At 40.8% G+C, this 72,089-nt stretch overlaps 2 protein-coding genes and 1 long non-coding RNA gene across 4 annotated transcripts; 2 read left to right on the top strand and 1 right to left on the bottom strand.

The window, feature by feature from the left end:
• Positions 1-25,970: 25,970 nt before the first annotated feature.
• Positions 25,971-33,941, top strand: LOC143524769 (uncharacterized). The gene is made up of 6 exons (XM_077018288.1): positions 25,971-26,189; positions 30,759-31,278; positions 31,649-31,869; positions 33,445-33,569; positions 33,673-33,779; positions 33,878-33,941. The coding sequence occupies exons 1-6, from the start codon at positions 26,048-26,050 to the stop codon at positions 33,939-33,941; spliced, it is 1,179 nt and encodes a 392-aa protein (XP_076874403.1). The 5' UTR covers positions 25,971-26,047.
• Positions 33,942-37,694: 3,753 nt separating this feature from the next.
• Positions 37,695-70,495, top strand: LOC143524785 (uncharacterized). 2 transcript variants are annotated; one of them, XM_077018289.1, is made up of 6 exons: positions 37,695-37,904; positions 45,006-45,359; positions 67,557-67,736; positions 67,961-68,094; positions 68,172-68,278; positions 68,520-70,495. In XM_077018289.1, the coding sequence occupies exons 1-6, from the start codon at positions 37,718-37,720 to the stop codon at positions 68,650-68,652; spliced, it is 1,095 nt and encodes a 364-aa protein (XP_076874404.1). In that variant the 5' UTR covers positions 37,695-37,717; the 3' UTR covers positions 68,653-70,495. The 2 variants fall into 2 exon arrangements, with proteins under 2 accessions (XP_076874404.1, XP_076874405.1); XM_077018290.1 differs by lacking the exon at positions 67,557-67,736.
• Positions 43,154-44,846, bottom strand: LOC143525004 (uncharacterized). The gene is made up of 4 exons (XR_013133544.1): positions 44,772-44,846; positions 44,551-44,676; positions 43,346-43,439; positions 43,154-43,184 (listed from the first exon to the last, which is right to left on the bottom strand). It is a non-coding gene; the product is annotated as an uncharacterized LOC143525004 (long non-coding RNA).
• Positions 70,496-72,089: the final 1,594 nt, after the last annotated feature.

Below are 72,089 nucleotides of genomic sequence, written 5' to 3'. Positions count from 1 at the left end.
TATATATATATATATATATATATATGTGTGTGTGTGTGTGTGTGTGTGTGTGTGTGTGTGTGTGTGTGGCGAATACACTGGTTATTTATAGATTATGAATGGGGCACCATCCTGATTGCTCAGGAACCAATATTGTAATAACAGAAATAGGTGTAATATGGTTTAATCAGTCTCATTAACAAAGGGTTAAGTTCTGATTCCGTGTAGTGACCTAATACCATCGACCAAAATATGTATTTACCACTGTGACCAGATTAATGAACAAATATAACAATTTATTAAATGGTGAATATGACAATTGATATAAAGGATAGCATATGGAATTATTTGGCTCAAAGTGAAACTAAACCTATACGTGAATCTACTAATCTAACCAGATATATAATAGTAACAACAAAGAATAGAACATTAAACAACAACAGCAAATGATCAGTAATTATTGACGGTCATGGAATTTAAATGGATTATAGATGTTTTAGAAAGAAAGTAGGATAGTATGAAGAGAAGATCCGGGCATAGATTACTAGTAACAGCTATTGCTAAATCGGACTGGCAACCCCAAAACAGCATGTGAACTCTGTGTCTTACTGTGACGTAGCCTGGCACGTCCGTGCAAGAGTCCGGGGGAAGGAAGGCGTGTCGACCGACGCGCGTTCAATGTTCGTTCACTCCTGAGGTGGCTGGGTCAGCGGAGTCTGTCTTTCAAGACGGCTCGAATCGCTAAGACCTAGCGATGACGTCACAGTCGTGGCTGGAGGGTAGCAGTTCACTTTATGAGATGGACTTCGAAGTTAATTTCTATCGGCCAAACAGAAATAACTCGAATTTAACTAAGAAAGGAAGATGAGCTTGACTTTAAAACAATGAAAACAAAAGTAAGTTTGATGACGACACAGACTAAATAAAACACTTTCTTGAGAAATAAATTATAACGAAGATCCTCTAGAGGTAGGATAAAGTTCGAACTTAATTGCGGTCTCTTGGCATCACTCCAACTCTTCATTCACTTCTCGAGGGACACCTTTTAAGCAACATTTAGGGGCGTGACTGTAGTTCCCCATGAGTTGCTATTCTGGTGATCATTGGACTCTGATTCCTGAATATGCATAGTCTCTGCCCGGACAAGAGGTAATCTGAGAAAGAGAGAGAGAGAGGAGAAGGGAAAAGAGGGAGAGAAGGAAGGTTTGTGACCCTGCCTGTCTCTCATAGATTTAGTTAATGGGAGACAAAAGCAGACTATTACAATTTCAAGACAATTAGAATTCTCTTATTCCTAAATAAATTGACTTGTATGCTTTGCCTAAATAAGTATTAACTTGATTCTACCAGCCTATACCTTGAGCCATTCTTAATTTCCACTTCTGGATGCTGAATGACACATAATGCACAGACAGGTATGAATATGAGGTCACAAAAGCACACACAAACATGGTTACATTTTGTAAGTGACACAACTTAATACATGTATATGTATATGCCTACTATAGCACATTACATGTTGATACTCGGATATATACATATAAATCTTAATTAGACATTACACTGGACTACAAGTGTATTGATAGATCTCAAATAATGTAGCACATGGATATGAGAATATGCAGGTCTCTATGACCTTAACACACAGAACTTAACACTAGCTGTCCCAGCATTTTAATTCCCAACTTTTTGTAACTGGCCTCCACCAGGGGGCAGTTCTGGGGACTTTTGCATTCCATTAGGCCACCCTTTGTTATGTACATGCAGCCACTTATAGCTGTGATAGTAAACGAAATAATCACAGATAACAGACTAAATGCACTCTGTTTAACAGAGACATGGGCTAGAGTGGACGAATATGTAAGTTTTAATGAAGCAGCTCCTCCTGGATACAGTTATGTTCATCAGCCCCGTATCACAGGGCGTGGAGGTGGAGTAGCCACAATATATGACATAGATATAGGTTTTACTGTAAAACCAACCACCTCTATTAACTCATTCGAGGCTCTGATAGGTGAAATAGGCAATAATCTTATAGGCAATAAAACAAAGCTTAAACTAGTGACCATCTATCGACCGCCGGGTCCTTACTCAGAATTTCTTAAGGAATTTGCTGAGTTTCTTTCGGAAATAGTCTTAACCATCGAGAGATTTGTAATTGTGGGTGATTTCAACATTCATTATGAAAATGAATCAGACCCACTGAAAATCGCGTTCGACTCCATACTAGATTCAGTAGGTATAGCCCAAAATGTGACAGGGCCTACCCACCGCTGTAAACACACCTTAGACTTAATACTTACTTACGGATTAAACATAGAACATTTGGCAGTCATCCCCCAAAATGACGCCATTTCAGATCATTCCCTACTAATATATGAAATGGCTTTATACGATGTACATCAGATGCGCCATACAAAAACCACGCGCACTATCACATCCGACACTGCAGCAACATTTATAAACTTACTACCAGAGCTACCGAACACTATGCCACTGCAGCCCAATGAATTAGAACAGGCAACACAACAGTTTTATTACACACTCAGCAATACCTTAGACAGTGTAGCTCCAGTTAAAACAAAATTAATTAGGGAGAAAAAGCTTGCACCATGGTATGACGACCACACCCGTCTTCTAAAACAGGCAGCTCGAGCAGCGGAGCGAAAATGGAGATCCACCTCACTAGAAGTGTTTAGAATCACATGGAAAGACGCCATAGTCAAATACAAACATGCCTTAATAAAAGCTAGAGCCGCATACTATTCGACACTAATAGAAAACAACAAAAATAACCCTAGATTTCTCTTCGCGACTGTATCAAAACTAACAAGAAATATCAACGACACTAGTTCTAATACAACACTTACACACACTAGCGATGAATTTTTAAACTTTTTTAATAATAAAATAGATAATATCCGACTACAGAGTCATAATACATTGCAGCCTAACCTCCAATCCAACCCCAGTAGTTTAGTTATTAGTAACTATGCATCCAAAAATATTACCGAGCTAAATGTCTTCGATCCTATATCGCAAAAAGAGCTCACAACACTGATTAATTCATCTAAGCCTACATCATGTATATTCGACCCAGTTCCAACCCGTCTATTTAAAGACCTACTCCCAGCCATTGCAGGGCCCTTACTTAATATGATTAACTGTTCCCTTAACCTAGGGTACGTGCCCAAACAATTAAAATGCGCCGTAATTAGACCCTTGATTAAAAAACAGAATCTAGATCCGCAGATTCTAGCCAACTATAGACCCATTTCTAATCTCCCATTTATCTCTAAAATTTTAGAAAAAGCAGTTTCCAATCAGTTAAACCACCATCTCCAATCAAATAGTATCCATGAAAAGTTCCAATCAGGATTTAGACCAAACCACAGCACTGAAACAGCTTTACTCAGGGTAGTGAATGATTTACTAATATCGGCCGATAATGGGCTAGTCTCGTTCCTTGTACTGTTAAATCTTAGTGCAGCTTTTGATACTGTAGACCACAACATTTTGCTGGATAGACTAGAAAACACGGTAGGTATTAAAGGAGTCGCACTCTCCTGGTTTAGATCATATTTGACTGACCGCTTCCAATGTGTAAGTGTTAATAATAAAACCTCTAAATCTGTGCAGGTTAAATACGGTGTCCCACAAGGGACAGTCCTAGGACCACTTCTATTCACACTGTACATGTTACCCCTAGGCGAGATTATGCATAAGCACGACATCAGTTTCCATTCCTACGCAGACGACACTCAGCTATATTTATCGGCAAAACCCGATGATTTAGGCGCAAACAGTAAAATAGAGAAATGTGTAGAAGAGATTAAACATTGGATGGCGTGTAACTTTCTAGCACTAAATCCCGATAAAACAGAATTAATAATAGTTGGGTCTAGGGCTGCGAGAGACAAGATACATAATGTAGCATTGAATCTACATTCTTTTACTATAACCCCCAGCGCAGAGGTAAAGAACTTGGGCGTCACAATAGACCCAGATCTCTCGTTCGATACACATATTAATAATATAACTAGGGTAGCGTTCTTTCACTTGCGCAACATTGCCAAAATTAGAAACATATTAAATACTAGTGATGCAGAAAAACTAATCCATGCATTCATATCCTCTCGTTTAGACTATTGCAACAGTCTCTTAGCTGGATGTTCTGGTAAATCGATAAACAAACTCCAGCTGGTTCAGAACGCAGCAGCACGAGTTTTAACAAAAACTAAAAAGTTTGATCACATTAGTCCCGTACTATCGTCATTACACTGGCTGCCAATTAGATTCCGTATTGACTATAAAATACTTTTATTAACATATAAAACGCTGCATGGCTTAGCTCCAGACTATCTTAGTGAACTTATTGAACAATATAACCCAGCGCGTTCACTTCGCTCACAGGACGCAGGGTTATTAACTGTTCCTAGGATCAAAAAGATCACAGCAGGTGGAAGAGCCTTTTCTTTTAAAGCTCCACAATTGTGGAATAATCTTCCTGCCTCTATTCGGGACTCAGACACAGTCTCAATGTTTAAAACTCGATTAAAGACTCATCTGTTTAGTTTGGCCTTTGATTAATTTGTTACATATTTACTACATCTCGTATCTTTTCTCCAAGGTTCACCTGGAGAGTAACACTGCAGTCGGAGCCTACAATACCAGCATCGCTGCTCCGACATGGAATGAAAGCCTGGCGTTCATCAACAGACATTTACAGTGACAATATCAAAACCCAGAACTTTCATTTTTACCTTTACTTAGTCTGATTGTGTGATTTGTGTGTGACTTGTGTATTTGTCTGTATTTTGCGTAATTTGTGTGTTAACGGGCCGCCCAATGGAGGATGGGTTCCCTTTTGAGTCTTGGTTCTCCCGAGGTTTCTTCCTATTCCCCACCATCTAGGGAGTTTTTCCTCGCCACTGTCGCCTTGGCTTGCTCATTAGGGATCTGGACCCATAGTATTGTTAAACCTTTTAAATCCTGTAAAGCGCTTTGTGACAACATGTGTTGTGAAAAGCGCGAAAAAAAAAAAAATAAAATAAAATAAATAAAATAAATATAGGTAGACGGGTGGGGGGGTGATGGTGTGAACCATCAGTTCATTGTTCTGCTGGATGTGTTCACTGACTTTGGCATTTGATTAGTCTGTTACATATTTACCACATCACATATCTTTCTTCTCTGAGGTTCAGCTGGGGAGTAATACTGCAGTCAGAGCCTACAATACCAATATTACTGCCCTGACACGGAATGTAAACCTGGTGTTCATCACAAGACACTTACATTGACAATATCAACATCCAGAACTTTCATTCTAGTTACCTTATACTTAGTCTGATTGTGTGATTTGTGTGTGACTTGTGTATTCGTCTGTATAATTTGATTTTGTGTAATTTGTGTGTTTTTGTGTGATTTGTGTACTTAACCAGGCCACCCGAAGGGGATGGGTCCCTGCAGGATACACACTCCTATCAGGATACAAGCACCTGCTGGTGGATGTACTGACGCCAGGGTTGGATGTGCCATTGCCACAAGAGGTCGTGCGGATGCTAGCACCTATCAGAGGCTGACCATCTGCACCGAAGGAATTGTGACTACTTGGACGGGGAACAAGAACTGTGACTACTGCTATAGAACTACCCTGCGCACCACGGACTTGTGCTAACAGGCCGCCCAATGGAGGATGGGTTCCCTTTTGAGTCTTGGTCCTCCTGAGGTTTCTTCCTAATCGATACCATCATAGGGAGTTTTTCCTCGCCACTGTCGCCTTTGGCTTGCTCATTAATAATAATAATAATAATACATTTTATTTGGTATAGCGCTTTTCAGGACACTCAAAGACGCTTTACAGTACAAAATTTCAAGCAGCATAATGACTACAATACAATACAATATAGAACAACATTATAAGAAACAAAGATAATTAGTACTAGATAAAACAAATAAGAAGAAAATAAATGTGTAGCATCATAAATTAAAAGCGGATCTGAAGAGATGAGTTTTTAAAAGAGATTTAAAAGTGGAAAGATCAGAAGAATCACAGACGTGTTTGGGGAGAGAGTTCCATAGAGTGGGTGCAGTCACTGAAAAGGCCCTATCACCCCAGGTACGTTTGGTCCTATAAGGTATGGACAAAAGGTTTGCATCAGAGGAGCGAAGCGACCGAGAGGGAGTATAGTGATGGAGCAGATCAGTGATGTAGGGAGGTGCCTGATTATGGAGAGCTTTATAAGTAAATAAAAGAATTTTATATTGAATACGTTGTGTGACAGGGAGCCAGTGTAGTTGTTGAAGAACAGGTGTGATGTGTTCACGGGAGCGTGACTGGGTGAGAAGACGTGCAGCTGAGTTCTGAATGTACTGAAGTTTATTTAGGATTTTGTTTGGTGTACCATAGAGAATGCTATTACAATAGTCAATTCGTGATGTAATAAAAGCATGGATCAGAGTTTCAGCAGCAGAGAAATTGAGGGATGGACGAAGGCGAGCAATATTTTTTAAATGAAAAAAAGCAGTTTTAGTGACTTGCTTTACATGCTGTTCAAATGATAAATGACTGTCAAAAATAACCCCAAATTACGGATGTGTAAGGAAGGGTACAGTGTAGAGTTGTCTATGGTCAGGCAGATGTCTTGTATGTTTTTTGTGAGGGATTTGGGACCTATTACGACCATGTCAGATTTATCACAGTTTAATTTGAGAAAGTTGGTTAGGGATTTGGACCCATACGATTGTTAATCTGTAAATCTTGTAAAGATTGTAAAGCTGCTTTGTGACAACATGTGTTGTGAAGAGCGATATACAAATAAATTTGATTTGATTTGATTGATTCCTGAGGGCAGGCTGGAGACGGGGTCTGGAGCGAAAGTGAAGGTCAATAGATAGATAGATACTTTATTGATCCCGGGGGAAATTCCACATATCCGGTAGCATATACAGAGTGAAAATATGACAAACTATGAAGAAAAATAAGAGGAAATTTAGACATTTTCCTTTCCCATCCGTTACACGAGCAGTTAATGTGAGGAAACCCACCAACATCCCAGAGCTGAAGCTGTTCTGTATGCTGTTCCACACCGGTGTGCAGGACTGACCAGTTACTAAAAACGTTTAGGTGCGGTTATTACTGCACAGAGGGGTCACACCAGATACTGACAGCAAAGGTTCACAAACTTTTTCCACGCACAAATATATAATATTGCATAATTTTATATTAAGTAAATATTTATTTATTTAATTTAAATATAAATATTTTTTATAATATTTTTGTTTCATTTGTATAACTGGGTTCTCTTTATCTACTTTTAGGATTTGGAGGAAACTCTAATGTTTTATGCAGAAATATAGAAAATTCTAAAAGGGTTCACAAACTTTCAAGTACCACTGTACATTTAGTAACAGATTGGTAACAGAAAAATAAGCAATAAAGAGTTATTGTTGTACTCTACTGCAAGTCAATAAGGTCAAAATTAATGTAAATTGTCATGCCTGGCTGCACTCCTCATGTCACTCAAGTCTATGTTTAGTTTTTGCTTCCAAATTAGCTTGTTCATCCTTTTGATTGTGCTTGTGTTTCACACTGTGTGTTTATCTAGTTTTTGACAACGTTTATTCTGTGGTGTCCTAAGAGCTATTCGTTTGGTATTTCTGGAGTCCTGTATTTCTGAACTTTTAAGCGTGTTCCTTTTAACCCAAGTCATGTCTTATGGTAACTTGGCATTACACTAAGATTACACTATGTCATAGTACATGTCCTTTTGAAAATGATTATATCTTGTTGTGTTACCTCCATATGTTGTTTGTTTGTTGTCACTGTCCCGTGTTCTAGCTCTATACTCCGTAATCCACTTTACTCTCGTGTTTCTCCCGGTGGTGTTTGTATGGTTGTATGCCCTTCGCTGCCTTGGTTTATTAGTGGTGTTCACACAGAATTAGTGTGCCTCTTGTGCATGACCTGTGGTAGAAGTGATGTCTGATATGAACAGAGGTACGGATAGAGAGAAACGCTCATTGAGGTCAAAAAGCCAAGGAACCGGTAAAAAGGAATATGTCGTCTGGAGAAAATAAAGACAATTTTGTTCACTGGGTACATCTAATAAACCATGTTATTTGCTTTAATTTCCATACTGGTCACTCCCCACTCGTTTTATGTTTTGCGTGTTCACATTCTTCATTGTTTGGACCTGTGACTTTGCCTAGTTCCTTAATTAAAACATACATATTATGGCTTATTCAAAAACATTTTTATGACTACTACATTTTGGTAACAACACTATAAAGTGTTTTTCTCACAGATCCACATTATTTCTATATTACATGGTATGTCATTCCATCCCTTCTTGTCTGAAGAGCCTGTCAGAACACAGTTCTCATTATTATGCATGTTGTTTGGTTCATTTTTATTCCAGTATCTGAAAACAAAGAGAATACGAATCAGGCTTAGATCAAATGTTCAGTCTTCATTTTCAGACCATCAATATTGTTATTTAGCCCATGGGCATTTACATTCAAAGACTGTAGACTGCTTGTCCTACAAGCATTATCTTCACAATATAAAGTGATGGTAATATAGAAGTATTTTTCCTCACAGACAACAAATGAGAAGACCAAGTTCTAATGAGCATTCATTTTGCTTAAACATAAAATACAGAATTTCTCTCATTCTCTTACCCAGTGGTCAGTGCTGTGATTCTGCTCTCATTCTCTTACCCAGTGGTCAGTGCTGTGATTTCTGCTCTCATTCTCTTTCCCAGTGGTCAGTGCTGTGATTCTGATCTCATTCTCTTACCCAGTGGTCAGTGATGTGATTCTGCTCTCATTCTCTTACCCAGTGGTCAGTGCTGTGATTCTGCTCTCATTCTCTTACCCAGTGGTCAGTGCTGTGATTCTGCTCTCATTCTCTTACCCAGTGGTCAGTGCTGTGATTCTGCTCTCATTCTCTTACCCAGTGGTCAGTGCTGTGATTCTGATCTCATTCTCTTACCCAGTGGTCAGTGCTGTGATTCTGCTCTCATTCTCTTATCCAGTGGTCAGTGCTGTGATTCTGCTCTCATTCTCTTACCCAGTGGTCAGTGTTGTGATTCTGCTCTCATTCTCTTACCCAGTGGTCAGTGTTGTGATTCTGCTCTCATTCTTTTACCCAGTGATCAGTGCTGTGATTCTGCTCTCATTCTCTTATCCAGTGATCAGTGCTGTGATTCTGCTCTCATTCTCTTACCCAGTGGTCAGTGCTGTGATTCTGCTCTCATTCTCTTACCCAGTGGTCAGTGCTGTGATTCTGCTCTCATTCTCTTACCCAGTAGTCAGTGCTGTGATTCTGCTCTCATTCTCTTACCCAGTGGTCAGTGCTGTGATTCTGCTCTCATTCTCTTACCCAGTGGTCAGTGCTGTGATTCTGCTCTCATTCTCTTACCCAGTGGTCAGTGCTGTGATTCTGCTCTCATTCTCTTACCCAGTGGTCAGTGCTGTGATTCTGATCTCATTCTCTTACCCAGTGATCAGTGCTGTGATTCTGCTCTCATTCTCTTATCCAGTGGTCAGTGCTGTGATTCTGCTCTCATTCTCTTACCCAGTGATCAGTGCTGTGATTCTGCTCTCATTCTCTTACCCAGTGGTCAGTGCTGTGATTCTGCTCTCATTCTCTTACCCAGTAGTCAGTGCTGTGATTCTGCTCTCATTCTCTTACCCAGTGGTCAGTGCTGTGATTCTGATCTCATTCTCTTACCCAGTGGTCAGTGCTGTGATTCTGATCTCATTCTCTTATCCAGTGGTCAGTGTTGTGATTCTGATCTCATTCTCTTACCCAGTGGTCAGTGCTGTGATTCTGCTCTCATTCTCTTACCCAGTGGTCAGTGCTGTGATTCTGCTCTCATTCTCTTACCCAGTGATCAGTGCTGTGATTCTGCTCTCATTCTATTACCCAGTGGTCAGTGCTGTGATTCTGCTCTCATTCTCTTACCCAGTGGTCAGTGCTGTGATTCTGCTCTCATTCTATTACCCAGTGGTCAGTGCTGTGATACTGCTCTCATTCTCTTACCCAGTGGTCAGTGCTGTGATTCTGATTTCATTCTCTTACCCAGTGGTCAGTGCTGTGATTCTGATCTCATTCTCTTACCCAGTGGTCAGTGCTGTGCCATCCACCCATTTCCAGACTCCTTCCTTTTCTGTGTCAGTCAAACCAATCCAAGCTGTATTGCTGCCCAGCATTTTAACTATGAATTCCTGAAAATATGATTGCAAGGAATGAAAAAACAGATGATGAACAGTTTCTCTCTCTCTCTCTCCCTCCCTCCCTCACCTGTTCCTGTCTGCTGTTTATGATCACCAGGTCTGCTCCTCTCTCTCTGCAGTCCTGTCTGCTCTCACTCCAGGACTTTGTTTGAGTAGAGATGTAGTACATACTGCTGAAGTATCTCCAGCCTTGTCTTCTTGCCTCTTCTTTTGATTGTATTTCCAGAAAAAATATAATGAATGAGTTGGTACTCAGGACATTTCTCAGGACATTTCTTCAAGATACACTTTTGTAAACATTTGTAAGCATTGTGGTGTGTTAATGTCTGATATACAGCCATGAAAAAAATCTTAAAATCTTGATTATTATCTTAATTAAAATCATGTTTTTTTTATATAAAACACTACAAATCTCAAGTGAACATTACTATGTGTGATGCTACCAGCTTCTCCCATTATCAACAGTCCACTTCACTACACTTTCCAGAATTTCATTCATAGCTTGGAACACTAAACCAACCATCAATTATTTACTCACTCATCCTCACCAGAATCCTCATTCATTTATGGCTGTATACATCTGTCTTTTAATACTTGTCTATTCATCTTCTGGTGAAGTTCTGTCACTGTTTCTTTTGCTATGTGTGTACTGAGCAATATACTCTGTGTTATTGTTTTGTGACTTTCACGGTGGGTCGGCCGGGAGGCCACCAGAGGGCGCGTGTACCCACTTGCGCATGGACACATCACACACCCCCTAGCACTAGGCCACTACAACGCTCACAATCACCTGATTACTAACACCTGTGCAGGGTTGGTGTGCTCCCTTTATGTTCCCACAGGTCATGCAGTCCAGTGCTGCACATTCCTGAGGACTACGTGCTTCCTTCACGAGTTGCAAGTCGCAGGAGAGGAGTTATTTGTTTACCCTTTTTGTTTTGATAGTTCTCTGCTCTTCGTGAGCTTGGCTTCTGTTTTCTGTTCTCGCCGCATGATTGTCATGGATAATGAAGAGCATGACGTACAGCCATTGCCTCCGGCAGCCTCTGTTACCCCGTCACAGTGACCCTGCTGTGCTTTTGGATTCAGATTTTGCCTAACAATATTGGATTTAGATTTAGATTTGTATTGTATTGTATTTACCGAAATTACCAGCAAGTCTGTATGTCAGAACACTGAACCAAGACACAGCAACGCGAGTCTGATTTCCCAGGCTTTATAAAGCCAGGCCCCCCAAATTATGTCCATGCCACCAGGTGAGTTTATTAGGCTTGATTGCCCCACAATCAATTGCCCCTGGTGGTTGGTAGCGGTAGAGCGCCACAGCTAACCACTACAGTCTATTAATCTTCTGGCCAAGTTGTGTCACTGTTTCTTTTGCTAAGAGTGTACTGAGAAATTTACTCTGTTATTGTGTTGTGACCCTGCTGCACCTTTGGATTCAGACTTTGCCTAGCAATTTTGGAATTTATTTTGGAATTGAATTTATATATTTATTATTATTATTATTATTATTATTATAAATTTAGACTTGCTTGCCTTGTCATTTTTGTCTTTCTATTTTGTTTTTTGTTTGGTGTTTGTTTACTGGCATTACTCTCTGGTTTTTGGATTCTCTATCTGGCTTGGACAAATTATTTTTGCTTTGATAATTGTTTATCCTGTTCTGCCATGTAACGTCATTAATGCAAATAAATACTTTCTACAATACTATGATTATGACAGTGAAATGTAGCAGTAGTGATTTTTCTTGTTTTTAATGGAAAGTTCAGGTAGATCTTCCAGTGTGTTGCACCTCCAGTGGTGCCCAAATGAATAAAAAAAGTCTCATCATGTTGTTGATGACACTCTGATGTCTCTATATGTACATATACAGGAATCATTTCATTGTTGAATTACATGGACAGAAAAGCAAAGGACAAAAGCAAAAGGTACTTGCTAACATTACAAACAGCATAATACAATATTATTTTCACACTACTAGCCTGTTGCACCTCCAGTGGTGACCAAATGATTTAGAAAATGTCTTAGCATGTTGATGATAATCAACTTTGACACACTGATGTCTCTATATGTAAATATACAGGATATAATTTACAATATAATTTTCTTGAGTGCATAAGACTGTAATAGTATGCAAATGATCACTTACCCATTTCAAAAAACTTTTTTTGGAGTTCTTCTCTCTCTTTTAATAATAAAAAAAAAGGTAAGAATTTTATAGGCTATATTATCTTATCGGTACGTGCTTCTAGCATTAATACTGTAGGTAGGTACGATCATTTCATAGGCTATATTAGCTTATCGGTACATGCTTCTAGCACTAATACTGTAGGTACGATCATTTTATAGGCTATGTTACATTATCGGAATGTGCGCGCAGCAATAATACTGTAGGTACAATCATTTTATAGACTATGTTAACTTATCAGAACGTGCGTGCAACATTAGCTCATCAGAACATGCTTTCATCAATAAGAGTTAATTAAGTCATGTACTGATTACTGGAACACTGTGCTTAAGGAATGTCTTAGAAACACACTGTCATGAATGTGACAGTGCAAACGTCATTCATGTTACATGGTTATTTCTATTTAAGAAAGTTACTTTAGACATGTAAAATATCCAAACAGAACAAATGTTAAGAAGTGCTCGTTTCAAGGTCATCAACTAAAAGCAGTTTGTATAGAATGGAATAAACAGATGGATAAAATCGAGAATGATTATTTATCGGCAAAGGTAAAACAAACTGACCAGCAGACATTTAGAACCTCCACGTGTTAGAAACGCATAATAGTAATATTTACGAGGTCTTTCCTAGGATATTTACAAAAATATTTAACAATTGTCAATAAAACATAAAATGCAAAAAGATTTTTTAATGCAATATGATTAAATACGATAAATGGGCAATATTCACCGTTAATCCAAGAGAAAAAACAGCTGGCAGCGCACAATTATGGGCTACTGTAGCGTTCGACTCGGCCCTCCTCCTGGTTTGTGCTGTCATTTACTTTGTTTGTTTTGTTTGATCATTCATTGTCACGCCCTGTTTTGTTTCCCCCACCCAGTATTGGTCTCATCAGCTGTTTTGGGTTTGTTTGTGTAATGAGTTGGGATTTTATTCCCTGTGTTCTCATTCCTTTGTTGGAGGTCGTTGTTTTGTGTAACCGTCAGGCTCCTGTTCCACGCCACGTAACCCTGTTAGGTCGGAGTTCTCTGCTCCTAAATAAGTATCTGTCTTTTCCTAGTTATGTTATCTGAGTATTTACATGGTCAAGGTTTAGTCATTTAAGTATGGATGTCAGCGATATCGTTTGTTTATGTCCCGGTCTCTGACTGATTTAAACCAGACACAGACTCGCAGGCCAATACACTGTTGACATACAACATAAATAAACGTGACTAAACCTAAACTAACCATATACACAACACAAGGCAATATACAACTGAACCACAATGAAGAGAAACGTGACAAAACCGAAACAAACCTCACACACTGAAACTCAAACTAAGCGACACACAGCGAACTAACATAGAAAACAACCGTATTATCACAAAACAAGCAAGACTTAACATTTAACATACAAACTAGAGCAAGACTTAACTTCCAACAATCAAACCGAAGCATAAGCAAGATTTAGAGTGAAACAAACAGAACAGAAGCACACGCAAGATCTAACCTTTAACATAAGAACTGAAACAAGACTTTCAACAATCAAACCGAAGCACAAGCACATACTCATAGAGAAACATTGACCCACACCGAATACCTGAAACACAAGGAATAAATACAAACCCAAACAAAGCCTAAAACAAGTGACAGCTGAAACCAATGAGAGAAAAGAACCGAAACCATGGAAACAAAAACAGAGGCGGAACTAACAGAAGAAGAAAAGACCAGAGGAGGCGGAGCCAGGCTACATAGACAGGGAGGGGGCGGTGCCAGGTGTGACAGCATGCATTTAGATCAGGTTTTAATTCAGGTTCATTTTAAAACTATTGCTATATTTAAATGGAATCTTGTTACTACCTTAAAACCTGAACTTGAAGTCCATTGACAATTGCAGATTTTGAGAATTGCCATCTGTATTTGCTAGTGAAAATTTTTAACCAAACATGCCATTGTTAACTACTCATTTCTATTGTAAAGTCTGTACCTTCCAATTTGCAGTACAAAGGTCAAGCCTATTCCACATGAGTGTTCTTGTAGAAAGAGATCAGTGCCCCATCTTGTTCTGCTGGGGTGCTTCTCATGTCCATGTACAGATTCAAAGGTGCCTGTGCAGCAGTAGCGAACCGTGACCTTTATACCTGGGCCCGCTTCTGATGTAGGGGGCAATGGATTAGTGTCCAGCTGTTTCTGAAGTGGAGCTATATAAACGGGCCCTTTACAAGCTGCTCTCAGAATTTTGCCAGTATATCCACAATCTTCTGGTGGCACAAGAGACAGCTTTCGTCTTTCCCATCCTCCTAAAGTAAAAATACATGTTCATTTTACTTTGCCATTCAAGTCCCCACAGGTGCCCCTCCAATGCTTTGCATTTGAGCCTTATAATAAACTGATAAATCCTGTTACTTTTGTCATTCAATTGTACTTTTACTGCTGGTCCTCAGTATGTGTCCGTTTCTTGTATTTTATTAAAATCCCCTTTTGTGTTTCATGCACTCGTTTCTTGCTCTATGTTAATAACATGTCACAGTTACACTCAAAGATGGTTCATCATTAGTTCGTTAACTAGAACAGCATAATTAGAGGCTTCTTCAGACTGATTGTATTTTCTATGTGGATCAATAGAATGCATTTTTAATAGGTCTCTTTATTGTTACAATGTCAAACTTCAAAAAGATTCAATTTCTCCATAAACATTCTCCATCAATCTTAACAACTTTTTCCATAATAAAAGAATCATCGATTTAATGGTTCTGTTAAGTGTTTGTTAAACCATTAATAAAGAACAGAAATCTTGATCCCACAATTCTCAATAATTATCGACCTATATCTAACCTTTCCTTTCTTAGCAAAATCATTGAAAAAGGTGTGTCAATCCAGTTGAATGATTGTCAAAGTAAATCAAATAAATGACACTTTTCATTCTGGTTTCAGAGCTCTCCACAGCACTGAAACAGCCCTAGTTAAGGTAGTAAATGACTTGAGATTGAATAAGGATGCAGGCAAACTCTTAGTCCTTATTCTGCTAGATTTAAGCGCTGCTTTTGACACCGTTTATCATAAAATACTTCTTGATCGACTACAGAGCTGGGTAGGCCTTAGTGGCTTAGTCTTACACTGGTTTAGATCGTATCTAACTGGGCGTGATTATTATGTAACATTAGGTACCTCTTCCTCCACACGTCAAAAAATAACTTGTGGCGTCCCCCAAGGATCAATTCTTGGGCTGTTACTAATCAACCTATATATGCTTCCAATACCACATATCATTAATAAACATGGTATTAGTTATCATCAATATGCAGATGACACTCAACTTTATATTTTGCTAGAATCTAAAGCCCTAAAATCAATTTGCTCACTGTTTGACTGCATAGATGATATACAGACATGGTCTGACAATTTTCTGCAATTAAATAAAGAGAAGACAGAGGTTCTTGTTCTTGGCAGTGATTCACAAAGGAATGATGTCCAGACTTATTTAAATCAAATGAATCTGAATGCCAGACAATGTGTTAAGAACCTGGGCGTCACCTTTGATAATGAGCTCAGCTTCAAATCACACATCATGACTACATGCAAGACAGGTTATTTTCACCTTCCAAACATCGCTAAGGTCGAGATATGCTCTCTCCTGCTGACAGTGAAAAACTTGTCCATGCATTTATCACATCAAGGCTAGATTATTGTAACGCTGTTCTATCTGCTCTTCCAAAGAGCTCTATTTCGCACCTACAGCGAGTTCAGAACGCGGCTGCAAGGGTTCTGACCTGCAGGAGAAAGAGAGATCATATTACACCTGCACTCCACTCACTACACTGGTTACCTGTCAGCTTTAGAATATATTTTAAGGTTCTAGTCATGGTTTTTAAATGTCTTCATGGTCTTGCCCCTCTTTACCTCAGTGAAATGATGGTTAGATATGTTCCAGTCAGGTCTCTGAGGTCTTCAAACAGTAATCTACTGGTGATTCCTAAAAGCAGATTAAAGATTGGCGAGGGTGCTTTTAGCCACTATGGCCCAAAGCTCTGGAATTCTCTTCCTGAAGATCTCAGAGGCATTTCAGCCCTGCATAGTTTCAAGAACAATCTCAAAACATTCCTGTTTAGATCTGCTTTTAGTTAAGAAACTCTCGATCTTATTTACTTTAATACATTATGTTGTCTATTATTTTATAATTTGTCACTATTTCATTATTTTATTGTTTGTTTCCTTTTTATCTTTAATTTTAATATTTAATTTTTATCTTCTTATATTTACTTCCTCTTTAGATCTGCTTTTAGTTAAACTTTGTCTCTCTCCTCAGCAGAAACTTATTGCAGATGTTGTGACTTCTCTCCTGGTACGTGTATACACAGGCGACGCCAAACGCAGTTCATAGGGAACTGTCAGGATCAGAGGATCTAACTCGACAAGAGTCGAGAGGTTTGGCGGTCAAACTCCACGGGGGGGTATACAGGTGGCACCATTGGTGGTTACCAGGCAGGGTAACTGAGTGATTGGGAGTTTCACCCTCGGCTGAGAGTCGAGTACCAGGTGGCCGCGCATAACTGTGGGCTGACGAGCACACAGCTCGCAGAAAACCAGTGAGAGTGAAGGTCGCACTCTGTGTGATTGTTGTACGAGAGAGCGTGGGTGAGTAGCTAAATCTGTTCTAATTATCTTAATAGTTTTCTTGATTATTATTTCTTATTTATTTACTTTTTTACATTTTATGTTATTTTAATATTTTATCTTTAATTTCTTTTAACATTTTCTTTTTGTCTTATCTCCTTTTAATGTTTCTTTTTATTTATACTGTGAAGCACTTTGAGTTGCATGTATGTATGAAAGGTGCTATACGAATAAAGAGTATTATCATTATTATTATTATAAGAATGCAAAAATGCAACAAAAAAAACTGAATACTGTAACATGTCAGAATTTACGTCAATGTGCTCTCTGCTGTAATGCTGCACATTTCTGAATTACATACATGTTTTCTCTATGAAATGTTTGAACAATTGAAAACACAGTTGTTCTTCCAATATTCAGCTGTACCCAGCGACCAGCTTCAGTCATTGTAAGACCATGACTTACATGTAAAACATGGTCCACAATTGTTGCCCTTATTTCACAGTTTTGTCCCCTCAGGCTTACACCACACAGTCTTACCCCTCTACACCACACAGACTTACTCTTCCTGGCTGTTCACCCTGTACATGGCCTTATCTTTCCATTATGAGACTGTGAGATACTGCAGTGTTTAGCATCTATAAATGTTTGCCAATTAGAGTAAAGATTCATGAGACACACCTCTGACCTATGGTTGAGACCATTGATTGATCTAAGCCTTCACCAATTCCCTCTCTTACTGTAACTGAATGTTCACTTACAAAAAATTTAATCAAATTAGGATAAATTACCAAAATGCAACAAAAAATAAACTAAATAAATAAATGTAAAACGATGCCTTAGAGATTATGACAACATGTTCAGCACTTTTGCATATAATGACCTAGGCAATGACCTAAAGACTAAATGTTTTGGAGGGTAAGACAATTCAACAGACAATCCGTACAACACATTTTGATAAACATGTCGTAAGCAACTGATAATGTAAAAAACAACAGACAACTGTCCATGTCCATTTGCAATATGCACAAAAGCATTTGCAAAATGTTAAACACAATGAGAAACAAGGAGTGACAAGGAGATGTGAAGACTGAATGAACAGTTTTGAGAATTTCAATTCTGATCTGAGAAATGAACCAAATCGACTGAGAAAAACTGTAGTATTAAGTATGTTTTGAAAAGAGAAAGTTATGTACTCTATACTCCTTTGTTATGGTATGACTAACATTGAATATCAAGAAATAAGCATACCTCACCTGTTTCAGCTTCCTTTCTACCTCACCTGTTTCAGCTTCCTTTCTACCTCACCTGTTTCAGCTGCCCTTCTACCTCACCTGTTTCAGCTCCCCTTCTACCTCACCTGTTTCAGCTCCCCTTCTACCTCACCTGTTTCAGCTCCCCTTCTACCTCACCTGTTTCAGCTCCCCTTCTACCTCACCTGTTTCAGCTCCCCTTCTACCTCACCTGTTTCAGCTCCCCTTCTACCTCACCTGTTTCAGCTCCCCTTCTACCTCACCTGTTTCAGCTCCCCTTCTACCTCACCTGTTTCAGCTCCCCTTCTACCACACCTGTTTCAGCTCCCCTTCTACCTCAACTGTTTCAGCTCCCCTTCTACCTCACCTGTTTCAGCTGCCCTTCTACCTCACCTGTTTCAGCTGCCCTTCTACCACACCTGTTTCAGCTGCCCTTCTACCTCACCTGTTTCAGCTCCCCTTCTACCTCACCTGTTTCAGCTGCCCAAGTAAAGAAAATCTCGCCACAGAACGCGTGTTAATGCGGATCCTGCTGCAAGAGCAAATTACCTTGTTAAAATAAAGCAAAGATACACTACATACACCCTCACATACACATGCTAGTGTTTCATGAGATACACTACACACACCCTCACATACACATGCTAGTGTTTCATGAGATACACTACACACACCCACACATACACGTGCTAGTGTTTCATGAGATACACTACATACACCCTCACATACACATGCTAGTGTTTCATGAGATACACTACATACACCCTCACATACACATGCTAGTGTTTCATGAGATAGTAAAGTCAGTGACGTAGGTCTCCTAAAAGGGTAGTTTTATTGAGAGTCTTGAAGTCAAAATGGAAGACAAATTAAGGCCCTGGACATTAGACTAACAGTTTCAGTCATCTTCTGTACTTTAGCTATCAAAGAGAAAGAGACAAGAAAAGATCACGAACATCCAATCACAGATCTGCCCAGGGAAACACAGGTGCAAATGAGGGAAGAGTGGAAGCAGTATCAGACGCAGTACAGAGAGAAGAGAAGAAGAAAAGGGTGCTTGCTGAAGTTTTGAACCTTACTTCTCCATCACTGCATTCAACAGCAGATGAGTAGTTTTTAATGGCCCTCCAGAGCCCATAGTGTATGTTGCTGATCATGACTATGTGCGGCCAAGTTTAAAGAGACCACAGACATCCTCCACTCATGTGAGGGTAGTGCAGAAAAGTACCAGCAAACATAGAGAAATGCTGAAGAAAAAGGAGAAGCTAAGGTTCATAAAAATAAGGAACTTGAGTGAAAGAATGAAGGCAAAAAAGCTGCAATAGAAAGTTGAACTCAAAGCAAAAAAAAGAATGAAAGTGCATGAGAAACAAAAAGACAAAAATAAAATTGCAAAGGAGAAAATGGAGAATGTTGTCACATTTCTCACTGAGATATGGATGTTTGGAATCTTCAAAACATCTCATATGCACAATGTATGTACAATTTGAGTTTTTCTTCTGTCTGCTAGATATCATCTTACATTGGATTGTTTTTAATGTAATATGATTAATAAGGTGTATGAATTGTACTTACTGTATAATCAGAGATCAATCAGTTTCTTCATTGTTAAAAGTATTGTTTTATATAGTATTAAAAAAATCTATTAGATTTTGATCACATTTATTAAAACACCTAATTCACTTTTTATTCAACTTTAATTTGTCACGTTACGGCCCCTGACCCCTCCCTTTTGGGCATGTGTTTACGTTGTCTACGTGTAGTCGTCTGCGTCTGTGGATCTCCCTGGGTGCGGTTACGTCTGAATGTGTTCATTTGTCTCACCTGTGGCTCGCCTCATCATCACTCTGGGCTTATGTGGTTTGTCTATTTAATGTGCGTTCACGCAGTGTCCCATGCTCGTCTTTGTTTGAGTCGAACACGTCTTTATGTGTACGTGTTCTATGTGCGCTGTCTGCGCTATTTTGTGTTTAAATAAAGTAACGTTTGTGAGACCGTGGGAAATTGCTTTTCCTTTGCTTGTCGTCAGTTGCTGTAACTGATAAATGTCAATTGGTGTAACCAATGTTTCTCATAAAAATCTAATATTGCAAAAAAAGTTACTATGCATATTATTTCAGCACTGTACTACACTGTAAAAATGAAATTTAAAATTATTTTAAACCAATAGACCCAAGATTAGAGAGAAAACATTAATGTCTATGGCATATTGACTTGCTCAGTACACCAAATACCCATATTATCTTAGTTTACTAAGGAAATAAAATATTTTAGGAAGTAACTATGCAGGAAAGTATTATCACCAAATAGCAATGTCACGGAAAGCTGGTCCCAGGCCTTGAGGGAGATGCTCACATTCACACACCCCTCCATCCATCACACCCCTTGATTAATCACTCATTGTCCCATTGCTTTCACCTGTTCCATATTCCCTCCCCACACTATTTAAGCCCACAGGGCCATCCTTCCAGTGCTGTGCATTGAGCTCACACCCCTAAGACTGTCAATGATGCTAAACTGCAAGAGCCTCCCTTTAGTAGCCTTCTTCAATGTGCTTAATATCACCATAGGCACTTAACTAACTCGTTGAGTTTGTGTACTGCGCTTTCCTTTCATTTTCTTGTGGTTGTCGCTACGTGGCATTATGGGTAGTAAAGATGTGCCCTTAACCGCCTGCTGCTCCCTCATTCACTCCACGACAAGCAATTAACTATCAAACACCAAAGACTGGGTAAAACATCTCACTTGGCACCAAAAAAAACCTCACCAAAAACAAATAATAAATATTTCAAGGTTCTCAAACTTTGTCAAAAGTAATTCCTATGTAGAACCTTACAATGTAAAATTTGTTCTCTCTGTTTGACAATCTCACATCTATAGCGGGATTGAGTATTTAACACAATCTCTGTAAGTTAGACTGGGCTGTTTGTGATTAGACATGTACACATTTGCATATTGGCTTCAGCACAAGACACTGCTGACCATCTGAACGTGATGGTTCAGACCTGTTCTACACTGCTATTAGTTATTCTTTTCAGTGACTGCATACTTTGTAAAAATGAAAATGTGCTTTCAACATATCTTTAAATATATATCCGTCATTCTCAAAGTAAAAATGAAACTGCATACTTTGTAAAAATGAAACTGTGCTTTCAGCATATCTTTAAATATATATCCATCATTCTCAAAGATGCTGGCCTTCAGATTAATTTTGACAAAAGCTCGTTTAGTCAAACAAGCATTACGTTCCTAGGACACCTCATTTCTAAAGAGGGTTTACGCCAAAGTTCAGATCATCTAACTGCCATTGTTGATGCTCCTGTTCCCAAAGACATGGTAGCACTACGTTCCTTCCGGGGTTTAACATCCTGGTTCAGTAAATTTCTGTCAAATTATGCTAATTTAGTGGAACCACTGCGAGAGCTACTCAGGGCAAACACACAAGCTGAGTTACAGTGGAATGAGGAAGCAGAGGAAAGTTTCAACAATCTGAAATCAATGCTTCTGAAAGTCCTGCACTTTCCATCTACAACCCCAAATTACCAACTTTCGTTACCACAGATGCCTCAGATTATGGCTTAGGAGCTGTGTTAACACAGCTGCATGACGATAGTAGTGAACGCATTGTTGCATTTGCTTCACGCGCATTGTCAGCTGCTGAGAGGAAGTACTCCACCACTGAAAAAGAGGCTCTAGCTTGTGTCTGGGCAGTGGAACGATGGAGAACTTATGTGTGGGGACAGAGGTTCATGCTACGTACTGACCACAATGCTCTTACAACTCTCCTCAATACCAAAGGTATGAATAGGGCTGGTATGAGGATTATGTGCAGTTCCGCCCTGGTAGTCTCAATGTTATGACTGATGGTCTCTCACATGTTCCTCTCAATCACTCCAGCATAGAAGAGGAGTTGGAACATGATTTATTCACAGAGATAGCAGAGATCTCACCACTCCTAGCGGCACTTCCACTGGCTGACTTCAAGGCAGAATGTGAAGATTGTCCTGAATTATCACAAGTACGGAAGGTCATTCACTCAAGATGGCCAAAAGTGAAAAAGTCTCTTTCAAGTCAGCTGCAGCCATACTTCTTGGTGCGACATGAACTGGCTGTGGACACGCTATTGATCTTTCGGGGTAAATGCCTGGTTGTACCTAAAGCCCTCAGAGACAGAATTGTGCACTTGGCGCACGAAGGTCATCAAGGGGTTGTTCGTACAAAGCGACGCCTTAGAGAACTTTACTGGTGGCCGCGCATGGATGGATTAGTTCATGAGGTCCTTTCGTCTTGCACAGTTTGTCAGTCATGTTACAAAACAGCCAATGCTGCTCCTGCACCGATGCAGCCTGTTGAATTTCCAGAAGGCCCGTTCCAGCATGTGGCTGTCGATATAGTGGGTCCATTTGAACGTGGGGCTTATGACTGTAGATTTGCTATCACCCTGGTAGAGTATTTCAGTAAGTGGCCAGAAGTAGGTTTTTCGACAAATGCGACTACCGACACTTTCATTGCATTCCTGACTTATTTTTTTTGCACGTGAAGGAAACCCTTATGTCATTACTACAGACAATGGTTCACAATTCACATCCTCAGGTTTTGCTTCGAGTTTTTGAGAGAACGGAACATTAAACATATTAGAACAAGTGTTTACCATCCGCAGGCTAACGGTTCTGTGGAACACTTTAACAGAGTTCTCAAGGATTGTATTCAAGTGGCGCAGACAACCCAACTACTATGGAAGCCTGCAGTGACTAATATGCTCCACAATTCAGCCACAGCTCATGCAACGACTGGTCAATTTCCTTTTCAACTTCTGAGAGGTAGGCCCATGCGAACAAAATTACACATCCTGCTATGGATGAAGAGAGGTATGCTCGGGTTGCTGCCAGAGTGGCCTTACGACAGTCCAAGAGTAAGCATTACACTGACAGGAGAAGAGGTGCATGACCTCTGAACATCAAAGAGGGCGACATGGTGCGAGTACGAAAACCTATTCATGTGGGAAAGGAGAGACAATACACTGAGCCCTTGTCTGTGCAACAGCAGACTGGTTTAAGCACTTTTATACTGAGTGATGGTAGATGGTGGAATGCTTCATGTCTTTCTCGCTGCCCAGAGAACATGGTGAGGTCATCAGAAGATGGTATAACAGAAGAAACTGTTACAGAGTCTCTGAAAAGAAACAACACTCAGAGTGAGACAACCACCAGCGTGGACTAAAGACTATGTGTTTGGTGTTTGGTAAGGACTGGGATGACGCAAGTGCAGGTAAACAATTTATTTAAATAAGAAAACGAAAATACTGAACACGAGAAGCGAACATAGACAACAAGGAAACACAAGAACACTAGGAAACACACAACCACCAACACAACGATTACCATAACTAAAACTAATAATAAACATAGCAGTCACGAGACATGGGGTTATAAACAAGGTGCAGGTGTATGCTAGAGCATTAAACATAATCAATACTAACGATAGGAACTAATGAGGGAAAACCTAGTCTGACTACATGAAAAACTAAACCAATTGGAAGACATAAGAAACAATAACGTGCATAGCCATAAAACATAAGACTAAAGGCAAGGAAACAAAGGACAAAACCCAAATAACCACTACAGCGAACTAACAGAGACAACCACGATAAACAAGAAGGCAAAACACGAAAGACTTACAACCACCGAGAGACCGAATGTAGAAAGGGGCACAGACACAAGGCAATCACGAAAACGAAACTTAGATAAAGACAGATAACCAAGCAGCATAGAGCGGGGCAGGGCACGAAAAGGGAGAATTCACGAACACAATGACCAACACAGATGGCTGAAACAGAAGGACTAAAATGCACTGGGACAGGGAACTAAACAAGACATAGGTGGGAGCACTGAAGACAGGGGCGTGACAGACAGAAGGGAACTATGGCAACAGGGAAACAAGGCGGGACAAGGGAGGAGGGCGGAGTTGGGCGTGACATATGTAAAGGGTGTAGGCGGATTGCTGCCCTAAAAAAATATTATGGGAAAGAAGTTCATAATGACATAACGGGGGAGATGTTGTGTTTGCATATCTATTTACGATCGTAATGAAGTGTAACGCTATATACTGTCATGTAATACCCCTCCCCTCCTGTAGGGAGGTCAGAGAGAGATAAGGGAGCAGAGAATTAAAGAGAATGAGCGATGGAAGTGGTCCGAATTTATTGACACACCCAAACATAACACGTTGTAAGGAATGCCAACTAATCTGTCCCTACCAGCCTCACCTGTCACTAATCACCACGCCCCTTTTTTGTCATATTATACATCTTCCCACCACTTCCTAGTCATGAAGTAGTGATGTATTGCCGTTCCCATGCAGCATACCGAGCGTTTCCATTGCCTGTTCCATCTCCTGTGTTCTGACGCTTGCTCACTCCCCAGACCTCGTCTCCTGCCTAGCCCTTCTGTACCTCCTGGATTCTGCTCTCCCGTTACGACCCTGGACCGTCCCGACCACCCCAAGAAAACACTATCTCCATTCCTCTTAGTGCTAGTGATTCATATGCCGTTTTCTGTACACGTGATACATTTAAATAAAAGCGCTATACTTCCGCAGTTGGATCCCTCTCTCTCTGGTCGATATGTTACACACGTGTGTCCCTTTGGAAGCGGACTCGAGCCCTGATGTCATCCAGCTTGTTATTCAATGATTGTATATTGGTGAGCAAAATACTGGGCAGAGGAGGACGATGTGCACTCTCTCGTAGTCCGTTTCGAACACCGGCGTGTCGCCAAACAATAGTGGTTTTACATCCATCTGGCAGTTACGCATTTTTGCATGTTGAGGTTTTGAAACATTTTTTTATTTTTCTTTTCTATACATGGAGAAGTTAAATTCAATTTTTGCTCTCTCCAGAACTGTTGATGCATTTGCCATCTTTACATCGCGATCATGTACAGAACCACATGACTTGAGGCATGATACGTCATCGTTTATGCGAAAAACCCTTTTCCATCCAGTTTTTCCGAATTTTGGCGATGCGATAGTCTAACTTTTCCACCTCCTCCTAGCGTAAAAATCTTTTTGCGATATTTGGGGCTTTTTTTGAATTTTGGACTTTTTCCATCCAGCTTTTTTCATGCGCATTTTCAAAATGCGCAAAAACTCGGTGGATGGAAAACCCTCTATAGACAAACCACATAAACCCCACGTGGTGACGAGACAAGCCACAGGTGAGACGGTGAGACAATCACAAGACGTAACCTCACCCACGGAGATCCACAGACGCAGACGTGTAGACGCAGACGACGTAAACACACGCCCAAAGGGAGGGGCCGGGGTCCTCAACGTGACACTGTAGATGATTCTATGTGCCACACTGTTAGTTGCAGTGTGTTAATAATAACTTACAGAGTAAGAAATGTACAGAGACTGTACAATAATTTCTACTCTTCAAGTTCATGAATCAAAATGAAGTTTCAACACCATGCAGCGTCAGGATCCCGTATGCAGTCAAGTTTTCTTGTTTCCTGTTTTTATTTTGGGTCACATGCTCAAAGGGAGACTTCTGCTTGATTTCTCTTTAATAAGTGAGTTTACATCTTAATTTTACATATCGTGTCACATGCAGATGCCCAAGAAGCCACATTGGTGAAGGGGTTAGTGAGACACACATATAGTTTCAGCCAGCAGCCAGTAGGGTGTAGTTTCAGCCAGCAGCTTTTCTCTTAGTTTGATCAAAAATCATTTGAACACAAACTGCTTCATCTGTCTGAACTGATTCATTTTATTTTGCAGAGAGAAAATGGAAATGAATGAGAATATATATGTAAATACAGAAGTTCCTGAAGACAACAGGTCTGATTCAGACAGTGAGGATTCATATGAAAACATGAAGGATGAACTACAGACTCAGAGGACCAGAAACAAGAAAACTGAGATCTCAGGTCAGTACATTCACATGCTCTCTCTCTCTCTCTCTCTCGCTCTGTCTGTCTCTTATTTATGTCTTTGAAACAAAAAAGTAAGATACAGTGAGAAACATTTAGATAATGTGTCCATGATTTACTTCAGTCTTTAATTTCAGTCTTACAGAGTGTAACAATGTAAAAAGAAATATCCACAGCTGACTTTTGTTACGAGAGGACAGAGAGACACAAAGGCCAGGGTGCATAAAGTTGCCATATTGTCAATTTTCACAATATTTCAGGACAGCGAGATGAAGGCCAGGGTGGTAGAGGCACATCCTTAATATCCATCGTGTATGAAGTTATTAAATTGCCCTATTGTTAGTTTTCACCTCAGTCAAAATTAGCCCTCTGAAATGTACCCAACTGTGCAATGAGAACACACACACACACACACACACACACACACACACACACACACACACACACACACACACACACACACACACACACACTAGGGGGTTGTGGTACACACATGCCCAGAGCGGTGCAATGTCCTAGCCCAGTGCCTGGGTAGCAGTTGGGATTAAGTGCCTTGCTCAAGGGCACTTCAGAATTTAACCCATGACCTTCTGGTCACAAGATTGGTTCCTTTAGCACCGTGTCCAAACAGACGGTGATGCTGGCAACACAGGACAGAGTCCAAGGTTCACAATGAACTGAATAATATACTCAAGTCAGTTAAGGAGCAGATCAGAGCTGTAGCAGCAACAGATTTCAGCAGCACATCTGGGTCACAATGCACAGCACTGGAGGCTTGAACCTGGGAGCTTAAATGTGAGTGAGTGACAGGATGTAAATGAGGCACAGGTGAGGACACTGATGATGGCAGGACTAGTGGGTGGGAGATTGAGAACAGGGGAGTGGTGTGATATGTGTGGGTGGGTATGTATATGTCTGAGTGGGCGTCTCTCCTGTGCTTGGGGACCGGCCCTTTTCTGGGACCAGATCCTTTTTAAGGATCATGATTTTAGTGTAGTGCCCCTTTGCCTACATTACATGGCAAGATCTCTAAAACAGGTAACTCAACTAAATAATTATGGGGCACCCTGAGTTCTTATCAGTTGTGGTGATAAAACAGTAGTAGTTTTAATCGGATTGGTTATGAGTGCTATTACCTTGTAAATGTCTTGTAATACTCTCAATCTTTTAAATACGTAATAGGATAACAATGGAATAAGGAGTTGTAAATAAAATGTCTTTACTTTTTATCTAAAAATATATTTCAATGAAATTACAATGGATTTTAAATAAAACAAAATGAAACGTTCAACACTTCAGCTCTATACCAGTAAGCATCCTAACCCTATACTGCATCTATGACCCCCTTTGATGCTTTACAGCCCAATGGCTGCATTTCTGAGCGAATGGTACTAGTACACTTCAACACTAGATATCTCAAGTTGTACATATAGGAAAATGATTCATTCAGGGCTCAAACTGAAGAAGACAGTTAGGCCAACATATTGATTCATCTCTAGGCTTATATTTCCATAATTGTGGTTTTATTTGAGAGCTTATATTACAGAAGAACATGGCCAAAAAAACTTGAACTTGAGCTTGAAATTGACCAGTATATATTCACATAGTTATTCCAATCTGTCTATAAATTTGCAATATAATTCGCTATGGTCTTTTCTAATATCACTAATATCTAAGCATTGCAAAGTTATTCCACTTTGTCCAAGGTATGTCCAGTCCAACATTCCAAAGTCCAAGTATGCTAAGTATGAGACACACCCGGTACACACCCATAGCCAACCAAGCTAACATGCTAACAAATTCCATACATGAAACCGAGGAGCTATTTTAAACAACAACGAAGCACATATTACAGAAAGACCAGAAAATTACAATGAATAAATTTCATGTCTAATTAGGAACGGTACGTTATGCTAAGCTTACGCGGCCAACTCCGGTAGCATCCGACACGATACCGAGTACTCCAGCACTCAAAAGCTCCAATACTGGCGAAAATTCCGAAAATTGCTCATATATTCCATAAAAAGTAATCCTTTTATTTTCTGTGATGTTCAAAAGTATCCACAATCAGAATAAAAACGAACAAAATAATCCACGACTGCTTCAGTTTCGCCGAACAGTGTGTTCTGGGGAGCTTAGCTTAGGTTAGCAAAGGTTAGCTTATGTTGCTATAATGAACCGGGATTTTTCGAAGCGTCGTTTAAAATAAATCATCCACCAATCATGGCAAATGAGGGCTGGTTAGCTTCAGAAGGAAGTAAACTATTGGTTAGAACAGCTTTCAATCACTTCTAAGGCGCCAGATTGTCTCAGTAGGCTGATTGGTGAGCCCACTTCCCCCTCCCCTTCGCACCTTGCCGGTGAGAGGTTGTAGAACCTGTCATTCAAAGTCACTACCCCCCCTTCAGACCAATAAAAACCACTCAAATCAAAGCAGGATCCCTGCAGCTTTATAATAAGAGGTCATCCAGGAAGTGGATTATGCGAAATTTTGCAGTGAGGTGAGCAAGCTTTTTAAGGTATTTAACCACAACGGATCTACGATGTTAAGGTCTTAAATTAAAGCCTTATTAGTAAACGATTTTTAGGTGACAAAACGTTAAGACATCTCACATCATAAATATGTTTTATAAATGGATATGTCGGGAGACCCCCTCGCGGGGTGCACTTTTGTGGTCAACTTCAAAGCCGGATATCTCGCGATCGGCTGCATGTAGACGTCTAAAACTCGGTAGGCATGTAGATGGGATAGGAAATTTTGAATGTATCGCTTTTGTTCGAAGATTCATTAATGTTTAATATGTTTTATATATGTTTAATATGTGCTTCTGCATAATAGGGTCCTTAATGAACTGAAACCATCCCATGTATGGAAATGAACCCAAAATATAGCACAGGGCTACATTAGGATCACTTCCATTTCACTGTTGCATTAATCGTTCACCAAAATATTATTACATATGCATTGTTATTATTATTACTACGCATTAAAGCTATAACTGGTTAATTGTTGGGAAGTTATTAGCTGTACATCTGCAGACTCTGGCTTTATTCATCCTCCAACAAGATCACACAGCAGAGATATTTCAGCTGTAGTATGTCCTGGATCTCTGCTGAAATAAGAGCTGAAATGGAAACATAACTTTTCAAACCATCAGAGAGTAATGAGAGACAGACAGAGAGAGAAAGAGAGAGAGAAAATTGATGGTGTAAGTATAGGTACGGTACCCGCTGTACGCATATCTGTCTATTGTTCTGTGTATAGTTGATATGTTACCATTCCCTCTTGTTAGCTGTCCTGTTTGTCTGCACCTTCTCCTTGTTATGTTAGGATATTTGTGTATGTCATTGTCGTGGTGTATTTGTATTTGCAGCTGTGTTTGTCTCATGTCAGTAAATGTTCATCGTTTGCACCTCTCTCAGCTTCCCCTCCCCTGCTCACCGTGACAGATGGTAATTATTTCAGACGCGGAGTTTTGACGCTAAGCGAACCAAAGTGCCAGTCCATGTAAAAAAAAGAAACAAACTGGCGGAAAAATAATCAACTGTCACGTTGAGGACCCCGGCCCCTCCCTTTTGGGCGTGTGTCAATGTTGTCCACGTCCTTTGTCTGCGTCAGTGGATATCCGTGGTTAGGGTTTTGTCGTGTGATTAATAAGTCTCACCTGTGAATCGTCTCGTGATCACGTGGGGCTAATGTGGTTTGTCTATTTAATGTGCGCTCGCGCAGTGTCCTGTGCTCGTCGTTGTCTAAGTCTACACGTTGTGAGTGTATGCTGAGTGTTCTACGTGCGCTATTGCGCTATATCTGTGTTTTTCGTGCGCGTTAAGCGCTAAAATAAAAGTGACATTCTGTCAAGCCAGAGGGATCCGTGTCTCATCCTTCGCTACGACCCCACCGTCACATCAACACAATAAACGGGAGAAGAACCAAAACACTCGTGGAAAATATTCAATGTGAAAAATGGGAGAAAACTGAAATACTCACGGAAATAATTAAACTCGAAAAACGGGCAAATTATTCAACACAAAAAAGGGGAAAAAACAAACTAAGGACGCCAGGGAATAAGCTGGCTCTCTCATGAAAGCAACAAAAGGAAAATTACCCAACCCACCTAATAACCTGGATAGAGAAAAAATAAAGAAAAAAACTTGAGAGAAGCCAGAGAGAGTGGCACAGGAGTGGAATCACTTGAACAGACAGAAAAATATAGACATCTCCCAACGCAGCACGAGACCAAGGAGACCAGGCTGAAGGTTGGCAGCAATGATGACATACAACTCAGCAGTGAGACATTGCCTCTGTCTTCCTTAAGAAGCAAGGAAGACAGGCGCAGGTCATCACTGCTGATTGCGCTGTGGTCTGGCTTGTGGGCTCCCCCCGGTGGTGACAGAAGCCCTGACACACACTGTGGTCTAAACTAGTATAGTGTTATATTAGTCCCACACATATACACACTGTTTGTGGTCTGAGATCCATGTGAAGCATTGACTACTCCTCCCAGTTCAACATATGAAACATTGCAATGTATTTACTTAATTCTTAAAAATATGATGTATCTTCAGAAACCAACAGTCCAGGGAGCAGACGCTACAGACTGACTGCAGTGTGTCTGGGGCTGCTGTGTGTTCTCCTGCTGACTGTCATCATAGTGATGTGGGTCAAGTTACAGACCAGATACAACAGCCTGAATGCAGAGAGAGACCGGCTACAGACCAGATACAACAGCCTGACTGCAGAGAGAGACCAGCTACAGACCACATACAACAGCCTGACTGCAGAGAGAGACCAGCTACAGACCACATACAACAGCCTGAATGCAGAAAGAGACCAGCTACAGAGCAGTTACAATAGTGTGATATTAGAGAGAGACCAACAACAGACCAAATACAACAGCCTGACTGCAGAGAAAGACCAGCTACAGAACAGTTACAATAGTGTGATATCAGAGAGAAACCGGCTACAGACTAGATACAACAGCCTGACTTCAGAGAGAGACCAGCTACAGACTATACACAGCAACCTGACTGCAGGGAGAGACCAGCTACAGATTAGATACAACAGCCTGACTGCAGAGAGAGACCAGCTACAGACTAGACACAGCAACCTGACTGCAGGGAGAGACCAGCTACAGAACAGTTACAATAGTGTGATATTAGAGAGAGACAAGCTACAGACCAGATACAGCAACCTGATGACAGAGAAAGACCTACTACAGAATAATTACAATAGTCTAACTGCAGAGAGAGATCAGCTACAGAATAGATACAATAGTGTGATATTAGAGAGAAACCAACAACAGACCAGATACAACAACCTGACTGCAGAGAGAGACCAGCTACAAACTAGATACAACAGCCTGACTGCAGAGAGAGACCAGCTACAGACTAGACACAGCAACCTGATTGCAGGGAGAGACCAGCTACAGACTAGATACAACAGCCTGACTGCAGAGAGACAAGCTACAGACTAGATACAACAGCCTGACTGCAGAGAGAGACCAGCTACAGACTAGATACAACAGCCTGACTGCAGAGAGAGACGAGCTACAGACTAGATACAACAGCCTGACTGCAGAGAGAGACCAACTACAGACTAGATACAACAGCCTGACTGCAGAGAGAGACCAGCTACAAAAAGAGAGAGAAGAACTGCAAAAAAAGTTTTTTGAAATGGGTAAGTGATCATTTGCATACTATTACAGTCTTATGCACTCAAGAAAATGATATTATATATTATATCCTGTATATGTACACATAGAGACATCAGTGTGTCAAAGTTGATTATCATCAACATGCTGAGACATTTTCTAAATCATTTGGGCACCATTGGAGGTGCAACAGGCTAGTAGTGTGAAAATTATATTGTATTATGCTGTTTGTAATGTTAGCAAGTACCTTTTGCTTTTGTCCTTTGCTTTTCTGTCCATGTAATTCAAAAATGAAATGATTCCTGTATATGTACATATAGAGACATCAGTGTGTCATCAACAACATGATGAGACATTTAGTGAATAAGCCATTAATGAGTTTAAAATTGGTGTGTGAGAGCAAGTGAAATCTTAAACTGTGCTAATTAGAAGTATTCTATTATCAAGGTAGGAAATGCTACTCTTGCGCAGTGGTTCTTAACTTCAGTTCTACATTTTCATAGTCACAACCCCACCGCACCTGATCAAACTTATCAGGAAATTTATAGTGCTTTTTGAACAAGATCAGGGTCAAGAAATAATAAAAAATTTGTAGATAAGTGTGAGGACTGAGGTTGAGAGCCACTGAACCAAGGGATATACTATAGTTTTAACTGGAATTATTCAATATGAATTATTTGAAATGAATCCGTTAATAATGAATTACTAGTTGTTCGTGGAGATCATGGTGTTGAAAATGTGGATATAGCGAGGTGTATGTTTGTGTCACGGTACGACGGGCCCCCTACTGGTCGCCCCATCTACAGCGGCAGCTTGTTCTGTGGGTGTGGTGTTGTGTTCGTCCCTCAGGTGGGTGGAGCCCGCGATCCGTCTCACCTGAGGGTCGTTTGTTTGTCTATATATGTCTTGTCTTTGTACCAGTTGACCGCTGGTTATTATATCCTTAATTCAGATCAGTTCACGGGTTTTGGTTTGCACACTTTTCATATTAAACCATCCTTTTTCCCTGAGACTTGGCGTGATCGCTTCCTTTTTGTTTCGCTCACCCTGCCCGTCACACTTTTAATGTTTCTTTTTTATTCTGTAAAGTTGCATGTATGTATAAAAGGTGCTATACAAATAAAGATTATTATTATTATTATTATTTGGAGACCATTACCAATAGGAAGTTCTCAAGGAAATTGTCTAAAGCTGGTAGTGTCGATATACTTTAGTTTGATTTAGTTGATTTACTAAAAACTGTCACCAAGCTTCTTCTTTTTATTCTGTCCAAGTAATTCAACACACTTATGTCAGAGGTGAGGCTCTGTGCTGCTCTTCCTGTGTGTTGACATACAGAGACACCAGTGTGGCAATGTGATTATCATGAACATGTTTAGAGACGTGTCAAATTGTTTTGTCACCACTGCAAGATCGAAAGACTGGAAATTTCTACACGTCCTTTCAATTTCCATGAATGCATGAATTATATAATAATGCTTATTTATGTTATATAGTGCTGTCCCAGCACCATAAACAAGACTAAGATTTTTTTCCATAATGCAGTATAGAACCTGGGTCTTTGTTAAAAAAGTGTTCTGAGAAATAGATTTCCATATCAGGATGGAGATACTTCAGCTCCAGTATCTACTACATATCTACTGGAAAGAAGAGCTGGATTGAGAGTAGACAGGACTGCAGAGAGAGAGAAGCAGACATGGTGATCATAAACAGCAGAGAGGAACAGGTGAGGGCGGAGCAGATTAACATTTGAGGGTGGAGCAGAGGGACAGGTGGGTAGGGGGAGACTGTTTTTTACATTAAATCATACCATTTTACCACAATGACAGGAATTCATCAGTAAAACTCTCAGCAGTGAGTGTGCTTGGATTGGCTTGACTGATAGTGAGAGAGAGGGAACTTGGAAATGGGTGGATGGTAAAGCACTGGCCACTGGGTAAGAGACCATAGAACTGAAGTCTGATCATGATGGAGTTAATGACTCTTGCTCTTTACCTGTAGAAACACAGGTGTCCCTCTGATTCTCTGTTTCAGATTCTGGGATCGTGTGGAACCAAACAGTTATGCAGGAGATGAGGACTGTGTTAATACTAGCTAGGGGGCTAATGTAAAGACCTGGGCTGATTATCTTTGTATTGACCATTTTGTTTGGATTTGTGAGAAAAACATTTTTTTAATGAACCTGTCTCTGCAGTTAAGAACAGGATTAAAAACTTTTAGTGAGTCTTTTGGTGTGAATCTGGTATATGAGAGAATTTTGAAGTTGAAGCCAGGAGATTAAATTTGGCTTTGTCTTTTCACACATTCACACACGATATTCATGAAAATCATGCATAACTCCTCCAAATTTAACTGTTATCAATACACTGCGACTCACACACTGTACATTCCCATAATAACAAAATAGTTCTTTATATTTCACAATTCTGCTTAGCACAATATATCACACCAGTTGTGGTCCTTACACAAGTGTTCATGAACATTTGTTTAAAGTTCAATGAAACATCTCCATAGCTGATTCCTTTTTAATTTATTTAATTGCACTACACACTTATCACTTCCAAAACCCACAAACTGGGTCCACAGGGCTGAAGAGACTCTTCTTATCAGATTCACCAGGGCGTTGGTATGAGGTACTATGGCTTCCACCAGGCTTCTACATCCAATCCATGTAAACTCTGCATTGGAGTCCCCCAAGGCTCAGCCATAGGCCCTCTTCTATTCTCTTTGTATATTCATTCCCTTGGTGACAGTTATTGCTTTTCATGATTTCTCGCGTCATTGCTATTCTGATGACACTTAGCTAATTCTTTCCTTTCCACATTCTGACACGCAGGTCTCTGGACGTATTTCCGCATGCTTGGTGGATATTCATGGATAATCACTCACCACTTGAAGCTCAACCCTAGCAAAAAATTCCAGCAATCCCAAACCCACACAACTACCAAGAGTTTTGCCCTTTTATGCGAAGTTTAAGGGATATAGTTTGGGTTTCCTAGAAGCTAGGGGTGGGCGATATGGGAAAAAAATACTATCACGATTTTTTTCATAAAATCACAATTTCGATTTTTTATCACAATCTTCCATCCAAAAAAAAACAAAAAAAATAATGGGGCTACAAAGCTTCTTTTTAAGCAGATTTAAATGAATGATATTGCAATTTTCCATGTGCAAACATTGTAAACAAAAAATGTAAACAACACATGTGACACTGTCACGTAGGGCTACGCCCCCCTCTCCTAGCTGTCACTCCGGTTTCCCTGTTCCTTGTGTCTGTTGTTCCCTGCTCCTTGAACCCGCCTTGTTGTGTGTTTCTATGGTTTCCCCACGTCTGCCACGCCCATGTCGTTATTGTCTTCACCTGTTTCCATAGTTGCCAGGTTTGCGGTTTTCACGCCAAATTGGACTTGTTTGAAAATCCTGCCGCGGGTAAAAATTCTGGGGTCGCGGGGTGCGGTTGGGCCACCACGGGGGTTACAAGTCAAGACAAAGAATCGATCGCGATATAATACTTAATTTGTCTCCATTTTAAACACTTTGGGCTAGTTTATGCTGCTGAAGGGCGGGTTTTACACTGACTTTGTGCGGGATATGGGACCTGGCAACCCTGCCTGTTTCTAGTCTAGTTCAATGCATTTATTGTCCCCGTGTCTCCCATGTCGGTATCGGTTATTTTGTGCTACTTACCTGTTTATTCTATTGCCTCGTTCGTGCTCTAGTGGATTTAACTCTTTCTGTTTCGTCTTCATCGTAAGTACGTTCAGCCTAGTCTTTGTTTCCCCTGCCTTTTGTTCTTTGTGCCACCATGCCCGTTTATATTTCATGTTCGTGCCTTGTTTTGTTCTTTGTGCCACCATGCCCGTTTATATTTCATGTTCGGACTGCCTACCCATTATGACCCCTGCCCGGTATTACAACACTACCTTTGGAGTTCCATTCAATAAATCTCGCTCTCCTCAGCTTTTGTGTCCGCCTCCCTGCTCTGTGTCACGCAGTTCCTTACACTGTTAAAGTGCACTATTGCACTAAATATTTCCCAGCACTTTAAACTTAAAAGTTAAATATTTATACATATAGTCGAAATGATTCGATATAATTCGCTTTTTTATTCACATTATTTAATGGTGGTTTATTTTCAAAACGCCCAATCTTAACGTCTTCACGTTCTCTCACGTTTCGTCCTGGAATTACAAGAGGCTCGTATTTGTTAACGTAAAGAGAACTGATCAGTCAGACAGATATTTATTGTGAAACGAAGTAGTTACAATTTCAAGCATTTTCAAGTAGGCTACTTAGCCTAAATTCCAGCACTTTTCAAACCTGAAACACAAAGCAACATTAAAATTCGTCAAGTAAATGTTCCTTCCCGTTTTTGAGGGGTGTTTCTTTATACTACCACATATTGTTCGCGCGAGGTGTGGCGGAGTCGCGCGCTATGGTCACTTGTGAGACGGCTGCCCGCATTGTTTCACTTTCGGCATATTACTTGGGATGTCTACATCTCAAGTGATTGAATAAATTTGTTGTACTGGCATCCGACGTTTTCACGTGTTCTTTGCACACTTTACATATCGCTGTAGTTTGGTCTTGGTCAGTGGAAGAAAATCCGAATCAATTTCAGATTATAGAGGTGGATTTCCTCTTCTTTACCAGCTCCTCGGTTTGGCTTTCAGCCATCGTTGTCCACTTTTAGTTTTTACAAACACAACATGGACGCGTGGAAGACGCACAGTTCGCTGTGATTGGTCAGTCCTACGTCTGACGCATCGGTGGGAACAAGCATAAAAAAGTAATTGCGCTGATTGGCAAAGGCGATCTATACGATTTCTCTAATTTGGTAGATCGCCTGCGATTCTCCACTCGTTATCGCCATTCACGATTTTATATCGTCATATCGTGCACCCCTACTAGAAGCTTGAGTTTGATTGTGGGGTTTGAGCTGCATGCGAGCAGTCAGTAGGGTGACAAGAGTGTGATGCATTCGATACTGTCGGAATAGTTTAATTTGTTTGTTCGCCTATGTAATTTTTACAAGAGCAAGCAGATTGTGAGTGACACCGCAGAGGAACCGATGTCCCTGGGCCGGGGTGTCTCGGAGGAGGAAATGGAGACGTCGAGGGGTGAAGCGCCTAACAAAACCTATACAACAGAAAACGTTCAGCTTAACACATAGATTTGCAAACTCTACCTTAATTATTTGTATGTGGTTGTCCTCACGTTATCTATCATTGATTTGGGCTAGAGCGACTAGTTTATCAGGTGACCAGTCGGCTAAAAACGCTTAGTAGTTTGATGCTGTATGAGACATTTTACAGCACAAGAAAATGATTTCACGTTGGGCTTAGAGGGCAAACGGTACAATTTTACTTGATGTGTATGTTACCTGGCTGGTGGGGCACGGGAGAAGAAGACTGGGCTGTTTGTGATTAGACATGTACACATTTGCATATCTGCTTCAGCAGAAGACACTGCTGACCATCTGAACATGTGATGGTTCAGACCTGTTCTACACTGCTATTAGTTATTCTGTTTAGTGACGGCATACTTTGTAAAAATGAAACTGTTTTCAGCATATCTGTAAATATATATCCATCGTTCTCTGTAGAGGCACCAGTGAAGTACGTGGTCTATGGCAGCACAGACCACTTACAGAACAAGAGAGAGAGCAAGAGATTTACTATTTAAATTAGCAGACATGCAAACATACAAAGCATTTAAGCAACAAATAACATTACTGTTTTCAAGGGTTTATACAGAAAACGCCCCTGTGACTTCCTGCTGTCAGTGGCATAAAGTTGAATTCACACCCACAGGAGAGTGTTGTGTACTCACACGCTATTCATAACAAGTACAACTGTACAACTGGAGATTGTGATGGATATTTATCAAAATTCAGACAGAAGAGCAGATTCAGACAGTGATAATGAATATGAAGACATTTATGCAAATGCAGAAAATGTAGAAACTTGCAAGATCAGAAGTGGAAAGGAGCCCGTCCAAAACAAATATGTTCATCGTGTGAACACTGAGAAAGTTCATATAGCAGATCCTCAGTACAGAGGTAAGAGAATATTTTGTTGGGATTTTCCACTGACCAATTACTGCACTAATAATAACTGATCAAGACCTTTCAAAATATGCTGGGGAGTTCATCCAAGGAAATAGTTTTGATTGTAATTGCCTGTGAAGTTCACTCAATTACAATCACACTACATGGCAACTGCTAAATTACTAGCACATAGTAATGAAATGTCTATAGACACTGACAGTAGAATGGGCCGTAGTGAAAACCTCAGTGTCTTTATGACGTATTCATACTACAAACTGAGAGACTGAAGCACCATCATCTCATGTACAAAGTAGACCACTATACTACCGCTGAACACAACATTAGCACAAGGACTCTGGATTTGGGGTTTCATGGTAGGGAGTAAAATTTTGACTAAATACTTTTTCAGCAATTGAGGATTAAGGGCTTTTGCTCGGGGACCCAACAGTGATGGCGATTGACCTGGTAACCTTCTGAACTAGTATAGTGTTATATTAGGTTCTGTAGGTCCCACACATATACACACTGTTTGTGGTCTGAACTAGTATAGTGTTATATTAGGTTCTGTAGGTCCCACACATACACACACTGTTTAGTTGCGTCCGAAATCGCGTACTTAAGCAGTACGTACTAGATTTCGGTGCAGTACGTTCTTCCCAACCGTCAAAGCAGTAGGGGAGAGTGGGGTGAGTTGTGCCAGTTTTTACTTAAAGTGACTTTAAAGTGAGACTATGACAGTAATGCTTCCAACTAAAATATGTACATATATTTCAGGATGTGGGGCATCCCTGGAATCAGTCACTTTGGATGTGAAATATAGTATTCACGAAATACAGCTTTTTGAAAAAAAGTGGTCTCGTGGCACAACTTGCCCCCAGTGCGGGGTAAGTTGTGCCATTGGAGAGAATACATTGGGGTAAATTGTGCCATTGATTACTGAAGTAAAATAATATATTTTGATCTCAAGAACTGGAATGCTATATAAAAGCTAGACAAGTTCAATACAAAATTACTAATTTAAGGTTTATTTAAAGTTACTTTACAACATCAAAGGCTAATTTTCTACAAGCCTATTGTGCCACATGAACACACAAAAGATAAATTTTCTTAAACAAGGCCTAACACTTCAGAACAAAGTTCAGTTCAAAATGAAACAAAAACAGTAGCAAATATTACGTTTTTTTAGCATAATTAGCATATATCTTAATTTTTCCCTTATTGATCCATTGCAGTTTACATTTACATTTGCATAAGTTGAAGCTATACGCTTTAAATAAGTCCAGTTCTTTTATATCCTATTTCTTTTCCATCTATCTTTTTCTTCTCCATGTTTTACTTTAATGACATCCTGCATATGCTCATCTCCCTCGCCACCTGACCAATAGACTTCCCTTCTCCACCTCTTCACTACTCTGTCCATGTCTTCTAGAGGAGTGGAAGCCCTGCATGTCTTCCTCTTATAACTCCGTGGCATGATGGTCTATTTCTATTTTGGGTCTAAAATTAAGAATGTCACATAGTTTAAGTGATTAAATATAAGAATACAATGTACAACTACAAAAAAAACAATATGTTTAAAATATTCACAAGTGGGTGTGAGTTGTGCCACTGGCACAACTTACCCCAGGCCCTATGGCACAAATCACCCCAACCCCACCATTTGGGAAAAAATTGATCATCCAGTAGTTTTGGGCTAACATCATGCTAGCTGCATAGACTCATAGTGTAGCTTACCAAAGTACTAAAACATGTGTAAAATGTTTTCATACTTCTCTATAACTGTTTGGACACAACAATCAAAAATCCTTGATCATAGGAATTTTACTTTGAAAGGCAAAAAACAGTTTTTTGAACTTAAAAGTGCTTTCCTCTCATGCAATGAGGCTCTCTTCTTTGCAGGATGAGTAAAATGAATGTTTTTTCAAAAATTAATGGTCACATAACCAATTTCTTCTCTGGTTCCCTAGAAACAGGGGGTGGCACAACTTCCCCCCTGGCACAAATCACCCCACTCTCCCCTACGTTATTTAAGTACGCGATTGGTCAGTATGCATCCAACCTCGGACATACTACGTCCGCCATCTTACCTATGTCACATGACCTATGACGTTACGCTACTAAAATAAAAGACCGCAAAGTTAATTAAAAGCCCCATTTGACAGTTTTCTACTTTATGGTCTGTTCGTGATTTACATTCGATTTGCTTCGTTTACATTTGCTTCATTTACATTTTCATTTTCTTCATTTACATTTCATTTTACATTTACCTCATCAAGACAGTTCTTGCGATGGTATTCTCTGCAAGACGGCGTCGAGTAGTAGCTCGGAGAAGATTCCTCAGGAATTTGATTATTTACCTCAGGAGAAATGTAAGTACCGCTATCGTCTTTAGCAATCGTAGCCGGCACTTACTACATACATATTTGTGCTATATTACTGATTGGACAGCACAAATCAATGACAGATCAATGACGTCTTAAAACTAAGATGATTAAAAATACAGCTTCGACATATACTTTTACAGCAGAGGTCACTGACAGGCGGACCGCGGTCCGGATCCGGACCCGAACGCAGTCCTGTCCGGACCCAATCTCATTCCTGATTAACTCTGCAAGTTTCTATTTCCGTGGTCCGCAACCAACGGACTTCGGTCCAGATACGGACCCAGAATAATTTTGACGGGAGAATTAATTTTAAACCGGAGCATTTATTTCAGTGCTATTGAAAAAACACTCCGTCACGAGTGTTACATTCGCCACCTGCCCCCCCCCCCCCCCCCCCCCCGTCAACAACTTACGTTCATCGCCGCCGCGATTAGCCCTGTTCTAGAGTTAGTGGAGCTTCGGGCGTAGTGGTAAATTCTCTCTTGTGACGAGCAAATATTTGGTTTGAATACCGCGGAGCAAAAAACATTATTTGTGCTCATTATGAAATAAAGTATAGCCACACCACTTTCACAAAAATATTTATTCAATTAATTTTTTTTACAGTAAATAAAAAACCAAATTCTAAGTGGATCAAATAAATAAAGTATTATTATATTAATAATTAATTAAACTATGTGCATTGATTTACAGGATGGGAGCCTGACGTATTGTCACCTCAATACAGCTGTGCCCGTCTTGCAGCTGTATTTCGGTGGTGGAGACCTCAGGGCAGATTTCAGACTCTCCCGTGAGACCATCACCTCACTCAGTAATGCACTGAGGCAGGAGACTGATCATGGGTGGAGCAGGGACATCGAGCCGTTGGTGTTCCTTTACTGGCTGGCACACGCAGCATCCTATCGTGTGGTCTCCCGAGCGTTCGCCATCCCAAGATCTTCTGTGTGTGACATCGTGCACAGAATGAGCAAAGCAGTATGTGGAATTTTGAAGAGGGTCATTATGTTACCTGCTGGTGATGAACTGGAGGTGGTAGGAGCAGGATTTGCCCAGTTGGCTGGATCGGCATCTTTCAAAGTGGCAGTTGGTGCCATCGACGGGTGCCACATCCGAATAAAACCCCCATCTGCCAGTGCACAGTGCTACCTGAACAGGAAGCTTTTTTATTCCGTGCAGCTTCAAGCAATCTGTGACCATCAGGGAAAGTTTATTGACATTTTTGTTGGTTACCCTGGGTCTGTACACGACGCACGGGTGCTGAAGAACAGCTCTATATATAAAGAGGGCCTATACCCACCTAGAGGAAGGTGCATCCTTGGGGATGGGGGTTATCCGTGCATCAGCGCACCAATCCAGCTCCTGACCCCTTATCAAGAGCCTGTGCAGAACCCTGTACAGGCTCGTTTCAACAGCAGACTCTCTCGGGCCAGGAACATAATTGAAAGAACATTTGGAATGCTGAAGACCCGCTGGCGCTCCATTTTCTTTAAAGCCCTTGAGGTGAGCCCTGTCTTTGCACCAGAGGTTGTGGCATGCTGCGCTGTGCTCCACAACCTCTGCATTGCTCACGGCGACATCATAGACCCAGATATTCCAGAGGCTGATGACGCTGACCCACCAGAGCCTGTCGGCACAGAACAAACATCAGGGGAAGATGCACGAGAGATTCTGGCTGCAGCTGTCTCAGCACCACAACATCGTGTTTTAGCTCTGCACGAGCATGATTATATTTAGAAATGTTTTTCAAATTGTGTATTTCTCCATTTTTCTTACTGATGCCAAATTAAAATCATTCCAAATTGTACTCAGACTTGTTGGGTGTAAATGATGTATTAACTTTAGGTTATGAATATCATTTAGCATTAAAGTTTAAACAGAAAGCTTGCTCCATCAATACATTCAAAAGATCTATGACATGAGAATTTCTACTCTGTGTGGCTACTGATCAGAAGACTAAAACTTGTTTAATTAATGAAGTTGTTTGGGACAAAAAGATCTAGTCACACACATCATTTATGCATAAGCTTGAAAACTATGCCCTACCTATAGTATATGCCTTGGGTATATACTATATACTACTATAAGACTTGGGTAAGCATGCGCACGCACACAAAAAATCTAAACATATTTAAATTAAATCTACAACCTAACTATTTCTAGTTGCAAATGTATTACTGTCATCATTCTCACAATATATAATAACACCAAAAGACTTGAAAGCTGATATACAACTATTTATTTTTTTGCCAAAATCTCCAATACATTTAAAAATCTTTCCTCTCTCTCTCTTGCCTCCCTATCCCTCCTTTCCTCTCTTATTCTAGCTTCTGCATCTCTCTTCTCCTCTCGTGCTATTCTTTCCCTCTCGCTTCTTTCCTCTCTCTCTTCAGCCTCTCTCCATCTTCTTTCCTCCCTCTCCTCAGCCTCTCTCTGTCTTCTCTCGTCTCTTTCCTCAGCCTCTGTCTCCCTCTCATTTTCCCTCTCTTCCAACTCCCTCAAATATTCCATTAAATTCCCCTGCCTCTTCTTGGCAAGGGGTTCCTTTACAGAGGGCAGTGACTCAACAGCAGCACCCTGGCCAGATGAGGCAATAAGGGTGGGTGGACTTATTGATGGCCTCCCACCTATTGCCTCATCCATGGCAGCATACCATTTCCAGGATGCTGCTGTTGCTACACCACCCTCTGTACTCACCCCAGTGGGGGGCACTTCAGTTCCTACAAAATTAATAAAAACACGGAAGAGGGGACGGGGGACAACACCTTGTATTATAACTAAACCTTCACTGAATTTTTTTAATCTGATCAGGAAGAGACTTACTTTATATTTTTGCTTTAGGTTCTCCCACTTTTTTTTAACATAAAGTGGAGAGATTGCCTTTGGCAGCTGTTTCTCCAAGACGAAGGCTCTGCAAGATAATAGACATAACTGTTAACTACAGTAAAATGCATACACTGTCTTTTAAAACTGTTAATACTGTTAATACATCTCTATTACATAAAGCCTTTTGTAGTTAATAGTGTACATGAACTGTAATGCAGATGTATTAATTTAACCTAAGTTACTTACTCAAAACCTCGTACAGCTGCATTCCTTTTACCGGTGAAGAGGGCCGCATTGGCCACCCTCCACCGGATAAGGTCCCTGGTGTCTTCATCGGTCCCTGCAATAATAAACTTTAGCTTTAAAATTGATGGTTACTGTATCAGTGTAGCAAAGTTACAAAAATCAATAATCACAAAGCTAGATATATTTTAATAGTATAGAATATGGTAAGAATAGGTTAGCCTTTCAATAGTATTACTAAATAGGTGAGGTGAATGCATGAACATCGTTATATCAGTATGACAAACAACCATGGTTTAAAATAAAAGAAAATAAACATAAAGGAATTCGACCTGCAAATCAGATTAAGTTAGTCATGTCTTAAAATCATTGCGAGCAAAATGGTCTAAAATTGACGGATGTGCTTCAGATTTGTTGCGAGTTAATCGGTACAATTAGTATTAGCTTGACGGGTCAACTAGCGAGCTAACAACAGGCATGAAAATGTACGATCTGGTAAATGTAGTGGTAAATGTACGATCTGGTAAATGTAGTGGGAAATGTACGATCTGGTAAACGTTCGCTCTTCTGCCGTGTCCCCGGTGTAGATAGCACTCGGTCCTGCGCCACAACACGAATGAAGAACGTTCATATTTGGCCTCTATGATGATGTATCCGGGCAGAAATTGCCGATTTCGGAAGTGCTGTTTACTTATTAAGTCAATATGATTTTATATAAAAATATCTCCCCCACCCCAAAAAAACTCATCGGATCTACACGATTCACGTAGGTCACCCTTTTCAACTTCAAAACGGCGAATGTCGCCGAAAGGTGACAGATTTTCATGCCTGTAACAGTATTACATCAGCTTGGACTCGCTGATGGTCATAAACACAAAAAAAATACAGAAATCCACAGCTCTATTCGGATATGCGCATATGCATATAAATCTAACAAAACCGACATTAATACCGCACATTTTTCGCGTTATCTGATATATGAGTTAATCGGTATTAGCTTGACGGGTTAAATAGTGAGCTAACAAGATTACCTCAGCTTGGACTCGCTAACTACGTTAATAAAAAAATGTAAAAACGATATATATGTAATCTAACAAATTGTATTTTTCATTCTCAGTGACACTACTTGTAACGGCACTTGGGTTGCAATTGGTTTGCACATCATCATATTTTTTTTAATGTTTTATTTTATGTTTGTATCTACTTACACTTGTAAATTGCTGGCTCGCCGCTTTCCGCCATTTTATTTTTCTAACTTCGAATTCCTCCGCTGCTCCAGTTGAATCATGGGATAGGACAGTTGCTCCAGTTGAATCATGGGATAGGACAGTGTGCTGCAATCACATACTTAAAAATGGCTGCCGATGTAGTACGTCATCCGGGTACGTTTCGCGTACTGGTTTAATGCATACTGTGGTTTCGGACGTACTAGGTTGCTCGCGTACTGCTTCTCGCGTACTATATAGTAGTGTAGTACTCGGTTTCGGACGGGCCGTTTGTGGTCTGAACTAGTATAGTGTTATATTAGGTTCTGTAGGTCCCACACATATACACACGGATTGTTGTCTGAGATCCATGAGAAGTCTTGACTACTCCTCCCAGTTCAACATATGAAAGATTGCAATGTATTTACTTAATTCTTAAAAATATGATGTCTCTTCAGAAACCAACAGTCCAGGGAGCAGATGTTCCAGACTGACTGCAGTGTGTCTGGGGCTGCTGTGTGTTCTCCTGCTGACTGTCATCATAGTGATGTGGGTAAAGTTACAGACCAGATACAACAGCCTGACTGCAGAGAGAGACCAGCTACAGACTAGATCCAACAGCCTGACTGCAGAGAGAGACCAGCTACAGACTAGATCCAACAGCCTGACTGCAGAGAGAGACCAGCTACAGACTAGACACAACAACCTGACTGCAGAGAGAGACCAGCTACAGACTAGATACAACATCCTGACTGCAGAGAGAGACCAGCTACAAAAAGAGAGAGAACTGCAAAAAAAGTTTTTTGAAATGGGTAAGTGATCATTTGCATACTATTACAGTCTTATGCACGTAAGAAAATGATATTATATATTATATCCTGTATATGTACACATAGACATCAGTGTGTCAAAGTTGATTATCATCAACATGCTGATACATTTTCTAAATCAATTAGGCACCACTGCAGTGTTAATTTTGCCAGCAATTTTTGATTTATTTTTAGTCTTAGTCTTCTGACTAAAATGTCATTTAGTTTTAGTCATAATTTAGTCATTGGATTGTTTTTAGTCTTAGTATAGTTTTAGTCGACTCATTATCATTAGAATTTAGTCGACTAATTATCAAAAGAATTTAGTTGACTAAAATAGAAATGGTGTAATAGTCATTATATACACTTGCACAAAATGAAACATGTATTAATCAGTTACAGAATATTATTTTTTGTATGTGCAATATATACAAAACAAATTTCCAAACAACTTTATTGACCTGGGGGGTATTCCACAAAGCGGGTTTAACAAACTCTAAACTCAAACCGGAACTCAAAGTTGACTAACTTCGCCGTGTCATAGTCAGAGTTTTCGGTTCCACAAAAGTTGATCACAGTTAGTTTAGTTGATTCTGAGAAGATTAAACCCAGCTGAAGCGCGTTCACGTTTCCTGTTAAAAGGCATTCTCAATGGTGTGTCGAAAAACTGATTAACCATGGACGCTAATGATGAAAAAAATAGATCCGTTTATTTTACACCGCTTGAGCAAGAAATATTAATGTCTGCATATGCAGAAAATGAATATATATTTAATCAGAAAAAATACTACAGCAGCCTCCAACCAACGAGAATTGCATGTCAAAAAAATTGCCAGCAGACTTAATGCGTGAGTGAAAATAATATTTTTATATTTAGCAGAAGGGCGCGATTATTTTATTATATTCTCCACATTTATAATGTTGTATTGAGTTTTTTTTTTTTTTTTTATTGAACACTTACTAATTCCAGGTCTATCCCGAGTGGTGTGAAATGCACATGGCATCAGATAAAAATGAAGTTTAAGAATGTAGTACAAAGTGTACACAATAACACATCCTAGATCTGAATGAATGAAATGTTCTCATTGAATACTTTGTTCTGTACAAAGTTGAATGTGCTGACAACAAAATCACACAAAAATCATCAATGGAAACCAAATTTATTAACCAATGGAGGCCTGGATTTGGAGCCACACACAAAATTAAAGTGGAAAAACACATTACAGGCTGATCCAACTTTGATGTAATGTCCTTAAAACAAGTCAAAATGAGGCTCAGTATTGTGTGTGGGCTCTACGTGCCTGTATGACCTCCCTACAACGCCTGGGCATGCTCCTGATGAGGTGGCGGATGGTCTCCTGAGGGATCTCCTCCCAGACCTGGACTAAAGCCACATGAGGTTGTCCTGCATTAGGAGGAACCCAGGGCCAACCGTACCAGCATATGGTCTCACAAGGGGTCTGAGGATCTCATCTCGGTACCTAATGGCAGTCAGGCTACCTCTGGTGAGCACATGGAGGGCCTCCAAAGAAATGCCACCCCACACCATTACTGACCCACTGCCAAACCGGTCATGCTGAAGGATGTTGCAGGCAGCAGATCGCTCTCCACGGCGTCTCCAGACTCTGTCACGTCTGTCACGTGCTCAGTGTGAACCTGCTTTCATCTGTGAAGAGCACAAGGCGCCAGTGGCGAATTTGCCAATCCTGGTGTTCTCTGGCAAATGCCAAGCGTCCTGCACAGTGTTGGGCTGTGAGCACAACCCCCATCTGTGGACGTTGGGCCCTCATACCATCCTCATGGAGTCGGTTTCTAACCGTTTGTGCAGACACATGCACATTTGTGGCCTGCTGGAGGTCATTTTGCAGGGCTCTGGCAGTGCTCCTCCTGTTCCTTCTTGCACAAAGGCAGAGGTAGCGGTCCTGCTGCTGGGTTGTTGCCCTCCTACGGCCTCCTCCACGTCTCCTGGTGTACTGGCCTGTCTCCTGGTAGCGACTCCAGCCTCTGGACACTACGCTGACAGACACAGCAAACCTTCTTGCCACAGCTCGCATTGATGTGCCATCCTGGATGAGCTGCACTACCTGAGCCACTTGTGTGGGTTGTAGAGTCCGTCTCATGCTACCACGAGTGTGAAAGGACCACCAACATTCAAAATTGACCAAAACATCAACCAGAAAGCATAGGTACTGAGAAGTGGTCTGTGGTCCCCACCTTTATGGGGGGGTCTTGCTAATTGCCTCTCATTTCTACCTGTTGTCTATTCCATTTGCACAACAGCAGGTTAAATTGATTCACAATCAGTGTTGCTTCCTAACTGAACAGGCTGGTTTCACAGAAGTGTGGTTGACTTGGAGTTATATTGTGTTGTTTAAGTGTTCCCTTTATTTTTTTGAGCAGTGTATATTTATTTACAGGAAAAATGAAATAATGAAACATAACAGTGAATTTGACTGTAATGTATATTAAAAAAGGTTACAGGGTAGATGGTGGGGTGGGTGGTGGTAGTGCATTATTTAATGTGGAAAGCAGTGATTGCAGATGGAGTCTCTGAAAACTCTACCATCTCTGTTGTTACCCACATGCATGTAAGGTTTCTCATCTGTGGGCATGTCCGAGTTGGTAGGCTGTCGCTCTCCCTGGATGGTTACAATGTTGTGTAATACCACATATGCCATTATTATGTGGCACACCTTCTCAGGGGTAACTCTGAGCCCCTTCAGACACTGGAATCTGGCCTGGATTTCAATTCTTGCCCTGGTTTTGCTGTGGGCCTGATTGTATTGGGACTGTGGTCCAGGTGCAGGATCTGAATAGGGAGTCATGAGGTATAGGGCAAGCAGGGATACCCTCTGTCTACATGAAGGAGGCCGTCATAGTGTCCTATAATCGCACAAGGGTTTGCAATGATTTAACTATTACACTGCATGTGAACAACTAGCAAAACTACCACAAGCTACCCTGTTTAAATTTGTTGTACAGTGTGTAATCATGCATGGAACCTGGCCATCTGGCTTCAACATTTGTGATGAGGTGGGAAGCATCACACATGATCTTGATGGGGAGAACGGTCAGTTACAATAGCTATGTTATTTTTGTTACCATTAAGGATAAGTACATTATTAATTAAGGGTTATAAAGGTTAGTACCTGTACATTAATACTATGGATGGATTTTCTGTTTATGTAATGACCTTCATGTTTTAATGGTGCTGTAATAGGTAGCATATGTGGGTTCCATCAATCACTCTAGGAAATCCTTAAAATGTAAATGGAATGAAGTTCGTTATAGGCTATATTGCTTCTCCTTTGCTTATATTGCTTCTCCTTTGCTTAATGAAAATGATAGTATGCATCTATTCGGGGTTTTATAAGGTGTTCCCAACGAAGAGCTCGGCGAATAAACTGAGCTTCAATATCCACATGATCTTCGAGGAAAGGACACGTCATGATGACGTGTTGGTAAACTCTGGTTTAGGTACAAGTTAACCAGGTTAGCAGCAGGTTAGCTTCAGAGCATAAGTTGCTCTAGTAACTGACTCAGGTTCTCTCTAAGCTCCATTTCTGGCCATCTTCCACTGCAGCTGCAGTGAATGCAGTTGTATGTATTACAGCTCCAACACCCACTGTGGCAACGGTGGCATCCTACACACCACCTGCAGCATCCTCCCCATTACACCATGTGTGGTGCCTGATCCTTCATCCTCCCCATCACACCATGTGTGGTGTCTTCATCCTCCCCGTCACACCATGTGTGGTGTCTGATCCTTCATCCTCCCCATCACACCATGTGTGGTGTCTGATCCCTCATCCTCCCCATCACACCGTGTGGTGTCTGATCCTTCATCCTCCCCATTACACCATGTGTGGTGTCTTCATCCTCCCCGTCACACCATGTGTGGTGTCTTCATCCTCCCCGTCACACCATGTGTGGTGTCTTCATCCTCCCCATCACACCATGTGTGGTGTCTGATCCTTCATCCTCCCATCACACCATGTGTGGTGTCTGATCCTTCATCCCCCCATTACACTATGTGTGGTGTCTGATCCTTCATCCTCCCATCACACCATGTGTGGTGTCTGATCCTTCATCCCCCCATCACACCATGTGTGGTGCCTGAACCTTCATCCTCCCAATCACACCATGTGTGGTGTCTTCATCCTCCCATCACACCATGTGTGGTGTCTGATCCTTCATCCCCCCATCACACCATGTGTGGTGCCTGAACCTTCATCCTCCCAATCACACCATGTGTGGTGTCTGATCCTTCATCCTCCCCATCACACCATGTGTGGTGCCTGAACCTTCATCCTCCCAATCACACCATGTGTGGTGTCTGATCCTTCATCCCCCCATCACACCATGTGTGGTGCCTGAACCTTCATCCTCCCAATCACACCATGTGTGGTGTCTGATCCTTCATCCCCCCATCACACCATGTGTGGTGCCTGAACCTTCATCCTCCCAATCACACCATGTGTGGTGTCTGATCCTTCATCCCCCCATCACACCATGTGTGGTGCCTGAACCTTCATCCTCCCATCACACCATGTGTGGTGTCTGATCCTTCATCCCCCCATCACACCATGTGTGGTGCCTGAACCTTCATCCTCCCAATCACACCATGTGTGGTGTCTGATCCTTCATCCCCCCATCACACCATGTGTGGTGCCTGAACCTTCATCCTCCCAATCACACCATGTGTGGTGTCTGATCCTTCATCCCCCCATCACACCATGTGTGGTGCCTGAACCTTCATCCTCCCAATCACACCATGTGTGGTGTCTGATCCTTCATCCTCCCCATTACACCATGTGTGGTGTCTTCATCCTCCCCGTCACACCATGTGTGGTGTCTTCATCCTCCCCATCACACCATGTGTGGTGTCTGATCCTTCATCCCCCCATTACACCATGTGTGGTGTCTGATCCTTCATCCTCCCATCACACCATGTGTGGTGTCTGATCCTTCATCCCCCCATCACACCATGTGTGGTGCCTGAACCTTCATCCTCCCCATCACACCATGTGTGGTGTCTTCATCCTCCCATCACACCATGTGTGGTGTCTGATCCTTCATCCCCCCATCACACCATGTGTGGTGCCTGAACCTTCATCCTCCCAATCACACCATGTGTGGTGTCTTCATCCTCCCATCACACCATGTGTGGTGTCTTCATCCTCCCATCACACCATGTGTGGTGTCTTAATCCTCCCATCACACCATGTGTGGTGTCTGAACCTTCATCCTCCCATCACACCATGTGTGGTGTCTTCATCCTCCCATCACACCATGTGTGGTGCCTGAACCTTCATCCTCCCAATCACACCATGTGTGGTGTCTTCATCCTCCCATCACACCATGTGTGGTGTCTGATCCTTCATCCCCCCATCACACCATGTGTGGTGCCTGAACCTTCATCCTCCCCATCACACCATGTGTGGTGTCTTCATCCTCCCATCACACCATGTGTGGTGTCTGATCCTTCATCCCCCCATCACACCATGTGTGGTGCCTGAACCTTCATCCTCCCAATCACACCATGTGTGGTGTCTTCATCCTCCCATCACACCATGTGTGGTGTCTTCATCCTCCCATCACACCATGTGTGGTGTCTTAATCCTCCCATCACACCATGTGTGGTGTCTGAACCTTCATCCTCCCATCACACCATGTGTGGTGTCTTCATCCTCCCATCACACCATGTGTGGTGTCTTCATCCTTCCCATCACACCATGTGTGGTGCCTGATCCTTCATCCTCCCATCACACCATGTGTGGTGCCTGATCCTTCATCCTCCCATCACACCATGTGTGGTGTCTGAACCTTCATCCTCCCATCACACCATGTGTGGTGTCTTCATCCTCCCATCACACCATGTGTGGTGTCTTCATCCTCCCATCACACCATGTGTGGTGCCTGATCCTTCATCCTCCCATCACACCATGTGTGGTGTCTGATCCTTCATCCTCCCCATTACACCATGTGTGGTGTCTTCATCCTTCCCATCACACCATGTGTGGTGTCTTCATCCTCCCAATCACACCATGTGTGGTGTCTGATCCTTCATCCCCCCATCACACCATGTGTGGTGCCTGAACCTTCATCCTCCCAATCACACCATGTGTGGTGTCTGATCCTTCATCCCCCCATCACACCATGTGTGGTGCCTGAACCTTCATCCTCCCATCACACCATGTGTGGTGTCTGATCCTTCATCCCCCCATCACACCATGTGTGGTGCCTGAACCTTCATCCTCCCAATCACACCATGTGTGGTGTCTGATCCTTCATCCCCCCATCACACCATGTGTGGTGCCTGAACCTTCATCCTCCCAATCACACCATGTGTGGTGTCTGATCCTTCATCCCCCCATCACACCATGTGTGGTGCCTGAACCTTCATCCTCCCAATCACACCATGTGTGGTGTCTGATCCTTCATCCTCCCCATTACACCATGTGTGGTGTCTTCATCCTCCCCGTCACACCATGTGTGGTGTCTTCATCCTCCCCATCACACCATGTGTGGTGTCTGATCCTTCATCCCCCCATTACACCATGTGTGGTGTCTGATCCTTCATCCTCCCATCACACCATGTGTGGTGTCTGATCCTTCATCCCCCCATCACACCATGTGTGGTGCCTGAACCTTCATCCTCCCCATCACACCATGTGTGGTGTCTTCATCCTCCCATCACACCATGTGTGGTGTCTGATCCTTCATCCCCCCATCACACCATGTGTGGTGCCTGAACCTTCATCCTCCCAATCACACCATGTGTGGTGTCTTCATCCTCCCATCACACCATGTGTGGTGTCTTCATCCTCCCATCACACCATGTGTGGTGTCTTAATCCTCCCATCACACCATGTGTGGTGTCTGAACCTTCATCCTCCCATCACACCATGTGTGGTGTCTTCATCCTCCCATCACACCATGTGTGGTGCCTGAACCTTCATCCTCCCAATCACACCATGTGTGGTGTCTTCATCCTCCCATCACACCATGTGTGGTGTCTGATCCTTCATCCCCCCATCACACCATGTGTGGTGCCTGAACCTTCATCCTCCCCATCACACCATGTGTGGTGTCTTCATCCTCCCATCACACCATGTGTGGTGTCTGATCCTTCATCCCCCCATCACACCATGTGTGGTGCCTGAACCTTCATCCTCCCAATCACACCATGTGTGGTGTCTTCATCCTCCCATCACACCATGTGTGGTGTCTTCATCCTCCCATCACACCATGTGTGGTGTCTTAATCCTCCCATCACACCATGTGTGGTGTCTGAACCTTCATCCTCCCATCACACCATGTGTGGTGTCTTCATCCTCCCATCACACCATGTGTGGTGTCTTCATCCTTCCCATCACACCATGTGTGGTGCCTGATCCTTCATCCTCCCATCACACCATGTGTGGTGCCTGATCCTTCATCCTCCCATCACACCATGTGTGGTGTCTGAACCTTCATCCTCCCATCACACCATGTGTGGTGTCTTCATCCTCCCATCACACCATGTGTGGTGTCTTCATCCTCCCATCACACCATGTGTGGTGCCTGATCCTTCATCCTCCCATCACACCATGTGTGGTGTCTGATCCTTCATCCTCCCCATTACACCATGTGTGGTGTCTTCATCCTTCCCATCACACCATGTGTGGTGTCTTCATCCTCCCATCACACCATGTGTGGTGTCTGATCCTTCATCCTCCCATCACACCATGTGTGGTGTCTGATCCTTCATCCTCCCCATTACACCATGTGTGGTGTCTTCATCCTTCCCATCACACCATGTGTGGTGTCTTCATCCTCCCATCACACCATGTGTGGTGTCTGATCCTTCATCCTCCCATCACACCATGTGTGGTGTCTGATCCTTCATCCTCCCATCACACCATGTGTGGTGTCTTCATCCTCCCATCACACCATGTGTGGTGTCTTCATCCTCCCATCACACCATGTGTGGTGTCTGATCCTTCATCCTCCCATCACACCATGTGTGGTGTCTTCATCCTCCCATCACACCATGTGTGGTGCCTGATCCTTCCCCTCTTTTTTTGTCATGTGGGGTGAGAGTAATCATTAGGCCTATTTAAAAAAAGGAAATTAATAGTCACAATAACATGAATGATAAATAATCTTTTTCATTTTGAGTATTTGATTAATTAAGTAAATTTTAGATGTTACAACCATCCCTGGCATGTGTTACAACTGTCCTTGTACCCAGGGACGGTTGTAACATTGGAGTGACTGTATTTAAATCAATTTTGCAACCTGTACATATTTCATAAACCCACTTATATACATTGTTTCAGTAGTTGAAAGTTGCAAGTTGGCTATTCCAGTGTAAATGGTTCTTGATTTATTGGAAAAATCACAAAAAGTGTTACAACTGTCCCTGGTCTCCCCTACATTATTCTTATAAAGGTTAGTACCTGTACATTAATTCTATGGATGGATTTTCTGTTAATGTAATCACCTTCATGTTTTAATGGTGCTGTAATAGGTAGCATATGTGGGTTCCATCAATCACTCTAGGAAATCCTTAAAATGTAAATGGAATGAAGTTCGTTATAGGCTATATTGCTTCTCCTTTGCTTAATTTCTTTATTGTCCGTGTGAATTAAAGACAAACCTACGATGCTGTAGAATTCCTCTTTGATGTCCATAATGCCCAGGAAACACAACAAAACTGGGCTGTGACGGTGGGTGCGGCGTGAAGGACGAGACACAAAATATATATAATAGGATGGGGTACATGTAACTTTGTTATCAAAGCCGTCTTGACAGGTTTATTGCCCCCCAATAAAACTTTATGACCCCAATAAATTTTTATGACCCCTCCCCCTTATCGTGTTCTGTACATTGTGGTCATGGCATCTAATAGTAATTGTTTTTTTATCAGGAGTCCCTAAATGCTCCTCTTTGAAGTAATATGTGTGTGTGTGTGCCAGGTACACAGATTGCCCCCCCCCATTGTCATTTTGAAGTATAAGTTGTGTGACCCTGGCCCAACCTGAGAGTGCCTCTAATTTAAATTAGTTGATTTTTATCAGAAACATATGGCTGTAGAGAGTCGTTTGATCAGGACCATCGTGAGACCCCTTTATCTAAATTAGTTTAGATAGTGTCTTCCATGGAAAATATTTTAGAGAAATAAAAAGTTTAATTACCTTAAAATATTTACAGCCTAAAAAGTCCTGTGGTTCATAGCTGATATGGGTGTAGAGAGTCGTTTGATCAGGACCATCGTGAGACCCCTTTATCTAAATTAGTTTAAATGTTCTGAGCCATCTAACGCAATTACCGTTGCAATCACCTGTCTGCATCAACTTCACACAGATAGTGTCTTCCATGGAAAATAAATATATTTTAGATAAGTAAAAGTTAAATTGTCTTAAAATATTTACAACCTAGAAAAGTCTCGTGGATCGGCAGTTATCTCAATCAACTGGTTCGTACCGGTTATGTACAGATTTGATCTAGATTTTGTCTACTGGACTCGGCCTGATGGGCGTATTGCCGGATTTGTGTTCGACCCCCCCCCCCCCCCCCCCCCCCCCTTCTCACTATAACATCCCACTTCTCACTAAAACATCTCCGGGCGATCTATTGTGAACTCGTGCGGATCAAATGTTAACTTTTGACTGTAATAATCGGAATCTGTTCCGAAAATGGTGTTCCCTGCTAAAACTTTCACAATTTTTGTTAACGTTTTGTTCTCTGAAGCGCATAGCATACGAGTTATCCTGACTTTAGGTTTTAACAGTCCATTTTCTCTGATGTGTTAAAATCCCACAAGCTTAAAGAAAGTTTATTATATTACAACATTAACTAACCTGACTTTAAAAATAATTAGAACCAACTAAAATTTTACCGTCAATTGTCTTTGAAGTATAGGGTACGCGTACTAACCTTAAGCTTAAAGCTTGTGTTTTTGTCAGAGCCATGCTTCCTGACACAAGGAAAACACCCAAATGACTAGCCCTGGCTCACCTCTTACATGTCCCCGCCCTGTCCACTGATGACGTGAGCATGGTCACTGACAGTTATGAGCTTGCTAATAAACCGGCATCATAAATATTTCTTCCTAATCTTGTTTTTAACGGTTGTCTTCACATTTTATATCACAAATGACAGCAGCATTTTAAGGTCTTGTACAAGCATTCACTTTACAGCCATAGGGATATAAAACATTTGTTTTCTGCGTACAATGTACTGATGTAAACAAGTGAAAAAACTTCTGTCCATTTAGAAATGTATTTTGAAGTTGAACAAGTAAAACTAAAATCTACAACCTGTTTTTAAAGGTAATTGCAACTTTCAAGTCTTAACTTTACACCACCTCCGGCAAAATCTTTTTTAAAGTAAACATCTATTTACTCAGAATATTTTTGTTTGTTTGGCTATTTATTAAAGCACTTATGAAACTTTCATAAATATTTTATCTTCCTAAACCTTTGTTTTTGAAATTCCACATATTTGAAACATGTAAACATACTTTGCTTGCCCTACTTTCCGAATGATGCTGAAACTGCAGCCTTGACGTTGCAATTCATAGTTGTTCTATTTGACCTAACCTAAACCCAAACTTGCTGGAATTATTCATTTTACAACTGTGTAAAAACACGCCCATTATTGTGTTACATTATTAGATACAAACATTATTGTGTTACATTCATTCTCTTTTATTTTTGACTCATAAAAGTTAAACAGTACATTAATTAAAGCTTGCCCTATTATGAAGCACAGGATTATACATTTTAATATCATGTTAAAAATGTCAAACGGGTAAAAATAGGGTTTGAAGACAAATATTGTTTTTATTTCACACAAATCTGAGCTGCAAATTTTAGTTAGTTAATGACATTCTAGCTAAATTCTTACAAATTGGCCTGTCATTGAGTATAGTCTTTTCCATCAGGCGTCGGTACCGCCGTAACCCACTTTTTAGCACATTTGCTGTGAATTGAATGTCTTTTGACACAGAGGTGAATAGCACTGAAGAGCTCCTGCCAATTTAGAAGGTAAACGTACCCAAACAAGTGTGATATTAATTTATATCAACGTAACAAATTGCCATACGAGGGAAAACACATGCTAATTCTACCTGCATCTTGGTCACTGTTATCTTTTTGTTTCCATATGCTCAAGATTGGGATTTCACAGCTAAATAACTACCCTTTTTGTTGCTTTTCATGGTTTTACATAACGTCCACACGTATTAAATATATAATCAAATTTCAGAACTCTACACTCAACCTATTCGCCTATTCATGTATTTTTTATTTGGACACACGTATTGCACTCATGTATTTATTTATTTTGCAAAACTATTTCCCCTGAAATCCGCCAAAGACATCGCGGCGGCCTTCTTCGTTCGCTCACGTATAATCAACCCGTGTCTTTACTGTCAGAAATGCAGTCGATAAAAGCTGGCACAGTGATAAGTTTTATTTCACAGGATGAGCTTACACAGAAAAAACAATGCATGTATAAGCTATGGTGACTTATGATCCAAAGCGATAGCGGCAAACATTTAGCCTTTTATCTAAAAACACAAATCAGCCGGTCTGCTAATTTTGGGTGGCCGCCATCTGTGTTTCCTCACATCCCCCATTCAGTTCTGTTTAGAGAAAATACAAAGTTGATCATTCAAATTGCCAACAGTTTTAGTCACAAAACAGCGGTTGAACACAGGGCGAATTAGATTATTAAACAAGCCATGTCTCAATAACTACTTGAAATTCAAGGTTCCATTACAAACATTTGGTTACCGGCACGTTTTTATTTTATTTTATTTTTTACCCATCATTTTGTTAACGTTAGCGCAAGGTTTTTTGCACACAAATAGGCCTATATATACACGTATGTATGAATTAGTTACACATAAAGGACTTTTGTTAAGATTTTTACTGGCGTAACTAAATGTATTACATGACACATCCCAGCATCAGCCCCTCCATCAGGAAGTAGACCAATAGGGGAGGAGCATAGTAGCAGCGCTGTGATCGCACCCAAAACACATCACACATCAGTCAGCCGAGCACGGGTTTGGACGAAACTTCATGGATCTACATTGTCCGTAAGGATTTTTTCACCATAACAGAACTGCACGTACCATGATTTTGATAGCAGGAGCAAGATTCTAGTAGCAGCACAAGGTTTTTCTTTATTTTTTTCTGCAATATAGGTCACCATTGCAATTGCTCTGGCTAGTCTGAGGACATTTCAGGGCAATTTGTGAGTGAGTTCGGAGAGATGAGTGAAGTGTGTTAAGTGGTATGATCTTCTTTTGCAAAAATGTTTCAGTAAGTCAAACCAATCAAAGACACTGAATTTGCGGTAAACGTTTGCAAGCATCCCGATTATGGATACAACTTACAAACCATGAATTAGGAATGCTAAATGTTATCACAAACCAGGTAATTGGCTTATTCAACCTTTTCAAAAACCATACACACATTACCTCAACATATAATATGCATTATTTCAAGTTGTGCCAATATTCTGCAAAACATAAACAATACTATTGTTTACATTCTAATTCGTTTTACAAATTTTTTGTAAATCAACTGTTTTACAGGATCATTAGAACCTGGTGTTATGATCCATCTACAAGTAATATGTAACAAAGATGTTTTATATGCCCAAAGTGAATTATTTCTACGATTTTTCTTTTAAAATCTTCAAGGCCTGCCAAAATTGCTTTACTTCTCTTCACAAAGTCTAAACAGAGTAGAAAACCACCAGTTAGGCTGCCACAGTAAGTCTGTATTCAGACTACAGTGACTTTTTTCCAGTTAGTACCACACGTTGCAGCAATAACAGCCAGAGACCTCCTTCATCTGATAACAATTCAGTGTTTTCATGCACTTCCAGGTTGCTTCTGTTTAGAAACAATGCAAAGTTGAACATTCAAAGTGCCAATAGTTTTTATCATAAAATAGCTACAGAAGCTGGGCCGGATTTCCTTATGAAATAAGATGTGTTTAAATGAAGTACTACAGAAATTGAGATTCCTTTAGAAACTTTTGGCTACAGGCATGTGCTCTTTACCCCATCCACACTTTTTGGTGAGGATTGCTTGTTTTTGCATACAACTCAATCAATGTATGATTCAGATTTGAAACTCAGAGACTGAATTTGTGGTAAACTTTTGCATGCATGCCACGTATGGATATTGCCAACAACCATTGCATTAGGAATGTAACATTTTACAGAAAACCAGAAAATTGGCTTCTTCATCCTTTTCAAAACCATGCACACATTACTTCCAACATATAATATGAATTTCATGTTGTGTCATTATTCTGCAAAACATTATTATTAGTTACATACTATTTCACTCTACTAAATTTCTGCAAATCAACTTTTTAAAATTTATTTATTTAATTTTTCAGCATAATTTGTACTCAGACGGGTCATCTGACAGTAAATGTAATAATGGTGTTATATATGACAAAGTGAACAATAAAAATAGTTTTCCTTTAAATCTTCTATGCCTACCAGTCATTACATGTGTATTCACAATGTCTAAACCAATTAGAAATCCACCAGATTAACGAACTAAGTGTTCTTATGCGCCCACAGCGATTCTGTTTTGTAATCACGCTAGTGACTTCCTCAGTCAGTACAACACAATGCAGTAATCACAACCAAACTCCATTTTTTCCTCGCAGTAAAGAACTTTAACAAGTCCTCCTAACCTTTTTTTCTTTCTTTTCTGGTTCAGCGTGATAGATAAGATTGAAGAACTAGAATAAATCCAAGACTGAATAAATCCAAAACACTAGAGGTTAAGAAATCCAAATGGTCATACAATGAACAGCTAATCACACATCTCCATAGCTGAAGTATCGGGCCGTTTGTGAAAAAAGAAAAAAAAAAAAAAATATATATATATATATATATGGGCACTTAGTTGAACATTATGATCAATTTAGTGTAAATGATTATCACTGTGTCCACAAATACGTTTCCATATACACAGTTTCTAGAATTAAGGTTATTTTACTTCAAAGGTGAAATCTTTATTACATCCGACTACTAGGCAAAGCATGCCATTGTCTCAGAATCGGCATATACGGGCAACATCTCAACTGTTTGCTGTAAAACCCCCATCTCCAAGTGTTAATACCACCTGTGAGGAAGGAATGAGCACCCCCCCCCCCCACCCCCTCCCATTCCACTTTAACCAGCCATTTATTATCAGGGGTTTGTTAATTCAGACCAACCAGGGAGGACTGACTACATGCGGCAGGAGGTGTTTCATGCGGTAGTCATGGCTGAGGAGCCCAAATCTATCTTAACAACATCATGTGATCAGTCAAAACTTAACTTGCTCTGACAGAAAATGGGGCTCTCTTTTGAGACTGACTTCAACATGGCAGAATTTTAGGTGTAACACACACACACACACACACACACACACACACACACATACACACACACAACCATGCTGATATGTAGAAAACTCAGCCAGGGACATTTTTTAAGAACTTCAGAGGTTAATTTGTTGCATTTAGAGTACATAAAAGAAAGTACAGATAAAAGAACATTATGCAGATCTTTAGATTGATTATTAGTGTATCACCCGGTCCTCCCCCGGTGGTGACGATCCACTACTTAAGAAAAACCTCATAAGTAGAGACATGATTACACACAAGCAATAAAATTGTCATGTGGTTAAAAATGATAACAAACCAAAAGTCAGCTCAATTATCACTTAGCAGTGCTTCATTCTTATTGTCATAATGTTTTCTCTTTTTTGACATAGAGGTCATCAGTGTTTTTTTTCTTTAACTATTGTATTCTTAAAAGAAAGTATCTACTCAAAAATACAACTGTCTGAAACACAAAAGTTTAACTAAAAGTTGCTTGCTTGTCTTGTGTTTCAGACAGTTGTATTTTTGAGTAGATACTTTCTATTAGAATTAGAATGTAAACAATAGTATTGTTTATGTTTTGCAGAATATTGGCACAACTTGAAATAATGCATATTATATGTTGAGGTAATGTGTGTATGGTTTTTGAAAAGGTTGAATAAGCCAATTACCTGGTTTGTGATAACATTTAGCATTCCTAATTCATGGTTTGTAAGTTGTATCCATAATCGGGATGCTTGCAAACGTTTACCGCAAATTCAGTGTCTTTGATTGGTTTGACTTACTGAAACATTTTTGCAAAAGAAGATCGTACCACTTAACACACTTCACTCATCTCTCCGAACTCACTCACAAATTGCCCTGAAATGTCCTCAGACTAGCCAGAGCAATTGCAATGGTGACCTATATTGCAGAAAAAAATAAAGAAAAACCTTGTGCTGCTACTAGAATCTTGCTCCTGCTATCAAAATCATGGTACGTGCAGTTCTGTTATGGTGAAAAAATCCTTACGGACAATGTAGATCCATGAAGTTTCGTCCAAACCCGTGCTCGGCTGACTGATGTGTGATGTGTTTTGGGTGCGATCACAGCGCTGCTACTATGCTCCTCCCCTATTGGTCTACTTCCTGATGGAGGGGCTGATGCTGGGATGTGTCATGTAATACATTTAGTTACGCCAGTAAAAATCTTAACAAAAGTCCTTTATGTGTAACTAATTCATACATACGTGTATATATAGGCCTATTTGTGTGCAAAAAACCTTGCGCTAACGTTAACAAAATGATGGGTAAAAAATAAAATAAAATAAAAACGTGCCGGTAACCAAATGTTTGTAATGGAACCTTGAATTTCAAGTAGTTATTGAGACATGGCTTGTTTAATAATCTAATTCGCCCTGTGTTCAACCGCTGTTTTGTGACTAAAACTGTTGGCAATTTGAATGATCAACTTTGTATTTTCTCTAAACAGAACTGAATGGGGGATGTGAGGAAACACAGATGGCGGCCACCCAAAATTAGCAGACCGGCTGATTTGTGTTTTTAGATAAAAGGCTAAATGTTTGCCGCTATCGCTTTGGATCATAAGTCACCATAGCTTATACATGCATTGTTTTTTCTGTGTAAGCTCATCCTGTGAAATAAAACTCATCACTGCGCCAGCTTTTATCGACTGCATTTCTGACAGTAAAGACACGGGTTGATTATACGTGAGCGAACGAAGAAGGCCGCCGCGATGTCTTTGGCGGATTTCAGGGGAAATAGTTTTGCAAAATAAATAAATACATGAGTGCAATACGTGTGTCCAAATAAAAAATACATGAATAGGCGAATAGGTTGAGTGTAGAGTTCTGAAATTTGATTATATATTTAATACGTGTGGACGTTATGTAAAACCATGAAAAGCAACAAAAAGGGTAGTTATTTAGCTGTGAAATCCCAATCTTGAGCATATGGAAACAAAAAGATAACAGTGACCAAGATGCAGGTAGAATTAGCATGTGTTTTCCCTCGTATGGCAATTTGTTACGTTGATATAAATTAATATCACACTTGTTTGGGTACGTTTACCGTCTAAATTGGCAGGAGCTCTTCAGTGCTATTCACCTCTGTGTCAAAAGACATTCAATTCACAGCAAATGTGCTAAAAAGTGGGTTACGGCGGTACCGACGCCTGATGGAAAAGACTATACTCAATGACAGGCCAATTTGTAAGAATTTAGCTAGAATGTCATTAACTAACTAAAATTTGCAGCTCAGATTTGTGTGAAATAAAAACAATATTTGTCTTCAAACCCTATTTTTACCCGTTTGACATTTTTAACATGATATTAAAATGTATAATGCTGTGCTTCATAATAGGGCAAGCTTTAATTAATGTACTGTTTAACTTTTATGAGTCAAAAATAAAAGAGAATGAATGTAACACAATAATGTTTGTATCTAATAATGTAACACAATAATGGGCGTGTTTTTACACAGTTGTAAAATGAATAATTCCAGCAAGTTTGGGTTTAGGTTAGGTCAAATAGAACAACTATGAATTGCAACGTCAAGGCTGCAGTTTCAGCATCATTCGGAAAGTAGGGCAAGCAAAGTATGTTTACATGTTTCAAATATGTGGAATTTCAAAAACAAAGGTTTAGGAAGATAAAATATTTATGAAAGTTTCATAAGTGCTTTAATAAATAGCCAAACAAACAAAAATATTCTGAGTAAATAGATGTTTACTTTAAAAAAGATTTTGCCGGAGGTGGTGTAAAGTTAAGACTTGAAAGTTGCAATTACCTTTAAAAACAGGTTGTAGATTTTAGTTTTACTTGTTCAACTTCAAAATACATTTCTAAATGGACAGAAGTTTTTTCACTTGTTTACATCAGTACATTGTACGCAGAAAACAAATGTTTTATATCCCTATGGCTGTAAAGTGAATGCTTGTACAAGACCTTAAAATGCTGCTGTCATTTGTGATATAAAATGTGAAGACAACCGTTAAAAACAAGATTAGGAAGAAATATTTATGATGCCGGTTTATTAGCAAGCTCATAACTGTCAGTGACCATGCTCACGTCATCAGTGGACAGGGCGGGGACATGTAAGAGGTGAGCCAGGGCTAGTCATTTGGGTGTTTTCCTTGTGTCAGGAAGCATGGCTCTGACAAAAACACAAGCTTTAAGCTTAAGGTTAGTACGCGTACCCTATACTTCAAAGACAATTGACGGTAAAATTTTAGTTGGTTCTAATTATTTTTAAAGTCAGGTTAGTTAATGTTGTAATATAATAAACTTTCTTTAAGCTTGTGGGATTTTAACACATCAGAGAAAATGGACTGTTAAAACCTAAAGTCAGGATAACTCGTATGCTATGCGCTTCAGAGAACAAAACGTTAACAAAAATTGTGAAAGTTTTAGCAGGGAACACCATTTTCGGAACAGATTCCGATTATTACAGTCAAAAGTTAACATTTGATCCGCACGAGTTCACAATAGATCGCCCGGAGATGTTTTAGTGAGAAGTGGGATGTTATAGTGAGAAGGGGGGGGGGGGGGGGGGGGGTCGAACACAAATCCGGCAATACGCCCATCAGGCCGAGTCCAGTAGACAAAATCTAGACCAAATCTGTACATAACCGGTACGAACCAGTTGATTGAGATAACTGCCGATCCACGAGACTTTTCTAGGTTGTAAATATTTTAAGACAATTTAACTTTTACTTATCTAAAATATATTTATTTTCCATGGAAGACACTATCTGTGTGAAGTTGATGCAGACAGGTGATTGCAACGGTAATTGCGTTAGATGGCTCAACATTTAAACTAATTTAGATAAAGGGGTCTCACGATGGTCCTGATCAAACGACTCTCTACACCCATATCAGCTATGAACCACAGGACTTTTTAGGCTGTAAATATTTTAAGGTAATTAAACTTTTTATTTCTCTAAAATATTTTCCATGGAAGACACTATCTAAACTAATTTAGATAAAGGGGTCTCACGATGGTCCTGATCAAACGACTCTCTACAGCCATATGTTTCTGATAAAAATCAACTAATTTAAATTAGAGGCACTCTCAGGTTGGGCCAGGGTCACACAACTTATACTTCAAAATGACAATGGGGGGGGGCAATCTGTGTACCTGGCACACACACACACATATTACTTCAAAGAGGAGCATTTAGGGACTCCTGATAAAAAAACAATTACTATTAGATGCCATGACCACAATGTACAGAACACGATAAGGGGGAGGGGTCATAAAAATTTATTGGGGTCATAAAGTTTTATTGGGGGGCAATAAACCTGTCAAGACGGCTTTGATAACAAAGTTACATGTACCCCATCCTATTATATATATCACAAATCCTTTGTGGCAGCAAACGTCACTTTACTTATATATATATATGTTGCGCAATAGCGCATGATAAACAGACACAAGCACACAACAACGTGTGGACATTAGACAACGACGAGCACAGGACACTGCGCGAGCGCACATTAAATAGACCATCCACATTAGCCCCACGTGATCACGAGACGATTCACAGGTGAGACTTATTAATCACACGACAAAACCCTAACCACGAATATCCACTGACGCAGACAAAGCACGTAGACAACATTGACACACGCCCAAAAGGGAGGGGCCGGGGTCCTCAACGTGACAGACGCCCCCTCCAAGGGCACTACCCATCCCGGGGTGCCAACAGGACCGAGTGCCCCGAACCCACGACGATGGGCAGATCCGACGCGCTCAGTCCTGCGTCTGGGAGGTGACTGCCCTTGGCGAAGCGTCCGCTACGAATCGCCTAGCACACCCTCCCTGGGAAGACGGGGGAAAAGACGTTAGACACACCAAACGGAACATTCACAAACACACACACAGGCACGCTTACACATAGTGGCACAAGAGGGAAAAACGGGTTAAGCACACACACGGGAAGACTGATGAACACTGGCACAGACAAACACATAACAGGCGCCAGGCTTCGCGCCAGGAGGAGAGCGAGCAGGGGAGAGAGGTCCGGAGCTGCTGGTGCTGCGTTGGGCAGTCCCCCTCCTGCCTTCGCTGCGGACTCTCCGCCCGGTGCATCGCGGCGGGCAGACGTGCCCGATGCATCGCGGCTGGCGGACTGGCCGAGCGGGCCGTGTGGGTGGTCTCCTTCGGTCTCCATTTCCTCCTCCTCCTCTTCTCCCCGGCTCCACTCCATGGACTGCTCCGGGCTGCCACCCCGGGAGCAGTCCATAGCACTGTCGCTGGCGTGAGCGGAAGAGGGCGTCCGCTTCCCTCTCACGGTCTCCGCAGACCTCTCTGAGGGGGGAGGGCTCTCTTCTTCCTCCGTAGTATAGGAGCCCTCCTCCTCCTCACCCTTCTCTGCGGTGCGAGAGGAGCACACGGGCGGAGGGAGGTAATCCTCTTCCTCCGATTCCTCCTCCGACTCCCTAGGGATGAGCGGCGACCACGTCACGCACACACAACATTTAACAACAACAAACGAGCTAGCGCACTGGTCCATAGCGTCCATTCACGCACACCCAACACAACAACCACACAACACGAAGAGCCGTGGGTCGACTACCCTGGTCACCGCCGTGCTATACACACACATCTAAGCACAGCAGGGCTCTTCAACTACATACAATAAACAAACACGAAGAGTTTTCCCAGGGCAGACAGCGTGGTGTTTTGTGAAGAATTTCGCCGTGCCACAAACACAACACAAAAGCACGGCGGAATTCTTCACATAACACCACGCAGACAAACACTTACCACGAGACATGACCACGAACGAAGGAGAAAGAAAAAGAGACTGGCGGCTTCCGAAAGGTGGCTGGTCATTCTGTGACGGGCGGGGTGAGCAACTAAAAAGGAAGCGATCACGCCAAGTCTCATGGGAAAAAGGATGGTTTAATAGAAAGTGTGCAAACCAAAAACCCGTGCAATATCTCCAAATTAAGGATATAATGACCAGCGGTCAACTGGTACAAAGACAAGACATATATAGGCAAACAAACGACCCTCAGGTGAGATGGATCATGGGCTCCGCCCACCTGAGTGACGCACACGACGTCACAAAACAACAACAACAACAGCCGCTGTGGACGGAGGCGACCGGTAGGGGGCCGCCTCACCATGACAATAGTGTTATATTAGGATCTGTAGGTCACCCACATTTACACACTGTTTGTGGTCTGATCTAGTATAGTGTTATATTAGGTTCTGTAGGTCCCACACATATACACACTGTTTGTGGTCTGAACTAGTACAGTGTTATATTAGGTTCTGTAGGTCCCACACATATACACACTCTCTGTGGTCTGAACTAGTATAGTGTTATATTAGGTTCTGTAGGTCCCACACATATACACACTCTCTGTGGTCTGAACTAGTATAGTGTTATATTAGGTTCTGTAGGTCCCACACATATACACACTCTCTGTGGTCTGAACTAGTATAGTGTTATATTAGGTTCTGTAGGTCCCACACATATACACACTGTTTGTGGTCTGAACTAGTATAGTGTTATATTAGGTTCTGTAGGTCCCACACATATACACACTGTTTGTGGTCTGAACTAGTATAGTGTTATATTAGGTTCTGTAGGTCCCACACATATACACACTCTCTGTGGTCTGAACTACTATAGTGTTATATTAGGTTCTGTAGGTCCCACACACATACACACTGTTTGTGGTCTGAACTAGTATAGTGTTATATTAGGTTCTGTAGGTCCCACACATATACACACTGTTTGTGGTCTGAACTAGTATAGTGTTATATTAGGTTCTGTAGGTCCCACACATATACACACTGTTTGTGGTCTGAACTAGTATAGTGTTATATTAGGTTCTGTAGGTCCCACACATATACACACTGTTTGTGGTCTGAACTAGTATAGTGTTATATTAAGTTCTGTAGGTCCCACATATATACACACTCACATCCAGCCCCTCCCTCCTCCCTGGTCCCGCCTAGTTTCCCTGTCCCCATGGTCTCTCCCCCTGTCTGCCACACCCCTGCCATCATTGTCCCCACCTGCGTCTCGTTTCACCGTCTTGTTTTCTGTGTATATAATCCCCGTGGTGTTTCACTCCCGTGTTGGTCATTGTGTGTGTATGTTTCGTGAGTACTCCTTGCCCTCGCTCTGCTTTGCCTAAACCCTTACGTGTTTTTTCTGTCCGTTAGTGTCCTAGTTGTATACTGTGTCTGCTTTTAGCTCCCTTGTTGTCTCCTTGTATTCGATAGTTTTCCCCTCTGTATCGTTGTTTAGTTGTCTTTCGGTTGTGTCTTTCATGTTATGTTGCTGTCTGCAGCCCTACGCTTTATGTTTAAGTTTGTAGCTGTTCCCGTGTGTATAACCCTGAGCCTTATGTTCGTTTAGTCCTCCTTGGTTTCTAATTCTGTCGTACGGTGATGCATTTGTGGTCTTCGTAATAAGTCAAGAGTAGTTCTGTCGTTTTGTGGTTCTGTTTTGCCGTCTTGTTGTTTGATGTTTTCTGTTATGTAAATTCTCGTGTGCCTTGTAGTTTTGTCAGTCTAGTCTGTTTCTTGTTGTCTTTAATAAATTTCCTAAAACTTGCATTTGCGTCACGCCTGTCCCCCTGAATCGTTACACACACTGTTTGTGGTCTGAACTAGTATAGTGTTATATTAGGTTCTGTAGGTCCCACACATATACACACTGTTTGTGGTCTGAGATCTATGTGAAGTCTTGACTAATCCTCCCAGTTCAACATGTGAAACACTACAATGTATTCATTTAATGTATTTATACAGTATGCCTCATTGTGTCTCGTTCACTGCAGAGAGAGACCAGTTACAGACCAGTAACTATAACCTGACGTTAGAGAAAGACCAGTTACAGACCAGCTACAATAAGCTGACTATAGAGAGAGACCAGTTACAGAGCAGTAACTACAACCTAACATTAGAGAGAGACCAGCTAAAGAAAGAGAGTGGCCTCCAAAGAAAGCTTTGTGAACTGGGTGAGTGAACATCCAGATTAAATCATTATCGTGCTGAATGATGATAGTATTTTCTCCCACAGTCCTTCTGCCATTACATCTGTTCCCTCTAGTTAAATCATTAATGAAGTGATTCAGCCGAGAATTCATTAGACTCTGTTGTACTGAGTGATGAAGCCAGCTTTTGTTTCAAGCATATATTATTACATATAACCTAATGTGTTATTGTCTTATTTTATAAACAGATGTCCATGTAAAAAAGGGATGGACATCATCCTGGGTTTATTTATCTGATGGAGAGGAGACTTGGAGTGACAGCAGGAAGTATTGCCAAGACCGAGGTGCAGACCTGATTATCATAAACAGCAAAGAGAAACAGGTGAGTGAGTGTGAGAGGATTCAGAGTGACTAACTGTTCTTCAGCAGTCTGTTTATAATTTGCAATCAAATGTGCAGGATTTTGTAGCTCAAACACTGGCCAACAAGCGTGCTTGGATTGGTCTGACTGATCAACAGACGGAGAATGACTGGAAATGGGTGGACGGCTCAGCATTAACCACTGTGTAAGAGAGTGTAGAGTTGAGAGTCTACATACACCACTACGAAAACTACTCATATTCAAAGTGCTAGCTAATGTATTTGATCTTGTTGTGTTATATATTGTAATTTAAACTAAACAAGAAATTTAAACTGGTTGTTTTATGTGGAAAGATATTTTGCACAGTTTGGGAAGAATCAGCTGAAGCTCTAGAATGAAAATGTAGCTGAAAACAGATCAGATGACTTTGGTTCTCTGGCTTTCAGGTTCTGGGCTTCAGGGGAGCCAAATAATGCAGGTGAGGAGGACTGTGTAGAAGTATCAGAAAGAGATGGGAAATGGAATGACCTGCCGTGCTCATTTAAAAAAAAGTGTATCTGTGAGAAACGTATTGCTTAGTGATCAGCAGTTCTGGACCCTACAGGTAAAATGAACAAACACTCACACAAAATTCACAGTGAGACTTCAGTCCTAGGAGACTTACTGTCCTGTAATGATCCAGGCCAGAGTTTACTGTACCTTCTTTTCTTGACTTAGCTTCAAATGAAAATGAATACCAGATTCATATCATTATTATTCAAATCATTCATCTCGTGGTTTCTTGGAAACATATTTAGTTCATATTTATATTCTCTTTTTTTGATGACTGAAATTAAAGTGAAAAGCATATTTTTTCTATGTATTGAAAGTTTTCCACCAGTGAGAAATATTTTACATATATTTTCTAAGCAACTTATTTGGTTGCTTTTTCTGAAAGTTAAATTTTATTTGGTCTCATGTATCAAGTTTACTCTTGTGACGCTGGTAGCACAGAATGAGAGAAAGGCCAAGGAAACTTGTCTGAAACAAAAGACAATTTTCCAGTATTTGCAAATACTGTGTTTAAAAACTCAAATTTACACATCAATAATGTGGTAGATTTTTTTATATTTCCCTGATGCTGTGCTTTATTAGTATGTGTTAATCATAATAGTCACATGATAGATGTATAAGCTAGAGTTTTTACCTATATATGTGTTAATCATATAAGTAGGACAGTGTCTGGTGTGATTTTGTAGGCCTTAGAATTGTATTGTCTTTCCCCTGGACGTCCTCGGCCCATTCCAGGAATTAGTCAAATTATGTATGATTTATGTCATGTTCATCCAATCATATGCTTTAATCACCTCATGTTCACCTCATGAACACCTTGTGTGCTTATGAACTAATATTCAGTCTGGCACAGCCGGTGTGTGCGGACACTGTGCGTCGTTCCCTGAAGCTATTTTAAGAAGCGTTTTTACCTGAGGATGGTCAGGGGCAAAACATCTTGGATTATGAGAGTACTTTTCGGGAAAGATTTCATGAAGCTAATGCTGTGGCTCACAATGTGTCCCAACAGTGTATGAAAAAGCTCTTAGATCATCCCTGCATAGTTTTAAGAGCAGTCTCAAAATATTCCTGTTTAGATCCGCTTTTATCTTAATAGTTTTATCTTATTTACTTTACTTTTTATTATCTTATTTACTTTACTTTTTTACTTTTTATTATTTTAATGTTTTTATCTATAATTTCTTTTAACATTTTCTTTTTGTCTTATCTCCTTTAATGTTTTTTTTTATTTTTACTGTAAAGCATTTTGAGTTACATGTATGTATGAAAGGTGCTATACAAATAAAGATTATTATTATTATTATTATTATTAGATGGAAAAGCCGTCTCTAGACATTTGAAAATGGGTGGTCAAGTACGGGCATTTTTGCATGAACATGTATACTCCCTGTTAGCTATGTTTTCAGGTCCATATGTTGTCAAGGAAACACTTTTTGAGATGGACTACATTATTTGTTCTCCCATTAGGAAACACAATACTTGGGTGTGTCATGTCAATATGTTAAGGCACATTCCTCATCTGAATCAGTTAATAGTCCTGAGTAGAAAGCCTGTGAGGATCAGTGAGGTGTTTGATATGGTTTAATATGGAGAATGGCAGTGCATACCTTTTCACAAACTGGTTTACTCTTTGGAGTGTTGAGTGCTTTGCATTATTAGGTTTTTATTTTAGTAGTTTTCCTCTTTTCTCTGTGTCTGCCCTTATCGAAGGATGAGTCCCGAAATTCATATCACCCCATTGACGAGTATTCAGTTGTTGTATAATGACCAAAGACCAGTGGGCTGAAGTTTTTGGGTTATGTTATTGTATATATTGTGTGGTTAGTTAACCACTGTGTTATTATTGTATCAATCACCCAGTGCTCTATTAAAATCCATTCAGTGCTACAATGCGTCCTTATTCTTTACATCCCACCACTTTGCCTGGACCAGAGCCCACAGGTGGGCATGTAACAGAAGGTCACCTGTATTTCTTAAAGTAATGAGGAGCAGTAAATCAGAGTCAGTAACTCTACCATGAGCAGAATTTGGTTCCGAGATCTCTTCCCCAGTGGTCAGTACTGTACAATATATCCAAGCATATCCTTTATTTATATATATGAGTGTGTGTATATACTGTATATATATAAATATATATATATATATATATATATATATATATATATATATATATATATATATATATATATATATTGTAACGGTGGGGTGGTACCATGACTAGGGGGCGGACGCACAGGCGCTGGAGAGCGGGACTCTAAGCTACTAGACGTAGCCATACCGGCTAGCCGTATAGCGCTGTCACGGATCACTTTACTTTTACGTGGCATAGTAATCAAGCACCGACACACAGACTACAGATACACACGGAAGAACACAACGCGTAACCAAACGAACTCAACAACTTATTTTTATATGAGGCACCTAAAGACCACGAACACACCAAAACATAAGACTAGGCAAATCAAGGACACTGTGGTACAGAACCATATAAACATAAATGTGAGACCATACATCCAATACAATAAGACACAGGAAACATAGAACGCGTAGGCTATATATATATATATATATTATTAAACACCAAATCGTGGACAACACACCGCTGGACTACAACACAAAGAGACATGACCGAACCGACAATAAAACTTACACAACCCAAGGCGATATACAAATGAACCACAATGAAGAGAAACATGACGAAGCAGAAACAAAACCTTACAACTGAAACTCGAACTAAGCGACACACATCTAACTCACATTGACAATCACCGTATATTCATAAAACAAGCAAGACCTAACATGTAACATACAAACTAGAGCAAGACTTAACTTACACCAAACGAACAGAAGCAAGACTACAGCATACAGAACTCAAGCACGCACAAGACTTAGAGGAAGAATTCTAAAACGTATTATCTAGACCAGTGGTTCTCAAACTTTTTAGACAAAGTACCACCAACTGTCAAACGAAAAACCTCCACGTACCACCTACTACCCCCCCCCCCCCCCCCCCCAAAAAAAAAAAAAAAAAAGAAAAAGCTGTTTGGCAAGTTTTAGTTGTTGACGGGGGGGGGGGCGGGGGGGCGAATGTAAATTGTTACCGGGAGGATGTAAAATAGACACGAATTAAGTATTAGGCTATATCACGATGGTTGGCGCCAGAGCGAACTAGTAACTCATTGAATCATAGATGTGGATCAGAGGTAAATAAACTAGATTTTTTTTTGTCGACGTGAGAAATCGGATGTGTGGCGTGTGAAGACGGTCAAATGCGTGTGTCTCACGCATTTGGCAACCCTGCTCATTACACACATATGTTATAATGTAGTTCTCCTGTAGTTCGTGTTTGTAGTGGTTGGTACAGCACAAAAATTCTTCGTGCGACATGCCCTCATACGCATATCGCACGTAAACGAGCAAGTTGTCTAAATCTGCGACGTCTAGGGATTCATCTAACTGCAGTG

Source organism: Brachyhypopomus gauderio, chromosome 1, assembly GCF_052324685.1.
Source record: "Brachyhypopomus gauderio isolate BG-103 chromosome 1, BGAUD_0.2, whole genome shotgun sequence".
Taxonomy (NCBI): Eukaryota; Metazoa; Chordata; class Actinopteri; order Gymnotiformes; family Hypopomidae; genus Brachyhypopomus; species Brachyhypopomus gauderio.
Note: the sequence above shows the minus strand (reverse complement) of the source record. Positions and strands in the feature narration are given on the sequence as shown.

Excerpts from the sequence above, each read along its gene's own strand:
- LOC143524785 (XM_077018289.1), top strand. The coding sequence starts at position 37,718 with ATGGATATTTATCAAAATTCAGACAGAAGAGCAGATTCAGACAGTGAT. Across the intron at positions 37,905-45,005 it reads AGCAGATCCTCAGTACAGAG|AAACCAACAGTCCAGGGAGC; the intron begins GTAAGAGAATAT and ends ATGTCTCTTCAG. Across the intron at positions 68,095-68,171 it reads TAAACAGCAAAGAGAAACAG|GATTTTGTAGCTCAAACACT; the intron begins GTGAGTGAGTGT and ends TCAAATGTGCAG.
- LOC143524769 (XM_077018288.1), top strand. The coding sequence starts at position 26,048 with ATGGAAATGAATGAGAATATATATGTAAATACAGAAGTTCCTGAAGAC. Across the intron at positions 26,190-30,758 it reads CAAGAAAACTGAGATCTCAG|AAACCAACAGTCCAGGGAGC; the intron begins GTCAGTACATTC and ends ATGTATCTTCAG. Across the intron at positions 33,570-33,672 it reads TAAACAGCAGAGAGGAACAG|GAATTCATCAGTAAAACTCT; the intron begins GTGAGGGCGGAG and ends CCACAATGACAG.